Source organism: Coffea arabica, chromosome 2c, assembly GCF_036785885.1.
Source record: "Coffea arabica cultivar ET-39 chromosome 2c, Coffea Arabica ET-39 HiFi, whole genome shotgun sequence".
NCBI classification, from domain to species: Eukaryota; Viridiplantae; Streptophyta; class Magnoliopsida; order Gentianales; family Rubiaceae; genus Coffea; species Coffea arabica.
Genome location: NC_092312.1, coordinates 20134499 through 20200624, shown reverse-complemented (window position 1 = coordinate 20200624; position 66126 = coordinate 20134499). Strand labels below are relative to the sequence as shown.

Sequence of the window (66126 nt, the reverse complement as noted above, 5' to 3'; positions counted from 1 at the left end):
AAAGGGAGAATGAATGACAAATTTTTTTAATCTGAAGTGTTAGGCCAATCTTGATCATTAATCATCTGTAATAATTCTAATTAAGGGTTACCGTTAATCATCTACTAAATCCTTAAAAAAACTTTAAAAAGTCAACTAAAATCCCCTTTTTTTGTGTGAATGAAACGTTTCAAACAGAGCGATTTCTACTTACAATCCATTTCTCATTACTACTTCGCCCAACTTTCTTCCAATCTTCATCCTTAAATGATGGCCAACTTCTTTCGCTTTCTATTAAAAATCAAATATGGATTTTCATTCACAAAAGTAAATTTATGACAAATTTGAACCATTGACTATTGACTGCGGAATGAATATTCATGAGTGATTTGAATATCAAAATTTGACATTTTCTTCTCCTAATGAGATAAATGAAAAAATACAAAATGATACATCAATATTGAATTAAAAATTCCTCTCAATTTTAATTATAACAACAATTATGAGTATCTATAAACCCTCAAGTAGAAACTGTTACACAAATATCTATTATTTTATTTAAATATGTTTATATGTTGGCTAGAAGGAATTCTCAAAAAATTTTCATATGTCCATTTTATTTTCATATGTTTATTTTAGTAGAGCACAACCCTTCTTATGTTGCCCTCCAAAAAAAGCCAGTACAATAAAAGAGAATAATCTTGTGTTACTCCCTCAAAAAAAAGAAGGAATTCTTAGAAAATTTTAGGGTTTGTTTGGATAAAGTATTATCTAAAATATTATTTAAAATAATTACTATAATTTGATGTATATGAAATAAAAGGATGATTGAAAATATAAAAAAAGTGAATTAAAAAAAATATATTTATGATGCAAACAAATCCTTATCCTTATACTATATAAGAACGAGTTTAGAACTAGATTTCAACCGCAGGGGTAATAAGGCTATTTTGGGAATGTGAGAGTGTTTGAAGAGTAATTGGAACATTGAGTACAAGTCATTATAGCTTTAATTTCACTATAATTACTTATATAACCTTTCAGACATTTAAGGTTAGGGGCAGGTTTGGTATGTTACAATGTTTGGTTCCAAGTTGAGTATCAAGTACAACTGAATAAAACTTGTATTTTGATAGAATTACATAAAAGTCCTTTTTAATCATTTATTATACTAACATCCAAGCCTTCCAATTTCTTGAAACCTTTCTTGTTAAGGAATAAATTGGATGTTTACATAATTGGATTTTAATTACAATTAATTAACTTAATTATTATCTGAACAATCATTATCATATTTATGTCCTCATGTTTAGCCGATACCCTTTCTTCTTTTTCAGTTTCACCTCTTTGATTTTATTATGGTTATTAAATATTTGGTGAAATGCATAGATTTTCCTTTAAATTGAGGTGAGTTCTCTGGGTTTGTTTTATTCGATTGTAGTTTTTTTTTTTCCTGATGATTGGTTTATTCAATAACTCCATATAGTTTGCCTTTTAATACTTCTAATTTCAAAAACTGACTAATTGTATTGTTTTTCTTAGTAGATCCTATAGATTCTGTCTCTGGTCAAAGTACAATTTGAGATAATGTCGTTACTTTCTAAAATAATCAGAAAAGCAATTTTATCATCTTCTCCTCCTCAGCCAAGATATTATCTATTTATTTAAGTCAAATAGCCTTATTTCTCATGAACTTTCTCCTATTATTTTTTACTCCAGGGATCTGTTGACTACATTTCAGCAGTTATGGTTCAAGTAGTTATTTTTTCATGTAATATGATTTGGAATTCAGCTTGTGTTTATTTTAATTGGAAATTTTATGATTATAAAATTTATTAATTTAGAATTTTGTACTTCATTGAAACTAAAAAAGAAAAATAATCATGCTACATAGTACTAAGATGTCATTTGCACTCTATTTGCTTTCCATGTTATGATCTCGTTCTTGTATTATACTGTTTATATAGTTTTAAATACAAAAAATTTGTTTTTTTATGCTATGTAAAAGAATTTGTAGTGAAACTTAATGTGTTTAAATGCTTTAGCTACAGCACCATTTTGATTGCATTGTATTAATTTATTTACTCATAATTTTATATTGTACAATGATAAATAATATTTCTTAATTTGATTGAAACAACTATTATCCATAGTTCAAACGAGCCAATTAAGTAGAAATGTTATATTGGATACTTATACAAGTAAACAATGGAAAATATCATTAAGTAGTTTTTACCTATAGTTTGCAATTCAAATTCATATGAGGAATTTCTTCTGATTTTACTTACCATTTTCTACAATTTCAAATTTAGAAAATATTATTTGCATCAATTTTTTATAATCAAGATAGTCTCAATTCAAATCTTTAACAATTATGCAGATTTAAACTTATTTATGAGATTATAAAGAAATGCTCATAGCAAAAAACATGAAATCTGAATAGTTTCTACAAAATTTTGAAAAAGATCACTTAAGTTTCTTATTTATCTATCATTTTTTGGCATTATTATCTTTGTAAGAAACATGTGATTAAGTCGTACTATGCCCACCAAATTATATAAATAGTTAGTAAAAAATAAAATTATTTTATATTAGATTGGACGCAAAGTGATTGATGGATAAACCTGACATGATAATTAAGGTTGAGTTTAAGTCAATAGAGAAATCAGAAGCATTGCTTGAGGGATCTTTCATGAACATATATAGATTCGAGAGATGAAGGGTCCAATTGATACTTTAAAATATTTTATTATCTTGGATAAGTTTTAGAAGAGACCTTTGGATACTTTTCAATTACACTTCAAACATTCTTACATTTTCAAACTACCCTTATTTTTACAGTTGAAATTCAAACATAACCTTTGATCATAATGGATTGTTATATAGTATAACGATACGGATGTCTTATTGCACATTATTTTTATTGACTCACTATGTAATTTATGATTTTTCTATTAAAATCACATGAAAAAATTATCATACTTCAGTTCCTATATTATAAAATATTAAACAATAATCATTAATTGTCTTGAATCACAAGTACCAAATTCTCGCGCGTCGTGCGGGCTGTCTCTCCCTAGTATTATTTAAAAAATTTTCATATTTAAACAAAGCCTTAATATCTCCATTTTTTTTTGAATTGAGTAAGTGGGAGGCCTATCTCTCTTAGGCTTCCTCCCAAACCATCCAGTCCATCTAGCTTGCTTACAGGCGGAATGGATTTCGGAATTGTTTTTACCAGTCATTCATATATAGGTCTATGCATGAATCTCATACCGCAAGCCCAAGCCCAAGTCTAGACCATTGACAACTTTCTCGAAATTTGAAACTCGAAGCAGACTCCCACCCAAACTTACCAACAACAATCAGGCGGGAAGTCAATCGACAACTGACGCTTCACGCAACTGATCTCCGACGATGAGAAACTCCACTCGCCGCCGAGCCGCCGACTCCCTAGCATCCGACCGACGACCTCCGCCACCCACACCCACCAGCGTCGCCCCCACACCCGGTGAACCATGGGCCTTCATTTCCACAGGCCGCGACTCCGACGCCAGCTTCGCCAGCAGCCGCCCTTCTTCCTCTGCTGGCATGAAACCTCGCGCCTCCGCCGCCCCTATCACCAACAAATCCTACCAATCAGCTTCTATTGACTCCATCAACAACTACCTCTCCTCCCACTCCTTCCCCATTTCCCTCAAGCCACCTCTCCCCTCTGCTAAAGACATCACCGAAACCCTAAAATTCCTCCTCTCTCGCATGGGCTTCGCCCCCTCGAAAATCGATGACGACCTCCAAATTGTCTTGAAATCCTTAAATTGCCCTGTCAAACTGAACAAATCTGCCCTACGTGCTCCCGGCACGCCTCACTCTTGGCCTAGTTTACTTGCCGTAATTCACTGGCTTGTTCAGATTAATATACTTGATGATAGTCTAATAAGTGTTCGGTCAAATTTCGAGTCAAATGATATGCTCCGGTATACAACCGACAGTTATTTGTTGTTTATAAAGGGGGACGATGAGGCTGTGGAAGCGTTGGATGATGAATATGTGAAGAAGTTGACCAGTGGGAGGGAGGAAATGGTGGAAGATTTGAAAGGTTTGGAGGAGAATGTGAGTGAATCGGCTAAGAAATTGGAGTCGTTAAAGACGGGGCCTAGTCAGAGGGAGGTCTTGGAGAAAGAGAAGAGCATGTTGGAGGAGGACGTGAAGAAGTTTCATGCCATGATTGAGCATTTGGATCGGCATATGGTCACCGTGGAAAATGTTTTGAAGGAGAAGGAGGATCAATTGAATGCTAAGGTTTTGGAGACCAAGAGGGTTAAAGAGGAAAATGAGGAGTTGAAGAGAAAAATTGAGGAGCAGGGGATTAATGCCTCAGATGCGGAGAGGATGAGGAAAGAGTTGATGGCTGTAGAGAAGGATATCAAAGACGCTGAGATATTGAGGAATGGATGGGAGGAAAAGCGCTGGCGTCTGAATTCCGAAATCGAGCACAAACTCCAGGAGCTTGAGGGGCAGATCATTGAGTGTAATCAAGCTATCCGAAGGTTTTGTCTATTCTCATTCTTATTTTCCTAATGGAAACAGGATTGTATCAATCAATCTTCAGTTTATGTCTGCATGGATGTTGATTTATATATTGCTATTGTCCGGTATTGGTGTCACATGGAAGTCATGAGTTAAGTAATCAATAGAAATGAGACTATGCCCAGCATTTTACTGCAGCAACTTATATGTTTTTGTTATTCTTTGGTGGGGTGTGTATGTGTATGCTTGCTAGGTTAAAGCTTGGAATTGAATGTCAGTATCAGCTGAATGCAGAAGGATCCACAACTGTCAAGTTGTTGGGGTTGGATTACAAGTCAACCCTCAAGCCTGCACTTGCCTCTTTTGAGGAGAGCATAAAGAAAGGCTCCATGGAGAAATTAGAAGAGTTGATAAGCCTTCAGCAACAGTCAGCTGAGGTTGAAGCTAAAATAGAGGCTAAAAGGAATAAAGCTGCAACTTGTCAATCTGAAATAGAAGAGGTAAAGACGAGCAGTTCTGTAGATTGTGTGTTAAGTGAAGTATTACTACTACTCTATTGTCTTATTCTTATAAATCGAAGAGGAAAAATACTTATAATTCACACGTAGGTTGATGATCCTTATTATGCATATTTGTTAAAGCCAAATAAGTAGTGAATCAGAAGGCCAAAAATGGTTTGTAGAAGGAGTTCCAATTATTTCGGAATGTCCCTCGGAGCGTATTGGTTGAGTTATGACCTTTTTGTTGACACGGGGTAATGGATTACTATCACGAGACTTTCTTAGTAGTTTTGGTATAAATCGACAGATTTGGGCAGTAAGCTCAGGTCGCTTTTTATTTCTTTTATCTCATCACTCCTAGTAGTTTAACACCTGCAATATATATTGAAACTGAGAAAAACCTCGGTACAGTTGCCTAGAAGCAAATTTGTAAATGCACAAGCAGGCTAAAAGTCAGTAGGGAAAGGAGTTTTAAGCATTTTCAGAAAGCAGTATGACTTCAGCAGGTGTATTATAGACTTTCTGTGCTGAGAGACGAATTCATTTCTATCACTGTCAAGTGTGTTCCAGGTTTCTACCTTACTCATGGTCAGGAAATTTTTGGATGGTTTCAACATTCATTCATTCATTCTTGTTCTTCTCATCTCTCTCTCTCTCTCTTTTTTCTTTTTCTTTTTTGGATTCTATCAAGAACTGAGCAATTATTCTATGGATTGGTCTCCTATACACTGTCATGCTTAGATGAATGCCACATATGTTGAATTTGAATTTTAAATCTAAATTTCACTTATGTGGCATTCATTTAACCATGTATACATTGTTAGGGTATACAAGATTTACTCTTATTCTATGGTTGCTTGTAGAATAATGATTTTGTGTCTTTCATCTTTCTAAAATTTATCAGGTTGAAGCTCATATAGATAGAATAAGGAAAGAAACACAGGAGTACGCTTCAAGATGTGCATCTGAAGCTTCAAAGATGGTAGAGGAACTTGAAGCAGAAACTCATAACCTGGAAATTGTTGAAAAAGAAGCGACACAGTTTCTCAAGGTATGTATCATCCCTTCACACCTTCAATGGTTAGCTTCAAGTGTACTATTTTTTCAATGACTATTAGAGGTATGTAGGTAATGTGTTGGGCAGACAACACGAGTTCCAATGAGCTTGGTTTCATTCATGATTTGATACTATTTTTTGTTGACTGAGCTTACTTTAGTTTGATGATTTTGATGATATACTACTTATATGGGTTTGTTTGGATGGTGAATTATTTGCTTGCATCATCAACACATTTTCAACCACTCCTTTATCTCACATACATTGCATAAAAAAAGTGCTACAGTATTTTTATCTCACATATCATTCTTCTCTCGTGCGTTTTATCCTTTTAGGCATCTAAGGTGAAGTTGCAGGAAACAACAGTGCAAATTGATGAAGAAGTTCAATTATGTGCTCGGGAACTTTTTTTGTTGATTGATTCTGTTTCAAAATATAAGGAATACATGGCATCAAAAATTGCGGACATGAAAAATGAACTTTTAGAAACTGTAGGTGCCATAGCCGATATGCACAAAGCTTCTTTGTCAGCTAAATTGGCTTGTAAAGATCCAGAAAGGGGTTCATGAATAACATCAATATCTACTGGAAGAGCAAACAATCAGTCCGTTGGCGCAAATAGCCACAAACAGCTTCTTTTTATTCCTCAAGCAAGTATTGAAATAGTAAAGCTAGCCACTGATGTAAATTTGTTAATTGATGATTGTTAAATTATGTGGGACTTTATTATCTGCTCCTGGTGTTTCACAGATGACAACTTTAGAAAGTGTTAGAGCAGATTCTGAATGAACCTTTGTTATTTATTTAGATACTGATGAAGGAAGGACAAAATGATTATGTTGCTGTCGTCTTTCAACCATTCGAGTGAAACTGGCACTTTTTTGTAGGACAAAAAATTGCAAAACAGTTCTTATTTCTATTACGCTTCTTTCACGGGGTAAGTGAGATACATGTGTGCGGATACAAGATTATTTAGGATAATTTTTTTGAAAAAAAAGATACTGCAATATTTTTTTTATGCAATGTATGTAAAATAAAAAAGCGATAAAAAAGTGTTTATGATATAACTAAATAAAATTATGTAAACAATTTGCTATCCAAACAGTTGGGATGCTTTATACACCTCACAGACGTATCTACACGTTTACAAGATGAGAACGCGTACAACACCCAACAACTTGACTACCGCTGTGTATTTACAGTTAGTCCTACAAAGAAAGCCGATGAAGCATCGCGCATGAATCATTGGATCCAAAGAATTCAACTTTGTAACTGTAGCTTTCTCTCGCATACTCTCTGTTTAGGCTTGCAATGACTGACGATTGGACAAAAAAAACCGAATTGCTGGTTCATGGACACCTCTCACATAATGTTCCAAGCATTGCCAGATCTTGTAGCCAGGCACCACGACGGGTGAGAGGACCCTGGCTCACTAACTGTTTTAGCCTGTACAGGGTACAAGATGCATGTCAAGTTGACTACAAAAGACCATTTCATGGAAAAGAATGATGACTAGAAACTCTTGGGTTTTTGGTAAAGCAAAAACTCCACACACGCTTATTCTTGGAAATCAAGGAACAAACTGCCAAATACCACCTTTTAAACACTAAAAGAAAATAAGTTAACCATGATGAGAAGGGTGGTGTGTACATGCAGGAACAGGGAAGCTAAAGAAAAGTTAAATGTATCGCAAAGAATCCCATCTCTTCGAAATAGAGCAGTATTCATCTCCGTCAGAGGATAAGGGAAAAAAGGCATTCAGTTCACATATTCATAGACAAATAGCTTGAAGCATAGCTACCATTTGATGGCTTCAAACTTGTGATTTGATGCAGGCTGGAGGAAAAAACGATGACACTCTTGTTTCAGGAAGAGAGAAAGGGGGGAAAGTTGGATGCTTACCATATTTAAGGGCATCAAAAAAGGTTGAGCTTGGAATATTTGATCTACTTCAAATGGGTGTAATTCATATTTTTGTCTGACAATTTCATTTAATGCACCCAAGTTATTTAATCTCTAAAGTAGCACATTACAATTAGGTATTTCAGCAGGCTGGTAAAGCTACTTCAGCCTCGACAATGAGAAATGATGGAAAAAGAACAAGTCCCCACTTGAGCAGTGACCATATGCATTATTGGTTTGACAATATCAATTTTTAGAGAAGAAAAAAAGTGTTCTTCAAGAAATTACAAGTAAAAAGAAAGGAACTTAGACAACGAAAAAGTTACTTCTCCTGGATCAAGTTCAATGAGATCGGAGGAGTTTGAGGATTTTGTTAACAAATTCTCCACAAGTTTACAGTGACATGTTCAAGCAAGTATCACCCATGTACTAGACATTCAATTGAATCATAAAAAGTGGTGCATCCACAGGCTCTCCTAAGATAGGAAGCTAGACTACTTGATCCTTCATACTTGGTTCACATGAAAATGATTATATGATTCTATATTAGAAGATAACTACCAAATACATCATAGTAGATGAGAATCTTTACCTTGATACCTCAGCAAGTTAAGCTTCCGAAGAGATCATGGCCTTGTTCCAGAATAGTGTGGAGATACAGGGCTTGGGAAAGCTGATGGTAGCTTTCTAACAAATGGATGATTCAAAAGTTGAGCAGCGGTAGGTCGGGCATCAGGATTGACTTGTAAGCATTCCAGGATAAAATCCTGAGCATCTCTTGATAAGGAATTAGGTATGGGAGGAGGTTCACCCCTTCCAATTCTGAACAATGCTTGCATCTGTTTTGAAACAACAAGAATAATGCTGTCAAAAGACAGATAAGACTGAAAGCTTGAGGTCAACACTTTTAATTTGGAGAGGGAATGATATGACAAATTTTATGCATCCTTTGTGCAGTTGAATGAAACTTTATGTTGTTCACATACCATCTCTATCACAGATTTAAAGCACTCAAACATGTCTATACTCCAGTATCAAAGCAAATTAATTTAAACAAAATTTATACTTGATATTTGCAGGAAAATTGAATGAAAAGGTCTCAGAGCTAATTACCCAGAAATCCACCTTTTGAAACTCTAAAAAACAAACTTCATGGTGTAAGCATCAAGCAGTAAAGCATCAGAGAAAAAGCAAATGGCTGCAGAAAACTACGAGCTCAGATACAATACCAAGAACATAAATCCAGCATTTCCAGTGGTTTGTCATCATACTTCAAACTGAAAGAAGGCATCCCTTGGAAAATCTCTTAGTAACAACTTCCAAGCTAAGAGTATTATGCAGAAAGAAGGAAATTCAATTTAGTCTAGTTTGTTACATAAAAAATGCAATTAGTGCTTAGATAATATTCAATTATTAAAACATGTTATAAAATTGACTTGATTGATCTTATTGCACCACTTCTATGCATTTCAACCAAGTTCAAAACCAAATGATCTCACAAACACAGGTGATGCATACTACACATTTTGGCAGTGAATAATAATGATCAACTTCAAAAATTACTCTTGATGGGTCTGTACATTTTGCTGCAAATTGACAAGCATAAGAGCCAGCACAATTCAACCGTTCAACGATCAAAGCAAAGAACAAATATTGCTCATACCCCTTCTAGATGTGAGTAGGGAATTCGACCAGTTAACATCTCTAACACTGTGCACCCAAGGCTCCATATATCAGCAGCAAGTCCATACCCGTGATTTTTTCGATTGACAACCTGATAATAGATATAAAGATTCAGGCTCTTAGAAATGCTTATAGTGCATTTTCTGCACAACAAAATAAATTTAGTCATACAAACATGAATTTGTACCACAATCTGTCTTCATGGAAAGCGATAAAACAATTCCATGTAATAGACTTAAGAAGTGGCTTAAGTTGAGCAGAGCCTTCCATAACAGAAGGTATTGTAGGACATTCCTATGAGTTCATCATTTAACACAAAACTGAATGAACGCAACAACGTTTGCCAAAAAGCTTCAACAATCTGTTGCTGACATATGTCTAGGCAGTGAACAGTCAGACTCAAATCTTAATGGTCTAACATTGTTACACAGTTCCCTAACAAATCCTTCAAGAAATGTGTTTTAAATATCAGCTGAGATGAATAGCATAAACAACTGAATAGAATTTGGAGAAACAGAAGACCGATATGTAAACATCCGAACCGATTCACAATTGCCTTTCATTAGTAATTTCATTGTATCTCTGAATTTCTACCTAATTACCATGTCTGTATTCATCTTATACTGTTTCACAGACTTAAAATGCATCATTATGCTATTGAATATGTTTATGGAGCTATGCAGTAAAATTTTAATGGTCAGTAGAGCTTCAAACTAAAAAAAAAAAATTAACTAAAGATCTTAAGAAATAGTCATTAGAGAACACAGAGAAACCTCTGGAGCCATCCAATATGGAGTCCCCTTGCAAGATTTTATGTCATTCAATTTGGTTGCCTGCAGAGATACACAACATCAAAATTATTGATGCATCCTAAGGTAAATGCTTTTCCTTTCTTTTAATTTTAATTTAAGAAAAAGAAGTGGAATTCAAGCATACCAACCTTTGCCAACCCAAAATCTGCAACTTTCACAGAGCCGCTCACATCAACCAGTATATTGGCACATTTAATATCCCTGAAGACAGGAAAAAAGTAACATTAGACTTACAAATAAAATGATTTAAAGTTATGTTTTGACAATTATGATTTAAAGATCCTCAAGTTGTGCACATAAAACCCACCAAGATCAATCAACTTACTATAATTCTTATACTCTTTTCCTGCTCTTCATCATGTATGAATACTACTCAAAAAGAGTCATTAAAATCCAATGCAAAACTCCAGATTGAGAAAATTGGATGTGAGATTTGATATATTTAACCATCAAAACATGAAATATTCCAGATTTGTAATGTATTTCCAAGAACATCAATAGGTCATATACTTTTCATAGAACAATGTTTCAACTACGGTGTAAGCTTAAAACCAATTATTATTAGTGATGAGTTATGTAGTGATAAGTAACCTTGGCACTGATGGAGATGGAGAGCTACTAACACCATGTGCTGGAAGGTGCTATAGGATTATTTCGTTCAGTTGCAGACTTCAAATTTCAGTTTAACAAATATATACCTTAACACACAACATGAAAGGGTTGATGGTGTCATTGCACATTACTGATTCTATCTCAAGAAGAATACCAAAAAGCAAATTACTATTTAATAACTTCCCCAGTGACTTCAAAATTCTTTTCATTGCTTAGAAATCTGATAACCATTTCAACGTGCCATTCACAAGAGACCCAGGAAAACCTATTTGGTGGTTAATTACAATGTTTCCAAATTTACTGCAGATCAAATGACTGTCATAAAGACAGATAAATAACTATAGTTTTGAGAGACTAAAGCTTCTTCATGCAAAAACAGAGTGACAATTAGTTGAAGTAGTGATCCTAACTCCAGGAGATGTATAACCATAAAATTCAAGGCATGCTACAACAAGAAGATAAGTCTTCAAACTCCAAGAATTGCTTCAGAGTAATTCATCACTTGCTCAGAATTTCGTCATTATTATGTCATATGGTAATAGACTAATAGCAAAATCATATAATATAGCATTATGGCGGCAGTAGTGAATCGAGAACAGTATTTTAAACCTGGAAGTGCAAAATATTGAATCTTTTTTTCTCATTGGCAAGATAATTTGTCAAACTCTATGACAAGTCCTTAAAGAGTATCTGATCATTTGCTTGGAACCTATTCAACAACAAAAGTAACTAAGTATTATCTAATATTGCTTGTATTTATCATACTATCTTCCTTTTATACTTCACACAGCCTCTTGTTTCATTTATGTTCAGACTTCTACAAATAACTGTGGAGTTAAAAAGAAAAAAAGAAGAAGAACCTTTTGTAACTTTAGGACATAATCAACTCAACAACCCATTAAAATTTCTAAGAATAGGTTCTAAATCATGAACAGCATAACGAATAAACAATGGTCCATCTTTTACAAGCAATGCTAAGGTAGTTGACTGCATTATGCACTTCCATTAATAGTAAAATTAAAGGAACATGGAAAGGAAAACCAATTTTTATGACAAAAAAAAAGAATTACATATTCAACAAGAAATAGAAACGAAAATACAGTTATTAAGATAATCAATCTCCTTACCTGTGCACCACATTTCGCTGATGAAGATAATTTAGTCCACTCAAGATCTGCCTTGTGTACGCAGAGACTTGGGAATCGCGTAGATTATATTTTTGGTAGAGACTTAAAAGTGAACCTTTGGTTACAAGCTCCAAGAAGATATATAGTTTACTATCATCCTGGAAATATAAAATTTCTCCTCAGCTAACATCATAAAATAACCAAATACTGCCAAATTAGTATGAGAAAAAGATGTTAATAAAACAGTTACTTATAGACAACAATAATTTTTTTTCAAAAATACTATCTACTTCATGTCTCGTCAAATTATATTAATCTTCTTTGAACTTATTTTAGATCAAAATTCAGGGTTGTATCTAAAATAGAGAGAGGAGGCCATTGCATTAGATATTTGAAAAATTTTCAGAAGTCATACCATGTAAGAAAACGTCAATATATTTTACACAAGTTTGGTCAGACATCCAACAAAAACACTATCTACTTCGTGCCTCTTCAAATTATATTAACCTTCTTTGAACTTATTCATTCAAGGGTTGTACCTAAAATAGAGAGAGGTCATTGCATTATATATTTGAAAAAATATTTTAGAAGTTATACCATGTAAGAAAACGTCAATATATTTTACACAAGTTTGGTCAGACATCTGTAAATATGATGAAACTCAAGAAAGTTCCATGTGTTTTACTTTAATTCCGCTAGTAGAAAAATCTCAAGATTATGCCAGATGCTATATTCTTTTTTTTACGCACCAGATGTTTTACAATTTATTGCCAGAAAAAAAAGTCAGCAAACTTAAAGGGCCTCAATTATAATGTTCAAAACGAACCAAAGCAGTGCAAATGCCAAATCCTTGTTTCTGCATCTAATTACATACAGGTATATCCTTGACAAAAACACCATAAAACTCCAAGTTCCATGAAGAATTGATGATATCAATGTAATCTGAACAAAAGCCATGGTGATTAAATCTGTAAAGCATAGAAAGGTTTGAAACAGATCAATTGATCGCTCCATAATGAACTTAAAAGCTTGAAAGGGAACCAGCCAAAGTAGGATAATATAGTTTTATTTTTTAAGAAACCCTTTATACAAAAATGTCAGATACAAACCAGTGGCCCCCTGAATAACAACCACAAGTAATTATCTGCACGTGCTACATAAAAATCATGTGGCCCAATGAACAAGTGTGACAGGGTCTCATTTCAAAATCTTTCAGTTTTCTATCACCAAATACGTCCAAACACGAGCTACTTCTCAAAAGTTCAAAACTTTTTAATTAAATGAGAACTAACACTGGATTTATAGGGTCTGCCACCATCAACTAAAAAAGAGATTTACAGTATTAATTTACAAGTAAAGTTTAACCCTTTAAATCATGTTCTCACTCAGTAGATTGCAGCTGTGATGGCAACTGCATATCTCATCCATATACAACCTCTGGGATTAAAATGAGTACTCAATTGTAACCATATAGTTACCATTCAAGTGGCATTGCACATCAAACCTGGAAAGTAGTATAGAAGATAATATAACAATCCACTAACATGCTCATAAGTATACCTTCTCAGTGCCAAGATATTGGACTATATTGTCATGCTGGAATTGACTCAAAAGCAAAATCTCCTGAACCAACAAATGGAAAATATAAGCGTTAAAAAAAATCAAGTATTTATACAAGACAGTAAAAGAAAATGTCATCCAATATGAAGCATACAAATCTGACTCACACTAAATAAAAATCTGCCAAAGGATCAGAAAAAAATTACATTAACCTACCTGCTCAAGTTGATAAATACATTGCTTCCCTTGGCTTCCTTGATCAAGTAAAGAAACCTCCTTTACAGCAAAAAATAACCCATCACTGCAAGATGGGGAACATCATAAGAGATGACATAAGAAATAAATTAATCCTTCCTTCGATTCAACAAAAGACAATTTTTTCCCCCTCTAGAAGAGGAATTAAATGGACACTGGTTATTTAAATTAATAAAGGAAACAAAGATAGCAGGTAGAAATGGAAAAGTAGATGACATGCACTCTTTCAGTTAGACAAACAGGGATACCCAGCAATCGTGTTATTTTGGAGAAATTTACACTTAATACACAAAACTGACGAGAAACTGGCAAAATAGATTGCTGAAGGACAAAGGGCCTTAGGCATCTATTTACAAGTTAGGATGGTTAGCGCAAATATAGTCCTACCAATTTTTTTGATCAAAGCCCCAACCAAATGCATTCTGCTTTCTCCCATTTCCAGTTGGAAGTAATTAGAACCAAGATCTCTATCATGATTCCAGCTTCTATCTATATTAAACAAACTATATTCACATTTTTCTTAGCTCGTAAAATCATTTGCGCTGTTAGCTTCACTAACTCATTAAGATGCACAAGATAATCAATATAATAAATAACTCTTACTCCGTGTAGCCTTCATAGACAGTCCCAAAAGATCCACTCCCAAGGATTTCTCCCTTTTGCCAAGAGTTGATGCTGCGCCTATATGTAGCACTTGGTGAAACACAACAGACAGATGCAGCCATCAAATTTAATGAATTATCAACGGTGTCATTTTCATCATTTGACGAATCCGAACAAGATTCTGAAACAATAGCCTGATTGCTCATACTCTCCAACTCTTGAGCATAATTTTGATCCGCTACCCCATTCTCCACCTTACTCTGCTTAGAGCCATTTAAACCCCTATCATCCGGAGGACCAAAAGCCCTGAATAAATCCCATGTTGAACTAGTGTTGTCCACAGTCCTGCTTGAAACAACAGGCGGAGGAGCCAATTTAGGCGGCCTGAGACCTCTAATAACTTCATTGCACAAATTATCATCTCCACAACCATCCGTTCCGGCGACTTTCAAGTAGAGCAATTTACCATCTCCGTAATCATCTTTTTCACTTGTTTTACCAACAATAGCATCAATTTGAGCTAATTCGGCACAGTCGCTGTCGCACTTAAGCTGATCTCTAAGAACGACCGTAGCAGAAAAACTCTCGGCTAACTGATCGTTATCACCGAAATTATCACGGAACCTGGAACTCCTAATTTGGGCCGAAGGAGAAGAAACTTTCCTAGCTTCCCAAGCGGCGACCGGAATCGAGAAATCGTCAGGTCCAGAAAGCCCTAGCGACCGACAAATCAGATCAAACTCGCCTTCAATTCCTTCAATTCTAAAGCTAGTCCGCTCAGACAGCTGGCGCGGGTCCAGATATCGTCCCCGGTGGGTCGATGACTCGTCGAATGAAGACGACGTCGAAGGCGAGTCCGACGCATCATAATCGATGTTCTTGGTCGCGTTTCTCCGATCAAGCTTCCGTATACTTCTCTTCTGCTTCACTGCATAATTCATGCCTCACCTATAAATTCCTCCCTCCAGAAAATCAAGCATAAATAGGAGCAGAGGTTGAAGAGGTAGAGATGATGAAATGGTGACGGCGACGCTGAGGATGAGTGAAAGAAGAAATTCAGAAGAGACGGCGGTGACTCGGAGAACGTCTTATAAAATGGCAGCTAGCAAAGTAAACGGGTTTAATGGGTTTCTTTCCCATTATTTCTGCTGGTGCTGGTGCTGGTGCTTCTGCTGGTACTCCTCTCATAATTAATTTAACACTTTCTTTTTGAATTTGACGAGTATAGTTGATAAAGACGAAAAAAAGTGCAAAAAGGCAAGTGGAGGGAAACAGTAGAAAGTGAATGGGTGGTGCCACGTGGCCAGTTGACGAGAATAAAGGCCAGTTGGGACTGCCCAACGCCAACAGCCAGCGGCCAAGGACAGAATCTGGGCTATGAGCATGCACAAGCGCCTAAGAGGCCCATTTAACTAGTGCTAATTGGGCTTTTGTTTAATGAGACAATCTGGGAACTATCTCCATCCATCCTCCTTGTTAGGTTTACCGGATTTACGACAGCCCATGCGTGCAATTTGAGTCAATAATCCAAAAACAAACTAAAAGGATGATTTTGTTCGAGAACAATACAAAAATTGATAATTCAAAATCATAATCTATAATTAATTAAAAGTCGAAATAGATGGGAAACATATATATATGTATGTATGTATATATATATATATAAAGAAGAGGAGAATGTAGAATTATAATAAATACATAATACATTCATTAGTGGAGCATTGGATACTTATCAAGGGTTTGGGCAATTTTCCAAATTTCATGAAAAAAAAATAGACTAATATAGTTCCTCGCACTTGAGGTGTGATGTTATTCATCATCAAACTCGTCTTCAAACTACCTTGACTTGCATGATATAAAATTATAAATTACCATATGGCTACGTGAATCCACATTATTCATCATTTTTCCTAAACTAGTAAACCTTTTTGACATATTTGCACATATATTATATATATATACACACACACACGCGCGTACATAAATTGTATGCATCTACAATTTATTATCTTTGGTGTTTGTTAGTTTTTTTTTTTTTTTTTTTTTACTTTTTCCCCCATGAATTTTAGGCATCTTCTCTGCAGTTGACTAAACAAACCTACATCCAACATGATAGAATAATTTTTATGTACATCATTTGATTGACGTTTAATTCACTTACCTTCATGCGTAAAAGGACAGCACGAAGTTCCGTGTTACCATAAGACATGATGGTACTTGTATTCTATTTTCCTTTTTCTTAATTTGTGTAGAATAAATTATCAAACCCCAAAAAAAAAAAAAAAAAAAAAAACTCCGACTTAGCTATATTGCTTACCAAGTTGGCCAATGTTGCTTGATTCAATTTGTAAAGAAACAAAAAGTAAATACATAAATGCGGTAGAATTTCTTTGAGTTATATTCAATGCGGGGGGCAAGTGACTAGACTAATGTTTTTCCTCTCACATTTATTTACAGTACGTGCAACTGCTATTGATGAAGTGCTCGATAATTATTTGTAACGCAATCAGAACTATAGAACAGCAACATTTTGAATTGCGAACCCCTGTCCGTACACAACTGATTCCTTACCATTTGAAGAGATCATAAGTGACGTGGAGTAACTGAAACTAAAAGCCACCGGACAATTTCTACTAAATTCTGAACCACTGCCTCTGTCGTGAGGCTTGATAGGGTGGGAGATCCTTTTTTTTTTTTTTTTTTTGTCACAGGGATGTTCGGGTCAATTCTTACAGGGTCCGACTAATTCTCTGCGGTCCGGTCCCGACACCCCAACCGGGCCCGAGCACGTTAAGTGCGCATAATATGATAGAGTGGGAGATCAAGTGTTCAATTTTTACTTTTCACCGATTGTCACAATACGTGACTTTTCTAAAATATTCAGATGAGTGCACAGTGCATCAAACTGATCGGATTTGTGGTTCAGTTTCCATTGATCCCCATAAGTTCAGTAGGATCTTCCTTTTAAAGTAGTAAGATAATATAGACAAGATGATGATGACAAAAAAAAAAAAAAAAAAAAATTCCACTAAAGTCTGAGCAAAGATTTATCCTATTAGTGTTTCTTTTTTTGAACCCATAATTCTAGTTCCACATTTGAGATAAAGAAGTTTTAGATGAGGAGCTGAGTCAGTTGCCAGTTGGTGTCCAATTTGCTTACGGTGCAGACAACCACACTGCTAACACGTTATTAATTTATTATACAAGGACATACTTTTGGGAAATTTCTTTGTTTTTTGGTCAAATACTTTGCTACTTTTTGGAAAGTGTAGATGAGATGAGGTATTCAGTATTCATTCTTGAGATATTTACCATCTGTTAAGGCACATAATAATAATAATTAAATAATAATAATAATAATAATAATGTTCCATGGACGGGTCAATTTATACCGCCAGGGTATTTCTTTTTTTTTTTTTTTGATAATGCCAGGGTATTTCTCTATAACTTAAGCAATAAGTAAAAACTAAAGAATCTAAGGTAGAAGTGCAGAGAAGCATGTAATTGGTGTAGATTATAGGTTGCTCACTAAACTACTCCATAAGCACAAGAAGTGACAAAGGTGCAAAATCATTTGGTTGGACTTGGAGCGTTGTTGAAAGTTTCAAAGCCAACTAAACAAGGAATGACACGATGAGCTGCAAAACCAAACAAATGAGCCGTAGATTAACCATAGGTACCCTTAGCAAGTTAACATCAACAACAAAACTGCTCAAGCAAGCAATTTTAGAACAATAAGTAGAATCAATCTCGAGCGTCCACATTTTCATCCTTAATTAATTTCAATTTGAATCGAATATCATTTTTTTTTTGTACGTGACATATATTTAAGGATGATACGCTGTGAGTATATGCACTACGCTGCGAGTATATACAAGATAAACTCTAATAACTATTCATTTTATTAGATTTAAGACTTCTAAATTTCTAAAATTTAAGTATATTCATCATTGTTTTCGTTTAAACCTTAAACACTAATTTTACACCAAGGAAGTAGAGTAAAAAAAATATATATATATACAAGTTTTGGATTTCGGTTGCATAATTCATGCTAAACTTACAAAAATTCCACCATTCATCGGAAACCATTTGCTTAATTTCTTTTTTCTCAATGACACAAGTGATTTGAATTTTAAATAATTAAATTTAGTACAATTTAAGAGTTCAAAATACTTGTTTCCCCAACTCACCGTACTCAAAAATAGGGATGTCGAATTCCTTAGTTTAAGTTGAAATAAAATACAGGAAACCTTAACTCTTTTTTTTTTTTTTTGGTTGGAATCCAAAAGATAAAAAGTTTCTTCGTATTCACATGATTTATAATATAAAACATCACAGCATTTTACCTGCTCAAAAATATATAAATACATATCAGTCTTCATTGTTTCTCTCTTTCTCTCCTGTGTCACACGAATACACAATACACAGATAAAATCTTTCTTTCGTCTTCCCCAACAACAAAGCCCTCCCAATCCTTCTCCCGGCGTCTCTCTCTCTCTCTCTCTCTCCATTTACCACTACTGCAACTTTCTCTCTCTAAAACTACCAAAAGCCTCCGCCAAATATTGCATAATACTACTATATTCTTCCCTCTTTTGAAAAACAAAGAAGGTGAACACAACTCTTCCTGGGCTTTCTTGTTCTATCCTTCCAGAAACTCCCATAGCCTGAGAACGGCAGAAAACAACAAAGGCGGCGTCTGCCCAGACCCAAAACGGCGCAGTATCGTTCTTTTACCAGACTCTTTCGGGGTATACACATCAGTTTTTTCCTTAATTGTCAACAGCCCGGCTGTTACTTTGTTAACGAATTTAGGCACGATAATCTGAAATTTTCTTATACATTTTTCCTGGTATAACTGGACTGTTATTGTCCTTAGGGTTTTAAAGAGGGGATATTTATTTCTTTTGATCATATTGGTGCCTAGGGTTTGATTATTTTTGCTATTCTCTTCATTGGGTTTTAGTTTCCCCCAAGAAGGAATCGTTATTGTGGTTGTTTTGCATGACGGAAAGGCCCATTACTGTCTTGGTTGTGATTCAGGGTACTTGTTATTTTGTTTTTGGGGAAATATGGCGGCCTTGAGAAGCCCTTGTTGAATATCAAACAGTTGGCCTTGGGCACTGATATAACAGATAGATAAAGGAGTTTTTCTTGTTCTTGGTTTTTGAAACCTAGTCGAGCTATTGTCCACTCGACTGGCTTACACTAAATACATAGGTGGACAGTGCATAGAGGCGGAACCCAGCTATTGTTAATAGAACAGTTCAGATTCTTTTGTTATATTGTAGCCATGGAAGGATTGAGATAAAGATGTTGTGCTGACAATTCTAATAATTTGGTTGTTAAAGATAAGCCATGCGTTTGAGGGGCTTTTGGGGTTAGAATAGGCTGAAATTGGTGTTGCATTTTTTAGAATTTTACAAAGACAGTTAGGATTGTCAGGGGAAATGTGGTCGGACATGCGGAAGCTGTTGGGAATTTAAGAGAAGTTGGTTTTTTTCCTTTTAGTTTCATGAACATGTGCTGTGTCAGCTATGGAAAGAAGTGAACCCTCATTAGTTCCAGAATGGTTGAAAAGCAGCGGAAGTGCAACTGGAAGTGGGGCAACATCCCATCCACTTTCACCATCAGGTAAAGTTTTTGTAAGCTTTTGTTTAGTGATTTGTTGTTCTTAAATATAAGTATTTTATGTAATATGATGTCAATATCTTAGTTTTGTTTGTTATAGATGATCATGCTGTATCAAAACTTGCTAGAAACAAGTCCTCGGTCAATCATAATGATCATGAAATAGGGCGATCATCTGTTTCCGATCGAACTTCCGCATCATATTTTCGCCGGAGTTCCAGTAGTAATGGTTCTGGTCAGATGCAGTCTTACAGTAGTTTTGGGAGGAATCACCGTGGTAGGGATTGGGATAAGGACCTGTATGAGCCTCGTGATAGAGATAACTTAGTTGTTGGAGGCCATAAGCACCGGGATTATTTAGATCCACCCGTCAATAATTTTCCTGGCAATTTTGAGAAGGATGGATTAAGGCGTTCTCAGTCAATGGTTTCTCGGAAGCGCAATGAGATTTGGCCTAAAAGATCAATAGCTGACTCAAATTCTGCCAGTAGAAACAAAAGTACTGATGGAAATAGCCTGCTTGATAAGGGCGATTCAGTTGGCACTGTACACAAAGTTGTATTTGAACGAGATTTTCCTTCCCTTGGATCAGAAGAAAGACAAGCAACTTCTGAGGTAGGAAGAGTCCCTTCTCCAGGATTAAATACTGCCATTCATGGTTTGCCAATTAGTGCCTCAGCTATCATTGCTGGGGATAAATGGACTTCAGCTCTGGCAGAGGTTCCTGCAATTGTTGGAGGTGGCGGTACTGGACTTTCACCTGGGCGACAAGCTTCGCTGCCTAGTTCTCCTGCTTCTTTGCCCTCAAGCACTTCCGCTGGTCTCAATATGGCTGAAACTGTTGCTCAGGGTCCTCGTGTTCAAGCTGCTCCAAAGGTACCTTTGAAGCTTCTTTGTTTCTCAGGCATTCTTCAGATTCTTTGTTGCTTATGCTATTTCTTTCTATAATCCAGATAACTTCCGGAACACAAAGGCTTGAAGAACTGGCTATAAGACAGTCTCGCCAATTGATTCCAATGACTCCATCAATGCCTAAACCGTCGGTAAGAGTTCTTTACTTGACGTTAGAATGCTTGGTTATTTATATTTCTTTCTGATGATTGCATTGCTTTTGTTATATTTTGTTTATCTTCTCTAGCTATTATTTTAATTCATCTCTTAATGTTTTGTCCGATGAGAGGATTCATTTTGAGAATGCCCACATCTCTTGGTCACAGTGATGTTAGAAGGGAAGTGTGTGATAGATTCCATTAGTTGCAAATTAGTAATGAGATGGGAACTAGAAGATTCTGTGGCTGTCAGATTCAGGTTATGCTTTATTTCTTGTTTCACAAGTTCGGCAAATTATATAAAGCCGTCATGCTTGACAGCCTGTATGTTTATAAGTCTGTTCAAGAGTAATTCACATGTACCTGTGTAGTAGCTATAAGGACAGTATAAACTTGGGTACAACTTGGAATATAGAGGTGACAGGGGACTACAGGAAGTTGTAGCTTTATACATTACTCATTTTTTCTCCTTAATTTAAGTAGTTAGCCGTTCTGAACTTTGGTGTGTAGTAAGATATGTTTTACTTTAAGTGGTAGCCTGTGCAATGGATTTTCTCATGACACATTAATTCCAAGTCCATTAATCACTGTTAAGTTTGGTTTTTGGTGAATGGACTTGGAATGAATGTGTCATGAGAAGATCCATTTCCAGTATCAACAGGTGTCTTAAAATAAGGTCGAGTCAGCTGTGGTGAAGTGATTGTTGATTGATATGTTCTATTTCTTTTATCCCAAATTCAGCATTTTATTTTCCTTTTGTACAGAAGCTAGGGGTATTTGTGCTGCATATCTGAGTGCTCATCATGTGGATTGGCAGATTTTATTGTGTGAATGGACTTCATAGAGCTACTTTTTGGTGCAGGCTTTAGAGAAAAATTGAAGAGGCCTAGATTAGAAAGTGAAAACCTATGAAATAATTTAAGCCAAGAGAAAAGTATGATGAGTTTGGCCATAAAAAGTGGCAAAATATCCTAAAGGATTAATTAGACACAAATGACACATAGCTAAATTTTTAAAGTGTGCACGATTTTCACATCTAGGTGTCAACATGGACAAGGTAGGTTTGCTCTATTTGTTGTCATTCGTAGAATCCTTACTTCTACCCATTAGATTTTTTCCTTGACATTTATAGCATAGCATGTGGAGCCACCCATTTTTTGATAGTATCAATGTTTTGATCTTGTACATTAGGAAAAAAAAGTATAATTTTTTTTTAAAATTTTATTCAGTTAATATCATTGTTGTCCTCCAAGGTGATAACATATCTTCAGCACGTTGTTTTTTAACACAGCAGGAAAAGATGCACTAAAGTTCACTAAATGACGATCAAACCCATGGAAATAGAATGAGATGGCTCTTTTTTCTTTTTGTTTCTTGGAATGAGATGGGAACTGTAAGGAAAAAGCAAGGGAAGTGGTTATTCAATTGGTTTTTTGGTTGTTTCATTAAGTCCGTGCCCATTCCCATGTTTGTTTATGGTTTGTGGAGGTGTGGTTGCTAAGGAAATTTTCCATTTCTTTCTTTTCGCTTACCAGTATTGAGTGAGGATGTAAATAATTGGAGCCCAGCTCACCTTTTATTGGCCCACTATGCAGAATATTTGGTGCTTATAATGTTTTGTCCATAGTCCTCCATTTATTAGCTGTAGAACCCGTTCCTAATATGAAATGAAAATGAACTATAAGGAAACATACTCAATGGGAAACTGTCTAATATTATTGTTGTTGTCATTGTCTTTTTTGTTGTTGTTATAATTTTGTTAATGGAAGTTATGATTTGATCTATGTAGATTTTTCACTAAGATGGTATTATAGGAGGATTGCTTTAGGTGGTTTGAATGCTATATTTAGTCCACCTACTACATGCATTTGAGGTCAATGTTTGACACCTTTGTTTCAGATTTTGAATTCTTCTGATAAAGGAAAAGCAAAAGCTGGACAGCCGCAGCATCCAGTTTCATCTCCTCTTCTGAGTCCTTCATTGCGTGGCGGGCCTGTTAAAACAGATGCTTCAAAGACAAGTAATGCTGGAAAGCTTCTTGTTCTCAAGCCTCCAAGAGAGCGGAATGGTGTGTCTACCGCTTCGAAGGATACCTTGAGCCCAACAAGTAGTACCAGGGCAGCAACTTCAGGCATTGCTGTTGCGACATCGGTGACTGGATTGGCTACCTCAAGGGGCCCTGCAATCAATCCTGTTTCCCCTGGTGCTGAGCGCAAGCATGCCCTTCCGATGTTGGAGAAGAAACCGAGTTCTCAAGCTCAGAGTCGAAATGACTTTTTTAATCTTATGAGGAAAAAATCTATGCCGAGCTCTTCTTCTGTTGCAGACGCTGGTTCTGCTGTGTCAGCCTCGACTCTTGATGAGCCTGGTGAACTAGAAGTTATCCCTGCTCCTGTTATTCATGAGGACGAAGATGTGCCATCATTAGACCGCCTGAATGGTTGCCAGCATACTGAGAATGACTTGTTCGGCATCCAGTCAAGATCTCTTCCACTGTTTTCAGAGGAGGAAGAGGCTGCATTTTTACACCAACTTGGTTGGCAGGAAAATGCCGATGAGGATGGTCTTACGGAGGAGGAGATTAATGCTTTCTTTAGGGATTTGAGTAAGGTACGGTATGGTTGTAATGGGTCCAAGAATTAAGTATGCTTTTAGTAGTCAAGAGGAGGTTGTGGATAGGAACTCCTCTTTAACTTGCATTGAACAAGCTAGCTATGTGTGCCCTAGTTTCTTTAATATTAAACTACTATGTAATTTTCTTGGCAGTATATGAATTCAAAGCCGTCCTCAAAAAGTTTACAAGGAGTGCAACCGAAGTTTCCGTTGCTGCTCAGCTCACACGGTGCTATTGGTGCTATTTCTTCTGGATCTGACTCGAAGTTGGAGTCTTGATTTTACTGAACTAGTGCTGGTTTTAATGGAATTAAGTTGGGGAGGCATTTTTAAGGATTTTTGACTTTTTTGTTCTTTTCTAGAGTATTCAGATGGAAAATCGCGAAATTCAGGTAGCTACTGCAAGAAGAATCCATGCATTTTGAGGGAAGTGAATGGTAGGAATAAGAAACAGGTGGTCGGGTTCTGATGATGACTTACTGAAATGCTGCTTTACCTGCTATAAGATCTTAGAAATTTTGTGAGCTAGGACTTGGGATGAGAAATATAGGAATAGGTTACTGTAATGCTGCTGCCGCTGCTGCTGAGCAGCAGCAAAATGTGGGTAGATCAGTTTTGAGTTTTGAGGAAGGGTTAAATCCAAATTGATAAGATATGGTTTGTTTATTGGGGGTTAGAAAGGGGAAAAGAAGAAAGAATAGTTTTTGGGAATCTTCACTTTCTTTTGATCTTATCCGCAACTGTTGATTATATATTATCTAAAGTTAATGCATGGAGAAGGCGAAGCATTAGAAGGGTTCATGTAAGTGCCGTCTCCCTCTCTCGATTTCGTCTGTTTATAAGTCTACAATTAGTTAGTGTTTGATATTTTTGATAAAAGTGCAAGCTTTTCAATGCCATGCCGGGCCGCTGCATAGAGAGGTTAAATGTGGTGTGTAAACATAATGGAGTGGAATGGAAAAAAGAGGAGAATGATGGTAAAAAGCTAGTACTGGCATTTTGCTCTTAATCTTCTGGAAATTTTCAACAGAAAATATGAAACTGGGCTAGCCCAATCTTTTGATCCGTTGCCACAATTACCTTGCGACTCTGGTCACTTGCAGGCCAAGTTGGGTCTATCGTCAGAACACCAAATTCTTCTGTTCAGTTGCTTTATGACGGAGAAAAGACCTTTAATTCCCCGCCAGTTAAAAATACGAATTAAGATCTGGTCCAAAATAATGGCTAGACGTGCCGCGGACTGGGAAGTGTCGGGGTCCCTGAAACCCAACTTATGAAACGAAACTTGGAAGATGGCAGCAAATGGCGACGATCCAAAACGTTTCTTCGTCACTCGAAGGTTTGCATTCATTCCATGTGCAACTGCAAGTGCTCTTTGGATCGAAATTTGATATTGGCAAAAAGCGTAGAGAGGTCTAAGGCAAGACGAACCAGTAGTGTCGGGTCAACTATACTTTCTCTCTTTCTTTATGCAAAATACTACTCTAACATATCTCAGTCCCCAAGAATTGATTGGTCCTTGATTAACTCCCACTTCTTTTTTTTTTTTTTAATTATATAATTAAAAAAAGAAACTGAATACTAGGAGTCTTTCCATATCCCCTTTTTTCTTTTAGCGAACTGCATATGTGCTTTATAATTTTTTCTGAATTTTTTTTACTCTCTGTTTTACTGGAATAACTCGTGATTTTGAGAATTTTAATGTATAAAATAAGGATTTAAAATGGGTATGGAAGAATATTTCTCAAGCAACTTTAATTTGAAATAACAATAAAAAAAGAGTCCATGCATTTTTTTGTTTTTTGTTTTTTACACATATGACTCCAAATAAGAGAAAATACTTTACAACTGTAAGAAATTAAAAAAGGATGATCATATTCGTTGATGTAGCTAGCGTCTGCTCATTCTTGCGGTCGTCATGTTGACAAAACGATGCCGAAAATAAAGGAAGATCAAGTCATCTGGAATCATATTAAGCCGTGTCAGACAAGTTGACTAGAACAGTTTAAAAATGCACATGAATACAAATATGATATTCTGGGTGGTGACGAAAGGGAATGGGTATGAAAGATACCTCCATGATATGAAACTATAGGATTATTAATGTATCATGCTTAGAACAGGCTATGAATCACGCTATTGACTTCACTTGGAGTTTGGATTGCATTTGAAAGACGGATTGACTTCCTTGCCCAAAAATGGTTTCCTTTTTGTCCTTTTTTTTTGTTTCCTAACATGCTTGCTGCCTATGAATATAAATCTAGCTTGTGCCAGAACAATAATAATTGTTTGAAATCTACAAAAAAAAAAAAGCCTTTCTTTACTGTATATAGGACAGGACAGGACAGTATTATTTATCCAATGGGACTTTTATACATACCATGCCAGTACATAGATATCAGCCATTTTTGCCCAACCTGTCATGTTGCCATGTCTTGTGCGGTGGAGGAAGAAAAAGGAGAGGAGCCAGCATGGTGGCTTGACTTCTATCTTCCATATGGTGAAATGGTCAAGCTCAGCTCTCTCATTCGATGTATGAGATGAAACTATTTGATGTTGAAGCGGACATACAGACGCACGACGCCATACAACATTGGTCAATCCCGCACTACAAAAGTCATGAACTTGGCCGTTAGGTACGCCACATTGGGAGAGTCTATGAATTTTCCTTGGAAATATTACAAAGGACAAATCTGTTTAACCCCGTGAAAATAAACAAATCGTTTATCTAAATGAAGGCAGGAAATTGATGGCAACGCAACGTTTTACGGACTATTTATAGTCTTTGAGAAATTAATGATATCCTCTCTTCCAATGGGCTTTTATTCATTTGGTAAAATGTCTTTTCACCAAGCAACTTGACAGGTTTTAGAGTGGACACATCACCTTTTACTGTCCGAGTACTTGACAGGTTAAACAAAGAATCTTTTTGCTTAGAAGACGCTTAAGTATTTAACCAACCAACTACCTTCAGAGAGCAGTTGCATTTAACCAACACCTTTAAAGCCTAAGTATTTAACCAACCTCTTGGATGCAGTCAAGGCATCAAATCCTTTGATTTGCATCTTTTTTGCAGGATAAGTTTCACCAGCCGGTTTGGTTTGGGTGCAGAAACACCGATTTGGTCCGATGACGGTTCAATCTTCTTCGAATTTTTCATTAGTCCATTTGGATCCACGCATCCCCTCCCTCCTAGTATAGAGTAGGAGCAAGTATAATATAGAATTTATCGCATCAACAAAAAAAAAGAAAAAAAGAAAAAAGAGCAAAGCATAAGTATAGTGTCATATGAAAGTTGTTGAATTCAGATTTGGAGTTAATTTCAACCAATACTTGATTGTTTGTAATCATACTTTCTCTTGGATTATCTCCCTCGCTTAGCTGATAATGTAGGTAATTGAGTCGTGGCCAATTTTACACACATACAAGGACATATGATATAGGGCTTTGGGCGTATAAATACAGAACCTACACTCGAGAAAAAACTAACGATTCTTTATCTTATGAAACGTCTTTTCCAGAGAGCTGATTTTCAAAAAACACTACTGCTGTCTTTTGTTAAACATATTAATTTTGGATTTCAATATTATAATCTTATTTGAAAATTAGATTTCTCGACGCACCACACTTTCCTGGAGGGTTCCCGGTACAAAGTGCAATGGGGATCTCCGCCAGTTAATTTATTGCTGGATTTTTTAGGGACTTGCACGGTTCCACTAAGATGGCTCATCATTTTTAATTAAGGCCGGCTAGATCCATAGGTATTTATATGATGAAGTATCTAAAAAGAAGGATCAGACCTTGGTCAAGAAGAAGCTCAAGATCGAGAGTGGAACAACCTCCTTGGTTAAGTAGACAATATGTATATGTGTGCATGCATGAGAGATAGAGAATTGGAATCGATTTACAAACTATGAACTGTTTCCTGGTTTTGTTTCTTTCCAAGTGCTCATTGGACTGTCTTATATATAGCATAGAATAATCAACGTGGGAATTTGCTGCGGCGACGCTTGCTCTTCCTCTAAGTCCACGCTCACACATCTTTTCCTGTGAAAGTCGTCTCTTTCCATCCAACTGCTACTAATTAATCAAGAGAGTGGGATAGACAGATTTCAACGAACTCTTGCTTCTTCTTGAATCTCAGGTTTTTTTTTTCTTCTTCTTCTTCTTTCTGGTGGGGTATTATTTTTTTCTTTTAATCATGTGATGAGCAATAAATATGGTACGTAGATAATCCGATTAGAGGATGATTTGGTGTTATACGTATTTGTGTAAGTGAGCCTTCTCTTTCTCCATTGTCACTTCCTCTTCCTGTTACTAGCAGTAGAACTCTTTCTTGAATTTGGGATTTTTATTGGTCAGATCAGATTCATGCTTCAACAGCCTAGCTAGCTCGTGCTTTTTGAAGTTTAATGGTCAACAGGCATGGAGATTTATCCACCAGATCAACCAGTCCAACTAAAACATGGATACGAATTGCATGAAGACGTGATAGACTTGGGATTTATGCTCAAACCAAACGTGATTGATTAATAATATTAAGCCCATTAAGACTACTTTGATCAACAAGATTAAACAACTCAAGATGATAACAGTTAACTGCATTTGGACTCAAGCCAAATGATAGCAATTAATTAACAACGTACTCAAGATGATGGACTTGGATATATTCACACTCAAACCAAATTCTCATCAAACGTTAGAAGCTTATACTGATCAATCCCAATGTCAGTTTGCAATTTTTAGGTTCCTAAAGGAATAACGCAGTAATTAAGAATTTAATTTAAAAATCTTTATCATATATACTTCGACGTACCAATTGCTTAAGCTCCCATAATAAGCTCCGAGCCGGAAGAAATCAATGCATCTCGATCAGGTTACATGCACAGCCATCTCAGAATAACTGCATAATCTTGTTTAGTTCATGTCTTCTCAACATTGGAGGAGGCAGCTAAGTTAATTAAACAAATGACATCTTATAATTAATCAGAAAGCGTGGAATGGTGTGTGAGGGTATCCCAGTTGACAATTTCATGATCTGATCCCAAGGCCCTTAATTTTTATCCAGCTGTGGGATTTCGTACAGGGCTCGAATTCCCTAATTAAATGGATGAATGACGTCAGAACTTTCCTCCCTGATTTCCCTTTTAGCCTAACAAGATTTGAATCCTTGATCCATCAAATCCTTGATCCATCTGCATTAGAGAAATACCAATATTGAGTATATAAATTATGTGCTGGCGGCAGACTTTGTGTATGTATTGGATTATTTGCAAATTGCTTCAAATCATTACCAAAAGAACAAGGGAAAAAAAAAAATCTTCACTTACACATCCATAAGACTAGATAAAATTTTCCGTGAGAATTGTATCTCTGTTTATTTGTCATATTAGAAAATTGCCAACATAATATTTGTTCCTTGTAGACAGAGGTAAATGTGGTGTGCTGTGTGGACTATTGTTGCCAGAGCAGAAGGGGCAAAGACCGAGTCTAGTGTTTAATTCTTGCACATATTTAATAAATGGTACAACGAGAAAAGTGGAAACTCCATTACAACTATTTCTTTTGCAGTCACGACTAATCAAAGACAATTGATATAAAAAGACGCATCCCTAATTCTAACAAAACATGAAAGTTACAACTTTTTATTTACAATAGATTTATATTATATATATATATATATATAGAGAGAGAGAGAGAGAGAGAGACTACACTATCTTGGTCTATAATTCAACAAATAAAAATAGGGCTGAAAATAAGTTTCAACCAATTCTACAAAGGTATGTTTAGCATTAATTTGAAAATTAAAAGAAATGTTTGAACTTGACTTGTATTTGAAAATTTTTTGAAAAAAACTAATCGAGTTTGGCATTTTATTTACCTAGATGTATATTAATGGAAAACTTGGTTTGGCTTATCAAAGCATCGAGTTCAAACATATACAATCAATTATGATGAATCAGGAATGTGATTAAAATCCATTATGCCTATTCAAGATGCAAGAATATTACTATATGTTTGTTATTTTGAGTTAAAGAAGGAAACTATAGGTATATTTTTATGAAATTTATTTGTCTTATATATTCGTGAACATGTCGAGTTGAATATTGTGAAAATTGTAATTGATTTGTTAATATTTTTGAGTTTGAAATCATGTTTAGGCTTGAATTGATATCTAAACAAACAAACTTCAACGAATTTGGGTCAAATCGATTACCAAACTGCTTATAGGATAAAACCCCATGTAGCAATATGGTAGTAGTTCTTGTTAGGGGCACTTTAGTGATTATACAATCTAGGTAAATATAATGCCGCTTGTATGAGTTATTATTATTCTTGTACTTGCTTATGAAAATATTTATGGTGTGATCAAAGATCCAGTTAAAAAGTCAAAACTAAGATGCGTCCTTGTATGTCTAATTCTAATTATACGTCTTAGAGACGAGGGAATTGACTTCGGTGCCTCAAAAGAAGCACAGAGAAAATTAAAGAAAGACAAATAATTAAAGCAACAAAGAAAGGGATAGGCTAGCTAGCTGCTGCAAGGAAGTTTATACTACTTCTCATTTGTTTTCCATGGGACCAGAAGAAACTGGAATGGAAATTGATCTATCACTCAAATTAGATGCTCAACGTGAAGAGAGAACAACAGAAGATCAGGATGACCGTCATCGCCAAGAAGTAGGAAAATTTCCAGCTGAAGGAAAAAGAGAAACAGAAGTTGAAGAAGAAGCCGTTGATCAAGAAGGTCATACAACTGTGGATAATTCCGTATGTGATGAAACTATGAAGACAGAAGAGGTATATCTCGTGTTCTTTGAAACCCCGACCGCCATCTTTATTTCTGACTTTCATGCATGTGAATTCACTGTAGAACTGCGTGTAAGAGTTCATCTGAATCCCCTTAACCCCACATCCTCAATATAAAAGAAATTAAAGATTATACGTGTATCAGTCTTGATCCAATCCAATAATTAACAATCTGAACTACTATAGATGTTTGAAACTTTGTACCGTTAGATATCGGTATTGCAGCTGGAGATGGACCGCATGAAAGAGGAAAATAAGGCATTGAGAAAGGCAGTCGAGCAAACTATGAAAGATTACTATGATCTACAAATGAAATTTTCTGTTGTCCAACAAAATATTCAAACCAAGGTAACATCCCCAGTGGAGTACTATTTGATTTTAAGCATCTAGATAGCCGAGGGATTTTGTTTTTATTCATTAATTTTGATGGGTTTCCTTTGATTGTTATAGGATCCAAGAACTTTTCTTTCGCTTACGGGTAATAATAACAGCCCCAGTCATGAAGAGCAAAACAAAGGAAGTCCAAGATTTTTAGAAATGAATCATCAAACACCGCCATCTACAGCTCAAGAAGATGATGCGAAACAACGTCATGAATTAGGGCTGTCGTTGACGCTGCAAAGCAGTAGTACAAGCCAAGAGAAAGAAGACGAATACATGGGAAATATTGAGAAAAAGGAAGATACCCCAAAAGCATTAATTACACCAATGCAAAATAAGCTACAAAGGAGCAGCAGTTTAGGAGGAGGAATCTCCAACCACCTTTCTTCCCCTCCCAACAGAAAAGCTAGGGTTTCCGTCAGGGCCAGATGTGAAGCTGCCACAGTAAGTTTTGATAATTATTTAGCAGCACTACGTATGTTGCTTAGATTTTGATCAAATCTTTTCATGACCTCATTGAGTTCAGAAATGGGAAATAATAAATGTTTTCTTTCATTTCATAGATGAACGATGGATGCCAATGGCGAAAATACGGCCAAAAAATTGCGAAAGGAAATCCTTGCCCGCGAGCCTACTATCGTTGCACTGTAGCACCAGGATGCCCAGTAAGAAAACAGGTAAATATGTTTAAAAGAAGTTCATTTTGAATCTTGAATTCTTTTAGTCCTCATGTACAGTACGTGTATTGTGTTTGTTTGTGTGTGTGTGCTGTGTGTTTTTTTTTTTTGGGGCCCTCCCTTTAGGCCTTCTTAATTTGTCATCTACTGTTAGATTTGTTTATTTTATATGAATGCGTGTACGTATAAGTGTAGGTGCAAAGATGCTTGGAGGACATGTCAATCCTGATCACAACCTACGAAGGAACACACAATCATCCATTGCCTGTGGGTGCAACAGCAATGGCATCAACAGCATCAGCAGCAGCATCATTTATGCTATTGGATTCTAGTAACCCTCTTTCATCAGATGGAATAATGTCCAATTTCAACCGATCAGCTCCATTTCCTTACCAGAGTCCTCAGTTCATAAATCCATCTTTATCTTATGCATCAAACCTGATAAACATTCATCCAAACGACCCGTCTAAAGGGATCGTTCTTGATCTCACGCATAATGTTAATGCTGACGCGAGACAATTTCCCATTGCTAGCTCTTCATCACAGCAACCGAGCCATTCTTGGATGCCTAAACCACTACCAGGGAATTATATTGGAAACAATGCTACTAATATTGTCAGTGATCTTTTCCCTCGTCAACTAGTGGAAGGTGGGATTGGACCTAAAGGCGAAGGAAACAAGTTATTGGCTGAAAATGTAAGTGCAATTGCTTCTGATCCTAAGTTTAGGGTTGCTGTCGCGGCTGCAATTTCCTCCCTCATTAATAAGGAAACCCAAACTACTACCACTAGTCATCCTCCTATGGCACCTTCTTTAATTCCCACAAGAGATGGTGAGGGTGGTGGTACCTCATCAAATAGCAAAAATTGGATTCTTGAATCTCTCTCCACAGGTGGTAAGCCCATTCAAAATTCCCCATGAAAATGAGATGCTGATGTTGATTCATTAAAGTTTTGTTCAAACACAGATTGGAGGATCATACTACTACTGTAGTTGTAGAAAATGTAATACTTACGAATTTAAGACTAGTTTTTTTTTTTGGCTTTTCCCCTATTTTGCACTTTAGTGAACTTGTTAAACTCCATCAATCATCGTGAAAGTAAGTTTGTTTTACCTTTTGATTTTTTTTTTCTTTCTCTTTTATCCATTTGTAGCTCTTCTCAATTAGCTTTATTTGCATTCAGAGAGTGATTTACTTCCTTTCTCTTTTGCCGCTGAAATACAGTTAAAAATGTGAACACCTGCAAATAAAGTCGGTATTGCAATTATGCCGCATTCTAATTTGGTTTCCCACGAAAAGGATCATTTTTTGATTAGCTATAATCTTAACCATATCAAGCTAATATCTACGAGGTCCCTTGACAAATATACTTCGTATACCTTATTTTTCTAGTACTGTTATCTTGAGCAAGAACATAACAGGCTGCAATTTGACTAAGTTCATCCATTCAGAAATGTTTGCAAGTGATTAGGTAACTAGACTGCTATATGTTTATGGTCTACTAATTAATCAATGGCTACATTAATTAGGATTACCATCTAGCTCACCACTAACCCTCATCTAATTTGCTTCACTTTCTAGACCATATATGCCTAGTGCATATTGTACATCTTTCTCAATTTCTCACATTGAACCAGCCTTGATTTGCATGATGAAAGAGGCCCAATGCAAATTCGTTAGAACCTTCAACTAATCGTGATCTTGAGGAAGTATTTAAGATGATAATGGAACCTACAAACCAAAAATGGCTGTCTATCTGTATACTAGTAAATCTTTTAGGACACGTACGTCTTAACTTCAAGCACAATTCCCTCTTTCAGGAGCTTTCATGCTCAGGGCACCTAATAATATTGAAATGTGGTGCGATTTCTGTTATTATATATCAATTCAGATTAGGGAGGCAACATTGTGATAATGGGTAAAAAGTGGAGGCTGATGGGTGCAATGAGCTTTTTCAGCTCTCTGAAGAATGGTACACCAGCGATGGACGTGGCCTATCACCTACGAGGGGAAGAAGATTTTCCCGTAAACAGCCGTAATATATAGTTCATTTAGCTGGCTATGGAAGGAACTACATAACCTTAGCAATTTAAAGCCACTAATTAAAAAGGTTGTTCAAGTGGAATTCAGTATTAATTCAGTAATATTCCCATCCTAGCACTGGCTGCTAGAAGAGGATGTACGGATTTAGGGTGTTGAGTTGCCACCCCACAGCAAAGGGGGAAAAGCTAATGAATGAAATAGGTGAACCATTCATTAACTTCTCTGAATTTTCATGTATAGCTAGTTTCTAACTGGGGTATATGGATCCGAGGAGCTCATTTCTTGTCCCATATGTACCTTGAATTTTAGCTTAGAGCACCAGATAGATAAAACGCATTAAAAAGAAAAAAAAAAGGTGAGTCGAATATCAAATTATAGCATCACATGCCTCCTTTAAATGGTTGGTGTATATCTTGTAAATACCATAAGGTTAAACTTATATTTTTGGCGTATCGTATTTGAATAAGAGATTATTTGAAATAACATCGAACCATCTTCTAACTATCTTCTAATTTGTGGATTAAGAGTAGAGGAATCCAAATGAAGAACTTTAGGTCAACTAGTTAAACACAGGAACGGACACTTGAATTGGTGCAAGTATTTGAAGGCAAAACCCTCAAGAGACTCTCTCAGGAGTCAGCACTTAGGACTGACTGAATTATCTTTGATCACACCAGTTATTGAACCCTTCTGGTGTTTGAAAAAAGATGTATAGAACATTCGACGGATTATTTTCTTGGTAGTGCAAGTTTGGTGCAGCACATTCAACGGAGTATTTTCTTTTAGAACTTCCTCTTTTACTATTGCCTATGAAAAAAAGAAAGCTATTGCCTATGAAAATGAGATAATTTTGGGTGTAATATCTCGTACTCAAACTCATACATCTGCTGAATTGCAAATTAGTGAATTAGGCAAGTGAGAGTCTTTTTTTTTTTTTCATTCATTTTTTGAAGTTCCTCGAAAGTGTTGCTTCCATCTTGACTCTACCGCACGTGTCGTGGGCTAAATTCTCGCAGCGAAAGAGCTGCGTTGCCTGCCTTGAAGTACAATTCTCGTCGAGGCAATTCGACTCTCTCTCAAAATTGCATCACTGTGAGTGGGCTCTGAGAGTACAGCCCAATTATCCTTCAGAAAAATCAGCGAGTTAATTTTGCAGAGCGTGGCCCAAGCCCTCGTGACGGATCATTTTTTGAAAAACTGTCAATAGCAAAATCTGCATAAGTGGAAAGAAATTGCATAGGCGGAAATTAGGCATTTTGTCCACTTCACCAAAATTTAGTTGTTTGTGTGGCTAAGATTTCATTTTTAAAAGCTTTAAAAACAGTAGATACCTGACCTAAATTCCATTCAAAAATTAAAATCGACAAAAAACAAAAAAAGTTGATGTACTGGTCCAATCTGCAATAGGTAGTCTCCCGCAACAATACTCAAAGGCCCAACACCGCTAAGCATATATATTGGTCCAGTTAGTAGGGATCGATCTGCTATGGGTCGCATCCATGATTCATCAGCTGAGCAGATCGTTGACGCTGGATTTGCTATAGCAGAGCCCAACAATGTTCTAGCTCACGATCACGGAACCAAGCTAACTTTTGGTTTTTGAGGCATGTGAAAGATAGCATCTAATTTCTGTCTTTGTTTTTTTTTTCCCCCTTTTTTGAGAGAGTCTTTGTATGTTTTGAAGGCCGATTTTTTCTTTCCTCGTGAGATGGTCTACATAGAAAAATATTCCTCCAAAAGTTTCTTAATCAATATTCATATTTGAGGGAGAAAAAAAACTTAGGAATACGTCAAGTTCATATTCCTCCATCCTAAATTTACACCAACCGATGTATTGATTGTTAGTATCATTAGTATTACTGATGATATACCGTTGATATATGAAGCGGAGTCGATATTGAGCTGATTTGATTGGTGACCGCTGAGCTAACTGGATCGAGAAGATGACCAGAGTTGAATCTTTGGAATCACTCCAACGCTCAACTTAAATCTAACCTAATTTAATTACTTTGATGCGTTAAGGGAATAGTAAATGTGTACTAATTTAAGGATTACAAAATATTTATACCGAGATTAATTCTAAATGCGTGTTAAGATGGCGTAAATCAAATTGACTCGTAGGGCCCAGTTCATCGTACATCCATGTTATCTCAAACTCTATACAACGTGGGAAGAATGATACGGGGAATGGAATGTAACGAAAGATTTTGAATTCGAGACCCTTCTTCATTTATATAAGAATAGAAAATTCTATATGAGATATAAATAGAACAGAGACGTATCTAAATTTGTATAACGTGTGAATTTTGGATAGGATTTGAAGGGGTGCGAATTTATAGAGTTAATCTAGTAAAATTATAGATCTCACAATGTAGCGATTTGATTTGACATACTTCGGATAAAAAATAATTAAAAAATATGTTGGGAAACAAAAAAGTAAAAATTTGTGTCCGGAAAACTACAATCCAAATGTGAACTAACCAACTCCCAACAGAGGAGCTGGCTACCACTGTATATGGTGGGGTGGGAGGTCAAGGGTTCAAACCTTGCCTCCCATCAATGTGCCTTAATATGAGGAGTGTTCTAAATTCATGCGGATAAGTGGTGCACTCGTCTGGTCAGATGGTGGTTAAATCCTCCTCAGGTTCCCCCGACTCAATTGGCTCACTCCCTAGCGTCGCTTCCCTTATAAAAAAGTAAATCCCCCCCTCTTATTAGGAGTAAGAGTACGTTAGGTTAAGCTAGATGTGTCGCTAGTGAAAAAAAAAAAAAAACGTGAACTATTTTTTGCTTAATTGAGCGGCCAGCCAGTAGCCTGTAGCCTGTAGCCTAGCATAGCCGGTGAGACGTGAGCGCCGAGGGTTTTGGTGTGGTGCTCCTCCAGGGCCAGGCACAGGCAGGATTCAGTCACAATCTACATATCAATTAAAGCAGTGCCAGGTGAAGTAGCGGAGAGACATAGCTGGGCCTTTTCATTTTCATTTTGATTTTTTTTTTGTTTTTTTTACCATAAAATATACCATGGCTGCTGTGGAGAAGACTGAGGAAGAGCTTCGCAAAGAGATCGAAGAACTCCATCGCCAACAGCGCGAGGTTCATCTTCATCTGCCGCCCAACCTCGTTATCTTTTTCCCACTAATTCCAGCCTTTTTACTTCAAATTTATGTCTTCCTTTTCTCCATTCATATTGCTTGCATGCGGAATTAAACTCAAAACAATTGCTGTAATACGGTTGTTTTATTCATCTTTCTTAGATTACTGAGCGGCTTCGCGATCCAAGGGGTCTCCGCCGCGGTGCTTTATCCGTCTCTGCTCCTCGCAATTTTGCCCCTAACGGCGGCCGCCAGCGTGGCTTTGTTAGACCTGTAAGTCTTGCCTTCACCCCTATGCCCTTGCCTCTACCCCTCAATTGCAGACACATTTTACACCAAAGGTTTCGTTAGTTGTTGGTGTTAATTTTTTATTTAATTGGGTCTTTTAGGCTGATAGGACCGATTCCGAAGACCAACCTCCTCCCAAAAAGCGACTTTCTTCAGCTGTCTTCAAGGTTTTGTCAAAGGAACCCTAACCACCTTTTGTTTTGCTGCCACATTTTATTATTGCATATTGAGATGCCTGAACTTACTGTTTGTTGTCAATGAAGGTTGAGGATGGAGAGATTGTTGAGGATGCTTCCTCTCCGGCTGCTGCGAAAGAAGTGGCAAACAAGCCTGCTGATGTGGAACAAGGTGCTGGGAATTCAGCTCCTACCCTGAGTGAGAGGAAGCCCTCCAATTGGTCTAGGAGGGATGCTAGTTATCAAAAGCCATCTAGAATGGTGAAGTGTCTTAATCCGTTTTCAATGATGCACTGTTTGTTCTCTGAATGTGGAAATTCAAAAGTTTGAGTTGGTCTTGAATCATGTCATTTAGGACTTTGACATTCCTCCAGCTGAGCATGTTCCCAGAGTATTGCCCAAGAATGAGGATCCTAGTTTGGTTAACAGGAACAAGAGGATGCTGAACCAGCTTCGTGGAACCCTGGAGGTATAGCAATTCAGTATATCCTCTTTGTTGCATCGCAGATGTCATTGGTTACTTAACCATTTGAATCCAATTTTGAATGTCTTTGTTGTGTTTAAATGAATTAAAACGAAATGCGAGTGATGCTATTGAAGCGTGCCATAGTTGTTATCAGGTACTTAATCAATTGGATTTGGTTGTCTAGATCTTTCTTCTTTTTAAATGAACTAAAACACATTGCAATTTGCAAGTGATCTTATTTAAGCTTGTTCTATGACGTGTAGGTATTGCAATTTGTTTAATGTGAGAAGCTTGCCTCATGTTGGCTGTTTGAGCCTGTCATGGTTTTCTTCCTTTTTTTTTTTTTTTCACAGAGTGTACATTAGATTACAACTTTTTGCCTTCAGACATGGACAAGGAGGCAAAGTTTATTTTGTCTTAGTAGTACATCGAAACTTAACTGCGAGATGGAAGGGAGATAGGGATAGCCTAATTAGGAGCATGGCTGAGGTGTCAAGATATCAACCATCTAGGATGAAGTGGTGGGCCGCTACTTCTTGGCTGTTATTTCAGCCAATAAATTTATACCCGATCGCTGTGTATTCCTCTCTGCTAAAGCAAGAGGACTTCCCTTTGGTTCATCTCTGGTTGATCATATAATATTTGTGTACCTGATAAATTGATATTTGCTTGAACAATTATGTGGTCACTACACATTGCAGTATTTAGAAAATGGAAAAGTATCAGGTCCTATTCTTTTCCGTAACACATCTGAATAAGGAAGTCAGTAATTTTTTTTTATTTGCTTAAAACACTTCCAGAAGTTCAGAAAGGAAGACATGCAACTTTCTGGATCAGAAGCATACATGCGTAGGTCAGATTCACTCAAAAGGGTGAGTGCTTATTATTTCCTTTATAATATTTGTATCAGTGGTTTTTGTTGCCTTGGAGCTGCTATGCTTTTGTTTGAGTCAAGTATTTAAATAGTAAACAAGTGTTTGGGGATGTATTGTAGGCTGAGCAAAGGGCACGTGAAGAAAGCGAAAGGCTTAGACAACAAGAGCGCGAACAGATTGCGGAAAAGCGGAGGAGAGATTTGGTCTGTTTTTCTTATATCATGTGTTTTTATCGTTCTTTGTGACTCTCTAAAACTGTATTGGATTCCCCCTTTTTTCTCTACCAGACTCTTAGAGCTCGTGTTGCAGCCAAGGCGGAAGAAAAGAAACTGGACCTGCTGTTTCTTCGGTGGTGTGAGCATCACAAAAAACTTGGCAATTTTATAAGGTGTGTAGGATGGAACAGTTATGATCAAGCTTTTGGAGATGAGTCCTTTTTACTTTTAACTTGGTTGTCACCTCTGATCTAATTTTTTATTATGTCGCTTACTGCAGGTTATTTCTAATTTTGGTCCAAAAGTGTCCATATTCACAATTTTATTGACACGAAGATAAGTTTCTTCTCGTGTGGAGAATGTTGAAGCAGTTGATTGATATTTGCTTTCATAATTTGCAGGAATTTGTGTTGATCAAATGTGTTCATTTAACGTGTTTTATGACTCTTTCTTTACTTTTTCTGGGTGTTTCTTTTTTAGGACAAAAGCGGAGCCTTCCATATATTACGCTTTTGCCAAGCCATTGGATGAAGATGTACAGTTGGTTGAGCAGGAGAAAGAACAGGTGCGTTCTGTTTGCAATTCCTGCTTGTAGACTTGGGTATTGTTTGCCTGTGCAAAAGCGACAGAAGAATACAGAAACTAATTAAGCTTATTATCTAGTTTTGACGTGGGATATATGAAGCAATAATTAGCACTAACAGTGGTTAAATTCTGTCGAAGAGTTGTTCATTGCCCTCCAGCACCAGTAGAACTTTATTGCATTTCACCGTTGGTTGTCGGAATTTATGACTTAAAAAGTTCATAATAGAAGTTGGCAGCGATTTTTCAGTATAACTGTGGGGATTGTAGCTAAAAAATTAATTTTGTCCAACATTATTTTTTCTTTTTTGGTATCGGTGTTAACGATTTACTGGTTCTTATTCCCTGGGTATCATCAGATGTTTCAAGAATGGAAAGCTGCAAGGAGAGAGGAGCTGTCTCAATACCAGAAACAGATAGTTGAGCAGTACGTGGCAAATGTTGAGAAGGAGCTGGAGAGGTGGCAAAATGGAAGGAAAGGTAGGAAAGCAAACAATGAAATGGCAAATTTACAGGAGACAATGGACAAGGAACTTGAGACCCACAGGCTTGAGCATGGTCCCAAGACCAGAAAGATTCCTGGTGGAACCAGCAATGAAGAAGAGGAGGATGTGGAAGACATTAATGTTGGGGAGGATGATATGATGGATGATGTTCTGGATGTTGATGAGAACAGCAGGAGAGTTGATGAAATAGCATCAAAAGCAGAAACTGGAGATGGGAGTCCACAACCTGAGAACAAGGACTAGTAATATCTGAAGCCTGTCCTAGTTATTTTGTAGGTTTTGGTCTGTAGTTTCTTGTCATTTGAGTTTTTCTTGTTACTTGGCTTCTATTTTTTTGATAGGTATGTGGTTTTATTTAACTAGATGTCGAGTATTGTGTGTGTTCTTGTTTAACCCTCCAGTTTTGTGGCGTCAAACAATATTCGACTGGGAGAGGTGTGCTAAATTAGTTGTATACATTAATTGGTTTTTAAGCTTTTCCTTCTAAAAAAATAGTTCCTGGGATGGCTAGATACATGAAGTATTAGCGGCCTGACGCAGGATGTTTTGGACATTCCCTGGAGCGTTGGGTCATTGGATGTTTTAATTTCAACGCAATCCTTGCGAGCGTTTACGTGTGGTATTTTGTCATGTTGATGCCACCGGTTCGGTTAGCTGGTGAGTGCGGATGGATGGAACTCTGGGGGGCCGACTTTCGGGTGAGTTTTGGCTAAGCCCTAGAACTTTCTAATGCGATCCGGTAGTTTGTGGTGGTGAATTATTAGGAATAGACAGAAAGTCTGAATATTATAGCAGCTTCGCTGTTAAATTGTGGCGTTGCGTTATTCAATTCGTGTACTGCATTTTTAAGTATACAATATAATATGGTAGCAGATTGTACGAGTGAAATATATATATATATATATATATATCTATAGCACTGCAACTTTAGTTAGTACGGTCTATTATAGAGTCCAAATTGCGATAAATTTAAAGGAGTAGGTTGAACGTTAGTTACCTCCCAAAGAGGGTAAAAAAAGGGTGAGTGTATGCAGTCTATTTGGCCTCTACTCTTCTAATGCACGTCAACTAAATGAAAAACTGAACATGGGAGTCTCATCTACTCATGAGTTTTTTTTTTCGTCTTCCCTTTTCACACTCTTGTTTCTACAATGTGATTTATCAATGATATGATAGTGTCCAAAAACGAACATTTCTGCCCAAGCCGCCCGAGCTGGGAAGCATTCCCACTAATTACTAGAAACAAGCGCTAGAAACGTAACAAGTCGTTCCTAGGAATCATCATATTGTCCCACTGGGAAGAATTCTGGTGCGAGGGTAGTCTGTTCTGTTTTTCATCTCGAGGAAAAAGGTATAATAATATTTGTACTAGTGTGTATTGCTAGTCAACTGCCACTTCACTACTAGGACTAGTACACTCTGCATCAGAAAACGAAAGTGTCTGATTGAGAGTCACTAGACTGATTATTGTTTTGGATAAAAACAGGGAAAAAAAAGGGGAAAGGTTTCGCACAAATTGTCTTGACAAGACACACAGGGCAATAGTCATAAATATAACACTGAGACAGAGCACAAAAACACCACTCCCTCTCCCTCTTAGAGCAGAGAGGATCAACCTTGCCTCCCCGTTAAAAATTGTCACTTAAACGTGTGATTTCTCTTGAATCTACATGATTATTGTTTCTCTATATGCTTTTTTTATACGAGTGTCTCTTTTAAATTTACTTACATGATATCTTTTCTATATGCTTTTCCATACAAGTGTCTCGCTTAAATCTATATGGGTGTTTCTCTTACATTTATATGATTCGATAATGATTCAGTTCACGTTACTTCATCGTAATTTTGTTGTTGGATCACCCTCTTGATATTAAATTAGATAGGTTAGAGCAGGAGTGGATAGTTACAATAAACCAAACAAAAAGAAGCGCAAAGAGTCTCAATCCCATAATAAATAACACTCAACTAATATTATAAGAATATATGGCTTTGAATGAATGGGTTTGCTGGGAGGTTTCGATTCCAGGGGCCACCCACATCATGCGTATAATGTACAAGGACACATGCATACATGCACATAATTGGTGGAGTAATACCAAGTAGCTCACCTTTTTTACATTAGCCAAACACAGCAACCACACCTGCTTTTTTGCTCACTCACATTTTCTTTATTTTTGTTCCCACTTCTTCTTTGAGAGCCTTGAGGAATAAGGAGGAGGAGGGGTTCTTTTCTATCTTTTCCCCTTCCCTGTATATCTCTCTTGGAAAGCAAGCAAAGCAAACATTACAGAGTAAAGCAAAAAAGGAAAGAAAATACAGCGACAACAACAACAACAGAAGAAGAAAGACCGACCGACCCATTCGAGGACGTGAGGTGGGGCTCCCCCCCGCCCCCCTTTCCAGTTTCCACCTCCCGTTAAATACTAAAATGACCTCCAGACCACCCAACGCCACCAACGGCACTCACCACCACTCGCACCCACCACCACCACCACCACAACCTCCCAGCAACACCACCAACGCTACCGCTCTTACTACCCACCAACCCCACCCTCCTCCTGCTCCTCCTCACTCCCATTACTTCCCACCTCACTCTTCTTCCTCCTCCTCCTCCAAGGCCTCCTTCAAAGGCTGCTGCTGCTGCCTCTTCCTCCTCTTCTCCTTGCTCTTCCTCCTCGTCCTCGCCGTCATCCTCGTCGTCGTCCTCGCCATTAAGCCCAAGAAGCCCCAGTTCGACCTCCAATCCGTCGGCGTCCAGTATCTCGGCATCAACTCCAATCCCAATCCCACCCCAACCCCCACCTCCTCCTCCTCTGCCTCTGTCTCCCTAGCCATCAGGATGCTCTTCACCGCCGCTAACGATAATAAGGTCGGGATCAAGTACGGCGACTCCAAATTCACGGTGATGTACCGGGGGATCCCTTTGGGACGGGGCACTGTTCCTGGGTTCTACCAGCCCGCCCATAGCGTCCGCCAAGTTCAGACCACCATTGCGGTGGACCGGGTCAACTTGCTCCAGACCGATGCTGCCGATTTGCTGAGGGACGCCACCGTCAATGATCGGGTTGAGCTGCGGGTGCTGGGGGATGTTGGAGCTAAGATCCGGATTCTTGGCTTTACTTCACCTGGGGTGCAGGTTGGTGGATTAATTTATTAGTACTAATTTCTACTCCCCATTATCACTGCGAACAGTACTCCACTACCAAAATTTACCATCCTACAATTAATTATTGCAATTGTTGTCGCAGCCCATTATCACTCGAAGCCCCCCACAATACACCAAAAAAAAAAAAAGGGCAACCAGTGGTATAGTTGCTTTATGGATTCTTTCTGTTAGACAAATTGCCAAATGCTCTGTCCAAGGACTGAGAATTTTAGTAGTGGCGTGTCCCATTTGTCAACGAACAAACAGTACTACTCACTAGCACAGGAAAACAGAATTATTTATTATCATTTGACAATTACTTATAACGCTATGGTGACGAGGACTGAGGAGTGTGGAGGGCTTACTTTACTATTGGTTTTCTCAGGTCTCTCTGGATTATGGGTTATGGGAAAGGCCTCCGCAGCCGCAGGGGGGACGGGGTTTTGGGGGAGGGGGTGGGTGGGGCGTTGTGGCCAGGGAGGTTGTTGTCGGCGTGGGGATATCTATGTGTTGCTTTTGTCGTTAGCTTGCCTCCGGTGTGAGTGCGTAGAAAATGAAAGTTATTGTGGGGGTGTGGTGTTGCTAAGGTACGCCGGCTGCTGGATTCCCGTTGGCTAAAATACGCGGGAGTTGTTGGCTGAGTATTTGCATTAACGGTAGTATTACCAGGCCTGCTAGTAGGACTAGGATTATTAGGCTGCCCCTGGTATGGCCGTATGGGGCACTGGTCCAGGTAGGGGTGTCAACGGGTGAGGTTTGGGTCCGGATCCGACTCAAATTCGATAAATTTTTTTGAATTTGGGTTGAAAAATAATTTTTTGATACTCAGACTCAGACCGTACTCGTTGCTTTAACCAAAAAATGGATCACATGCTGACATACGGAATATAGGATTACGATCCATATCTTCGAATAATATATTAATAATTATAAAATATAAGTATTTTTAAATATATTTTTTTATTAAATTAACAATTTAGTAATGACTTTATAGATTGATTTGTGGTTAATTTTGGATTAACTATTGCAAATTATTAGTAGTTTAGTTTTATAATTTGATTTATTTAAGTTTGGAGATTGAATTTGTTATTGATTTTGGATTCAATTTTAGAATGTTTACGTTTGAGTCTTCTCTTTTGGGGTAGACTCGGACTTGGTTCTAGGATTAAAGATCCATCGAATATACGAGTCGGGTCCTGATCTAATATATACGAGTCCGGGGACTACTACTAGCAGGAGATTACGGCTGGCTGGATGTCGTCAGCTTCTTTTTTTTTTTTTTTTTAATCACTGCTATGCCATTAAATTAAATTACTATTGGGCCATTGGCATGGATTTACTACCGTCTCTGAGGCATTAGTACCGGTACCCTTCTATTTCTGGGAGGGATGTGCTTCGTTTTTAGAGTGTCAGTAATAATTCTTTCTCTGTTTTCTTCTTGGGCGGAGGGGCAGGGGCTGGGTATGCTAAGCTTTTCTTTTTTGGATTGGTGATTATTATTGGTAAATAAGCTTCCATTTGCCTTGTTTATCAGTTGGACCTTTTGCTTAATTTAATGCTTGTCATTGACTCCTCATCAACATATACTACTTATGATGTAGTATCCATCTCCGGTTGGAATGTTTTTTGTTTCTTTGCTTTGTAGTCTTCTGAGTCTAAGTTTCGTTATTTTTTTTTTTTTTTTTTTTTTTATGCCAGAGGAGTCGAGTTCCGTCAACTTACTTTCAGTAGTTTTAGTAGTACTGCATTCATTTGGATTAACTGTTTTTTGTGGTATTTTTGAAAAATTTTACTGTAGCAGAGTTTTTAGAATATAATTTTAGGATATTTAAGAGTAGAAGAGTTTTTAGAATATAATTTTAGGATATTTTTAAAAATTTTAAAAAAATTTAAACTAATTTTTAGATTATCTATCTTTTAGAGAACTTTTTAAAAATTTATTTTATTTGAAAAATTAGTTTTTGAAAAACACCCAAAAAACAAAACAGGGGATTCAACTGTTTTCTGGATCCGTGGCAACTCTTCACCGCAACAGGCGCGTGCATGCTTTTTTATTTTTATTGTATTCAAAAAAAAAAAAAAAAAGGTGTTGTGGAAACTTTTTGGGCAAATATATATATATATTTTTGAAAATAACTTTTTGGGCAAATATAAAAAATGGGATTCCCACAGAACAGAACATGAATTGATGGTCTGTGCTGATGCGCTAGCTAGCCGGTTGAAAAGACGCTTGGTAGTAGCGTGCACCGCCAAATTTTTGTCCCACGGATGCTTTCCGTTGTTTCACGGAAACAACAAGAAGATAAAAGCAAAAAAAAAATCTTCAAACGTTTGTTTGTTTTCTGCTCTGTAGGTCATGTCATGTGCAAAAGAGACTACTGTTTTGGTTGGTTAATGAATAATACTACTGTATGAATGATATGCAGAGACGAACAATAATAATAATTTGTGTTGTGTTGTGTTGGTCTAATGATGATTGAATTTGAATTGTGGGGGGCAGGTATCGGTTGATTGCGCGATAGTGATCAGCCCCAGGAAGCAGGCACTCACTTACAAGCAGTGCGGATTTGATGGCCTCAGCGTATGACCTGACCTGCTCCTCTTCAAACCTCCACCGGTTCTTTCTTTTTTTTTCTTTCGAGAGTGAGTAAATTAAAGAAGACCGCGGAGTAGGAGGAAGAATACTTTTTATTATTTGCACATGGGACGGACAGAGCCTCGATTTATTTTTGGTTGCAAGAACTTTAGAATACCTGATTAGTTATCACTAATTCTTAATTACTGCTGTTATTAGTGAGGCAAATGTTTATAAAGAAATGTAAGTTATGAGAGCATCATCTTTCCTTTCTTTTCTTTTCAAGATCTGTCCTGGTTTGGTTGTAAAGTTTTTTGTGGATGGAGGAGAATCTTGGGGTTAATTCTTTTCTTTTCAGATGTTCCGTCCGCCCGCCGCTTATGAGTGCAGTAATGATTGAAGATAGAAGAGAATCTTGGGATGATGGTCTTGCCTTCTTGCTTAAGCATTGTTGATTCTTTATTGTGCAATCTCTGGCTTTCTCTCACAGTTCTGTCTTCTTCCCCATTCTCTTCTTCTCTCTCTTTCCATGATCATGAAGCATTTTCTCAGATTAAAAAAATACTAGTATATAACATGGTATTGCTGCAACTACTAAAAAAAAAAACAAAGAAATAGAAAAGCATACATCTTATCTAATCCGACTACCAAACTTTTGCGGCAACTTACAGAAAGAAGCATGCTAAGAACTAAACATTTTACATTAACGTGCTACATACAACATAAAAAAGTCTGTAGGATGATGAACATTTGTGGACCACACACCACTTGATTCATTGTTATCTGTTAATGATGGTGGTGTGTGCGAGTCTTTCAGATGCTGAATGTTTTTGGATCGCAAGATTCATGTCATCTGTTAGTGTGTTTTGCTCATGTGACAGTTTTGTTAATTTTTTTTTTCTCGAAGGGCAAGTGTCAATTCAATTAGTTTCCGAACATATAATAGCCTTTCTTTTACTTCTACAATAATTGACAGAGAGATTAAAACAATTAATATGTTCAGGTAGCATCGAAGGTATTCTTATTGTCCTCGCATAACACGCACCAGAGGTACTTGAACTGTGCAAAGCACAGTTTGGGCCCCCTAGAAATTTAATCGAATGCATAGCATCAAATTATTTTGCCACGTGATGAATGAATAAAAATATATGAGAAAAATTGAGCATCAAAGCAATTAAAATTGACAAATATTTATTTGAACTCTCATTTTTTGTTAATCATACTTCCGCTATTATTTTTATCATATAGCTTTTGTTTATTGTAGGAATACAATTAACAAAATATGGAGAATAAATAAAATTTCTCTCAAAATTTGTTGTAAAGAGAAATCCCATCTATGAATTCAACCTCTTTATTTATTGTGATTTGAATAAAAATTTTTGAACCACTATTATATGATACCCAAAAATGAGAGAAAATTAATACACTATAAGTGCATTGATGTATTAATAGTAGTATAGTTTTAGTTGAAACTAAATCAAAAGCAGTCGTAATACTTTTAGTACTTTAATAATGAGAAAAAGTTTAGGAAACTGCTAAAACATGGCACAATCTTCAAGGTTTGTTTGGATTATGAATTATTAGAGATATTTTTACTGTAGCACTTTTTGTGATGTGATGTATGTGAGATAAAAAGGTAATTGGGAATATAAAAAGGTGTGTTGGAAATTGTAATGATGATGTAAGCAAATATATTTTGGCAAATAAACAGCAATCCAAACAAACCCTAGCTTACTATAAACTTTCATATTTTTCTTTCTTTTCATAGAAGAATCCAGTTTATCTATTTTAATTATGCCTAAAGGTGACAACATTATCCTGCAACTCCAGAATATAAATAGCAAGATTAGATAAAAATATGAATTGCTATGTTTCGTGATCTACATATACAAATTAGAATTGAACTATTTTTTATTGCAAAATCATCTTTCTAATCAAAATTTAATTTTCTAACAAGTTTTTGTCAAGTCACACTCTAGGCCGAAAGCCTCAATTGTGACTTCCACCACCAACTGCAATCCTTGTATACCAACCCAATTGATACTACAACACTTGAGTACTTAAAAAACAAACAAAAATTAACTTTAGTTTAAATATATACAAAATCTTATTGGATCATTCAATTAAATTGAATAGGCCATAAAGTAATTGCAAAAAGAAAGAAATGGAGAAAAACGGAGGTACAAGAATGTATAGTTAGATTTATCTTGTTAGAAATATCATATGATGTATCTTTCTCCTAAAAAAATACACAAAATTATAGTTAATTACAAAATGGAACCAAAAAAACAAAGAAAAGGAAACAAAATGTGAAGTCAGAAATCAAATCATGGGAGGAGAAAATAAAAGAATGAATTTTTGTTCTATTATTCATAGAAAATGATCATTGGTATAAAATGAATTCTAAGATATCTTAATATTTCACCTTTTATCCATGAAGAACTACCAAATAAAAATATCATCCTATAAATTTAACAAACAAATGCTAGTTGGCTATAACATTATGATCAAAAAATAGAGCAAACATGAGAGATTAGAGATGAAGAAAAAAGGAAGAAAAGAAAATGTAAAATGGGATAAAAATAATAAAGAATTCTTTTTGCTAAGTAGCTATCATATTGACAAAAAAAAAATGGCAACAATCTTAGTTAGATTAGTTTTAAAAAATAAAAAAGGTGAGGGATGACAGTAGTTACTGCAAGAAGAAAAAGAAGAGCTGGAGTTGATTTTCTCAAGGAGAAAAAATATTTTAATCCTTTAGCCCAATTGAATCAAAAAAGGGAAGGAAAAATTTAGGTAAAATAATCAAAGGTCCACTTGTCAAAATATATGCAATACATGTGTCAAAAAGATGGTTAGCTACAGTAACTTAAATTTCTTTTTATATACAAGGTAGAAAGATGGTTACCTACAGTAACTTGAATTTTTTTTTATATACAAGGTAGATATAATAGATCTTCTATCTTGACCCATCAAGGTAGAACTTGGGAAATAAAAAATAGCAAAAAGTATCACAACTTTCTCAAAGAAGAGTTATGCCACGTGTTAAAAAATATAAATGTTACAATAAACACCCATGCCTTCTTATTTAATAGGTAAAAAAAAAAAGTAAAAAGAAAAAGGGAAATCTGAAGATAGCTTCTTCAAAGGATGAACGTGCCATGTGTCAAAGTAGAGGGAGCCACTTGGTAGTTATTGGAGCTGCTACAGTAACTTCACATCTTTTTTCTTATATAACTAGCATGGTTCTGGCCGCGCTATGCAGCGGCCTACCCACTGGTATGAACAGCTTAATCCGTAACAATGAGGATAATTTCCTAAAATATCATCATGTATATATAAGCTCAAGAGGTAAATACTATGCAAATCACAATAATACATTACATAAACTCAATCATTCATGTCTTAGTAGAATAGATACTTGGATGCCAGCCACAATTACATATTAGGAGGCTTAAATAAGCTTTATTGCCCAATGAAGTACAGCATTGATGGTTAAACAATTACTAAGTATATTACGATCCTTTACTTTTTAAGTCAAAAGAATAATGGATCATAATATAATTCAAAAGATATTGTCTAAGCAATGGAGGAAAGGCAATGAACAAAAGATTTAACAAAAGTACAGAAATAGGCCATATTAGTCTTCCTTTGCTTTAGCTTTCTTGGTTAGACTGTCTTTGATATTTGCAGGTGGACCATACAGTTTTGCAGGTTCTTTGGCAAACTCTTCAGGAGCCTTTGTTGGATGTTTAGCATGTGTGTCTGCTGGTAAATCTTCTGGAAACTCAAGGCTTCATTTTGCTCCACTGGTTGCAGATGTCTGGCTGTCTTTGTAAGAACTGGCTCCAGCAATTTCTTCAAGTACCAACTTTGTGCTTGGTGTGAACAATTGAAGCTTATTTAAGTCAGCATATTTAAGTTTGTCTTTTTGTTTCTTTCCAACATTCTTAGATCAGGGGAATCATCAAACATTTCATCTATCAATCTAAAACCTGTACTAAATTTTCTTTTTTTTTTTTTCATTTTGAAACACAAAAAATCAAAATCTAATTTTACTATAAACAAAGCAAAATGCTAATCCAAAGGCACACAAAATGACAGAATCAAAGCATCCTAGAATAGGTAAAACTAAGTAATATATATAAAATGACAACCTTAATAAGCCAAAGGACAATGATACTAAATGATGTAATTATTGAATAGATAAGCAGCTAACAGCATCATGCAACATTTGAAATAAAAAACAGAGGGAAAAGTAAACTATCATAGCATAACATCAAACACATCGCATTTCTTAATTAAGAGAAAGCAATAAACAGAGGCAACAACAGTGAAAAAAAAACTTGCAGTTCAAAATAGAAGGTGATAAAATAGAAACATACCTATATTTTCTTTGCTCGCCTGAATGTTGGCAAAAGTCCAGCAGCATTTGAAAATAATATAAAAACAGAGAAAAAAAGTAAACGTAAGCTAATCGAAAAAATAGCATCATAATTATTCTTTTATTTATAATATCAAACACATGGCAGTCTTTAATTAACGGAAGGTAAGAACATGGCAATAAATATAAATAATAAATAAACAGAAGGTAAGAACATTCATCAAACTAAAAAATTGCAACTTAATATGCTGACTGAAAAATTGACAGAAACTAAAATTAGTTGCTCAAACTAAAATTTGCAGCTCAGTCATCAAACTAAAACTAAAAAATTGCAGCTCGAAATAGAACGGAGAAAGAGAATAGGAATTACCTAGATTTTCTTCGCTCGTCTGCTGAATACCGGCAAAACTGGGAAACAGAGGTATATATAGAGTTGGAAATAGTAAGTTCTGAAAGCTATAGCATAGATGATAAGGCGGTAGAACAGCCATCCCTAAAATGAGCTGATTTTGGGGAAAAAGAGATTTGAGTGAGCTGTTTTTTAGGGAAAAAGAAGAATTCACGCGAATGTGGATGATTTTTTGAGAGGTAATCCAAAGGAAGTACAATTAGTTGGTGGAAGTACAATTAGTTGCTCGAGGAATTGACAGAAAATTGAAGATTTTGCAGGCTTCTAGATTTTGGGGGAAAAAATTTTACTGACCTAATTTTTGGGGTAGGACAAAAATTCACGTGCGTGTGGAGGATTTTGTGGGTTGCAATCAAAAGGAAGGACAATTGGTTGTTGAAGGAATTGGTAGAAAACTAAAAATTTTGCAGGTTGATTCGACGGGAAGAAAGCGGCTATTTGAGAGAAAGAAAGAGGCTACTCGGCGGGAAAAAAGGGAAAGGGGAAAAGGGGGAAGGAAATTCTGGTAAATGAAGAAGAAGGAAGCTCGATGACTAATAAGACCATTAAGCTACTGTTGACTAACTTACATCATGAGTCATCAGTCATACTAATCATGCTAACAGGCAGGAACATTACTTCTAACGGGTATGACTGCATTAATTTGTATAATTATATAATTAATAATATAATGTAATTCAAAACAGCCCATGTGATAAAAAAATTCACAAATAGTCTACAATTATTGCATTTGACCAGAAAATTATCAAAGAGATATTTTCAAATATACAAAAATAACACTAAATAGTTAGCAACTATTTAATGAGTTAGTTTTCATAAAAAGATTCAATTGACCTTTCAAACCAATTAAAAACCAATCAAAAGGAACAAATAAAAATAATTATATAATGTAATTCAAAACAACCCATGTGATAAAAAAACCCACAAATAGTCTACAATTATTTGCATTTGACCAGAAAATTATAAAAGAGATATTTTCAATATACAAAAATAACACTAAATAGTTAGCAACTATTTAATGAGCTAGTTTTGATAAAAAGATTTAATTGACCTTTCAAATCAATTAAAAACCAATCAGAAGGAACAAATGAAAATAATTATATAATGTATTATATAATGTAATTCAAAACAACCCATGTGATAAAAAGGTCCACAAATAGTCTACAATTATTTGCATCTGACCAGAAAATTATAAAAGATATATTTTCAAATATACAAAAATAACCCTAAATAGTTAGCAACTATTTAATGAGGTAGTTTTCATAAAAGGATTCAATTGACCTTTCAAACCAATTAAAAACAAAATAAAAGGAACAAATAAAAATAATTAAACCATTGTTACCAATTAGCCCCTAAATAGTAAGGAACTATTAAGACCTTTAATTTCAAGACCAAGGCTCAAATAGGCCATTTCTCACTCTTTAAATTCCAAAAATCAGAAAACAAACTCCTTCCTAACTCCTTCCTCTAACAATATATTGACACTTGGCATTCAAGGGAGAACTTGAGTTGTTCTCTTATCTAGTAGGTAGATATAGATAGATATATGCAGAATTTTTTGAAAATAATAAAATAATATTACTATAACACTTTTTCCTAAAGTGATAAAAAGTTGATTAAAAAATTAACGTGATTATTATGCTCCACTTGGCATTTGCAGGTTTAAATAAAAAAAAGCAGTTCAAATCGTCCGATAATTTCTGATTCCGGCACAAGACAAAGTAATTAATTAATCCTTTAACACTACTGTTTGTTATTCAAGACCCTTTCCTCTAAGGAAAAGGCAAAGAACAACTAACTCGAAGATCTCAGGCTCCAGGAAGAGAGCCACCCAGGTAGACAAACTATTAAATTCTTCTCCATGTACAGCAATATATAACCGTTCGGCAGATTTGATCCTGCATTTTCCCTCTAATCACACGCTTCATATCCAAAAACCAAGTTCTACCACCCAAAGAGGTTCTTCCTAAACATTGCATCGGCCATCATCCACAGAGAGCACAGAAAAAGGACCATGAAATTACAAAATCAACGTGAGCAAAACAGGATTTCAAAGACTAACAACAATCCATAAATACTTCATAAAACAATTCTCGCATCATATCCAAATCAGAAAACAAAACTTTCAGAGCAATTTCCTACATGTCACGCAGACTCTGAACAGAGGGGAATGGAATAATTTTTTAAAACTCAAAGTTGTTCAACTCCGGATATAAAACGTCGTTCATGTTTTCATTTTAGGCAACAGACGATTTATGCCTTCAGCCGACCATAGAACTTCTGCTTCTCCTGTGTGGTCTGGAAGCGACCATGTCCAAACTTAGAAGAGGTGTCAATAAACTTGAGTTTAATCTCTTCAAGAGCAACACGAGATGTCTGGTTCAGCAAGGACTGACGAAGTGTGACAACCCTTTTCTTGGGACCAACACAGCAACCCTTGATCAACAAATAATCATCCTTAACCACACCATAGTGGGGAAATCCACCCATAGGAGTAATATCCTTCTCAGTCCTGAAAAGTGAAATTAATTTCCAGTAAGAACAGAATTAAGAAACTAAAAGTCAATCGTAAAATCAGATAATGTAACTGCAAGAGAATTTTACAATTTTAAGAACAACATCATTTCAATTCCGGTTATGCAAAAGAAGTGTACCACGAGCATGTTATTAATATTAATTTCAATGAATCAAAACGTACAGATACAAATCCCCAAAAAACTAAGAATTACAGACTACTCGCAAAAAAACTTGCTTGGTAAAACAAAATAGATTCGGTTGGTGAAGTGAATATATCGCTTGACATCCACAGAAAACATGCATTGCCATCCACTAGTAAGAAAGCCACAATTATATGTCCAAAACAAAGACAAACTGAGGAGAGCAAAACCAATACTTCTGTACCTGTCAAACTCAGTAACAGCAGTATGTCCTTCTTGGCCAGCCTTTCCAAGCTTGTAAACTTTTTTGTTCATCTCGGTACGGTGGTGGTATCCATTTTGACCAGCTCGAGCAACCGTGAAGGAAACTCTAGCAGGGTGCCAAGCACCAATACAAGCTACCTTACGAAGACCTCTATGGGTCTTGCGAGGAAGGCGGGTGACACCCCAACGGGTTACAACACCTTCATATCCTTTTCCCTTGGTTACACCAATGATGTCAATCATTTCATCTTTCTGGAAAACAGCATCAACTGGGATCTGCTTCTCAAAGAAGCCATAGGCATAATCAACCTTCTGTGCAACAGAGCCACCATTCACCTGAATCTCCATTAGATGGGCCTTCTTTTGTTTCAGCCCTTTCATCTTTCTTATCTGCATGAATGACCATTAGTTACTAAATTAGCATTGGTCATAATTGTAGTCCGTCAAAACTTATCAGTGGTTCTCTTACAAGTACTTTGTTTCTATCATTTGGCATTGAAAATTTTTGGCAGGGAGAAGGAAGAAACTGAACTGATCAAAGAAATCAAACAATGAAAAGACAAAGACCATTAACTGAACGAAAGAGAATAAGTTACCATAGTTTGTAATAATCAGTACCTGAGTATGAGTCAAAACACGAATAACAGATGCATATTTCTTCAATTTCTCCAGCTGAGCTTGAATATCCTTTTTCCCTTCCTCAGTCTCATACTTTTTCGAGCACTTGGTGAAGGCCTTCTTCTTGGACTTGCACCAATTCTTATAAAACCTCCTCTTGACCTCCTCGCTAAGATGCTGAGCCCAAACTGTGTTAAGGCAGCGGAGACCACGGGGTGTCTTGACATACCCAACAACTCCAACCACCACCATTGGAGGAGTTTCAATAACGGTAACAGCCTCACACGTCTCCTTCTTGTGCAGCTCTACAGTCCCAATCACAAGATAGAATTCAGAAATTGATCAAAAGAAATTTAATAAAACAAGAATATGGAATAATTAAAATAGGGTATGTCACACTGATAATGACAATGCCTATTCTACAATGCAATTCCTCTAGAAGAAAAAAACCGCATGAAAAACCCAGAAAGCTGTTTGAATTACAAAATTAAAGGTTTCCTCCATGGTTCCCCTTTTTCTTCATCCAACATTACAAGAAGAAACAACTATTACCAGATAATCAAGTTCAATGAATATACATTGTACTTGTCAAAGACAAAGACAATCAAACCACATGATGTCCATTATACCAGCTCACTTGCTTTTGGTCATGACAACCAACACATATCTCAAAAATTAGAGGTCGTAAGGAACAGGTAAGACAGCCATCGAACAGATTAAATAGATTAGTTATTGGTGATAAGCAAAAACAAAATGCAACCAATTTGTCAGAAACAGACCAACAACACCAATATGCCAGTACGATGCCAAGTATAACAGTTGCTACTTCTTAGCAAGCAGAAATACTTTTCAATAAGTTGAGAGAAAAGACAGGCTACAAATCAAATTCACCAAATTTATTAAAAAAAAACAGAGCAATGAGTCAGAAGAGGACTTTACTGGATCCAGGTTTCTCGACTTCTCTGACAATGTGAGTCATCCCAGCCTTGTAGCCCAGGAAGGCAGTTAACTTGCAGGGCTTGCTTGGGTCATCCTTTGGGAATGCCTTCGCTGCATTTATTAATCACAGAAAGAAAAATAATCAAAACAAAAAATAACAGATTGGGAAGGCCACGGAACATTGTTGCAGTTGAACGAAGTTAGCCACTTTTAATACGTAAAAAGTTAATAGTTCAACACATACCAGTTCCGAATTTTTTAAACAAAAAAATATATATAGGAATGAGCTTCAAATTCAATACAAAAGAAAAAAAAAAGAATGAGTTCTGAAATGGCAATGCAACTAAGATGGTAAAATTGAGCTATACCCTTTCCCCTGTGACGAGCAGCTCTCTTCCTGGGGAGGAAGCCGAGGGAACCATGGCGGGGATGCTCAAACTTCCTATGCGACATCTTTCTTCTCCTCCTCCTCCTGCTGAACACAATTTTGGGAATACCAATCAAAGCTCAGATTTTACAAAATAAAGACAAAAGAATAAATGCAGCCCCAATAACATCTGGAACCTCAAATTCCAATCAAAAGAGAAGCACCAAACTTTTCAGAGCAAATGACAAGGCTTTTAAGCTTTCCTTGGGGGATAAACTGATTAAAAAGGGTGGACGGAGAAGTAGCTAATAACGCATACGTTAAGATTCTTATGAATTAGTTATTGCTGAGAAAACAGAAAATGACGAGCGAGGCGTGGAAGATGGAAAACCTGGGGAAACGGCGCTGTTGTGCTGAAGCAAGCTGAGAGAGGCGACCACTCAAGAAAACCCTACTTAAAAACTCTCTGCATTTTTATAGGTACCAGAGGTTTATTAATAATCAACCTTGGAGAAATGGATCGCAGGGGCTAATGGGCTGGGTCGTGAGCCTATTGGCCTTTCAAACGTGAACTGCGGCCCATCCCAGCTTGATAATCTGCACTTCCATAATACTACTAATCTTTCTAAAGTTTAAAAAACAAAAACAAAAAGATTTATTTCATGATTAAAATTTTTAGAATATGACTCTCTTTTTTTTTTTTTTTCAATATTCGATTTTCCAACCCAAACTATTGGAACTTTGAATAGGATTGCCAAACTCCATAGGTATAATTTGCCATCATTTATTATCCTATTCTCACTCTTGCGTGATGGAATACTACAAATCAAAACGAATATCATTAGATAATAATTTGGTTCATTTTGCAGTCCTACCATTTATCCACCCATGGCTGAAAACGAAGGCCCAAATCAAACGGCCCAAATCTGACCAGTTCTGACCAGTTCCGAGTTCCGACTCAGTGATTCACACTCGATAGGAGCCATTAAAGCTCGAGTCCAGCCTGCTTTTTTGTGTTCAGCAGAAGCAGAAGCCATGGATTTCTCGTCTCTCACAGACGCTTTATCGTCCCAAAATTATGCCAAGATCCCTGATATTTGCGAGACTCTCATGCTTCAGGTCAGCTCCTCTTTCTTTTCCATTTTTCTTCTTTAACCAAATTCGTGATTCTTTTCTTTGGGGGTTGGGGTTGTGGTTGGGGTTGGGTTTGGGGCGGGGTGGGGAGGGAGGGAGGGGGATATTACTGATATATAGTATTCAGTTCTATTCTAAAACCCTAAATCTTTGCCGTATAGGTTGCTGCTCAGGGCATTGCGTTCCAAGATGATTGGCCGTACGCGATTCATCTTCTAGGGCACATTTATGTCAATGACATGTAAACTTTTTCCACTCAACTTCCTTCCTTTTTTTTTTCTTTTCATTGTGTAGTTTAATTGGGGAGACGTAATTTAGATTTTATTTGTCCTTTTGGTATTGGGTTTGTGGGCAGTAATAGTGCACGATTCCTGTGGAAAACTATTCCGGTTGCAATAAAGGAGAGCCGACCGGAGGTGGCAGCAGCTTGGAAAATCGGCCAGAATCTCTGGACGAGGGACTATGCGGGTGTTCACGATGCTATTCACGAGTTTAATTGGAGTCCTGAGGCTCATTGTATTGTCGCCGCCTTCTCAGGCAAGTTTGTCTGTGATCCAACTGCATTTTTTGTGCTTGTTTGGACTCTGGTATTGAGGCTTGGGTAAATACTAGTATACGTCTAGAATTCAGTAGCAAATTTGTGGTGCAGTAGTTACATTTTTTTTTTTTTTTTTTTTTTACTTTTTGTTGAGTCTGAGGAAATTGATATTGCATTTGTGTTTAGCTAGAACAAAAATTTTGATTAAATTGGAGTGGATATGGACGATTGGATGCCAACTCAAAGCTGAATTCAGTTGGCTGGAATACCCACCAACAGTTTGACCAACAGAGTCATCTAGTGATTTAGACCTATCTTAAATTTTTTGAGACTTAAAACCAAGCTGGCTTCACTCTTTTCTTTTCAATGGGAATGGGGAGTGGAAGTTTGTTAGCTTAGAACTTCAGAATTTAAAAAGGCGCATCTGAAAATTATTTGTTCCTAGAAGGAGTTGAAAGTTATCTTTTGCCAGTTATGAGTGTCATAAAAAGGTATGCTTTCCTGTTTGGGTGACTCTTCTTGATGACAGATTCAAATGTAGTCCTAAGTCCTTTAGCATATTGTTACTTTTTTTCGGGTTCTTGGCATGTCCCCAAAAAGTTACTTTTGTCTTTTGGCATTTGATGCCTTGGAGACCAGCGAGCGTATATCTTACCCTTTTTTTTGCTTTTATGTTTTTAATTCCTTCATCCTCTTTTGAGTCTATATTGGTGTGCATGCATGTTGTCTTTGTGGTGTGAATTAGGAAGACACATAATATGGGTTGATAGGATGTAGGAGAACATTCAGAATACAGGATTTGGTCATAATATTTATGGTGACCACAAAAAGGAGGCACTACAGCAAAAACAGTAACTGTGATTTTGCTACCAAAAATAACAGTGATATACTTATTTATATACTCTAGCCTTCCCTTTTGTTTCGATATACGCTTGCATGAAAGATTAAAAAAATTTAGTTCTGTTTGTTGAGTATAATTTATTGTGCTTCTAACAAGTGTCTCTGTTTTTACCTTTAACTTGTGCATTACGCAGAACTTTACACTAAAAGAATGTTTGACCTCCTGGTTTCTGCATATTCAACGATAAGCATACAAGATGCAGCGCTTTTCCTAGGAATGAACGAGGATGATGCTACAAACTGTAAGCTTCTTGCTTTTGTGTTTGGTTTATTGTAACGTTTATTGCTTTTGATACATTTGGAATGCACCATACGGATTTGTGGAGTATACAAACTCCATTACTTTGTAAGGCATTGTATACCGTGTTGAGATGATTGGGCTGTATAGTAGGTGCTTTTAGAGATAGTGAGTCCGTCTTTGCTGTTATGAGCAACTATGTCAGAAAGTGCTTTATAATCAGGATGTGGATATCTGCCTGGAAGCTGTGGAGTTGTTTGATCAAACAGCAGTGTCTATAGTGGCTAATCTGCTGAACTCTTTTCTAGGCTAAGGTGGATTTTTGATGGAATATGGTTTCTTAGATCATAGGGATTATGGAGAAATTGAAAGCCTTTTAGTTTGTCCTGGTGTACATGGAAAGTTTCTGTTTTACTTTGATTAATATGCTGATTGCATTTTACCTCGTACTGGCAGTCTGGCACATGACTTTCGGAGGAACCTGGTGAATATCTGATTTGTAGATTTTGGGGATGTTACAACTTGATTTTGACAGACAATATGCTTGTTTTTGCATTACAATTGATAAAATTTTGCATCCTCAAATAACTTAAGATTTGCTGATCAGAAGTCATATAAAAGATCGCTGACGCCAAGTGTTTTCATGTTACACTTTCTGCAAATTGGTGTTTACCTGCCTTGGTTCGATCATTCACTGTTTGCAATTATAACTAAGTCGTTGTGAGCCAGTGGGTAGAGGAGCATGCAGACATTCTTTGGTGAGAGATTGATCAAAATTATGTTCTGATGATGCGTTGTGTAGATGTGCTCCAACACGGTTGGATTGTTGATGCCAATTCTCGGATGCTGACTGTAAAGAGGCAGGCAGTTGCAGCAGAGCAGAAACTAGATCCCAGTAAATTGCAGCGCTTGACAGAATATGTCTTCCACCTTGAACACTGATTTCAACAACCGTCTAGAATCTGTCAGAGCACATCCTCCCGGTAGTTATCTCATTCCAATTGAGTTTACTGGAAGGTGTTTGGTGAAGAATGACAAGTCCTTGGTTTTTGTTTTGCCAAAACATAAAGGGTGTTACTAATATCTTGTTATTTTAGCTCGGATGGTGTTGTTGAAGTCGATCTTGGGTTTTCTTGTGGATAGTGGTAAAGACCACTAAAGGGTGGGCCATAATTTTTGGGGGTGTTATCTTATATTTTTCTCAGCTACCTGTGTCTTATCGTTGATTTTAGTAGATCTCTACCCTCTGCAGATGGAGCTTTTGAAATGACCAGTTTGATCTTCATGTGCCAGAACGATGAATCCTTGAAATATTTGGTGGCCTGGTATAGAATATCAACCAAAAAAAAAAAAAAAAGCACATTTTCATGATGGTGATGAAAGAGAAAGAACGACCAGGCAACTAGTACGTGATACATGTTTGGAAACGACGGAACTCTTAATTTGAAGCTTTTTGTTTGTGGCCTCGCGGGCACTTTCTTGTTTGGGGCGGGCCATAGGCACAATTTAGGATTAGTTGGTTATTATTCAGAAAATTGTTAGTTTAAGCAATCAATTCATTTTCTTGAATTCATTAAAAGCCGCGTCCTTTGATATTTTTATTTTATTTTATTTTATTGGTATGGTTGCGGTCATATTTTCTCTCTATTCTCTAGGAAAGTGCTTAAAAGAGATCAGGTGATTTTAAAGAAGATTCAAGTCCATGCCAGGTAATTGAGATGAATTCATGCATCTTATCTGATCAAGGAAACCATCAAGGAAGTGTTTGGAACGAAAGCAACCAGTCATGGGGAAGTAGATAATTTATTTATTTTGTTGCGAGAGAATAATAAGGAATTTACAGAAACATTTTTAATTTTTTTTGAAGTCAATAGTTGTGAGCTATGCAATGAGCAAGAAATTGTATACTCCAATATTTCGTAGTGTCAGTTGTTGACCAAAATCAAATAGACTACGTGCGATTAGAATTAGATAGATGAATGTTGACCAAAATGAGAGCTTCTCCATTATGCCTTAACCTGACCAACATTAGAGCTACCAGAAGGAGTCTTCTCGTACCAACCCAACAGTAATGCTAGCCCATGGTAGCTTATTTGACAATGAATTGACCCTTTACCGTCCAATGTTTACCTCAAAAAAACAAAAGAAAAGTGTCGATCAAACATCTTTCATTCATTCAGTATACATATATATAAAAACATGAACATGAAGATAATAACTTCCTTCCAATCTCTACTAATGACATGATACACCCAACAGTGTCAGTAGTGTGTGCCAACAAGAAGAAAAGCTCGCTCGTCATTTTTAAGGGTTCCAGGGCGGCATAAGCCACAAAAAATCTGAAGATGAAAAGTTGCATTATCGAGAAGAACTGAAGCCCAGAAGAGCTAATAAGTCATGTCATGCTCCTATGGACGAGGTTGATTGTAAAAGAAAAGAAAACGGGGAGATAATAAAAAGAACTGGCTAGCTAGAACTAGGAGACGACGAGATGAAAATTGGATTAGTTAGTTCGTTTTCAACACACTAGCTAGTACTCACTTGGGAACTCGGAAGGAAGGCGAGTGATCTCTACTCTATGATGGCACTCTGAAAAGAATCAGAAATTCAAAATCATTTGAAAGTTTGAATACAGAACCGCGATGGCCTGCATGGACTGGGGCCGACTGGACTTGAACATGGAACATTGATGTGTATGGGACTCTCTCAAGATCATAAAATGCCTAAAACAACGTCGTAATTTGTAATTCTTCAAACTCAGACGACGGACAAATGCATATCCTTTCAAGAATCTAATCCGGATAAGCAGACAACAATAATGAGATATTGGTCATTATTCCTTGATATCAAAGTAACTATTCCTTCCAACTTCATTCAAGCAAATTCTAGAATCGCCCGGAAAAATCTCCATTCCACTATTCCCAAAATCCCAATACAATGATCTACTAATTTATCCACAGACAACATGGGCATCCATGAAGAAAACCATTAGAGTTAAAGCGGAATTAGTACGTGAAAAACTAGACTAAATCACAAACTTTCGGCACCTCAATTGTCAACCAAACAAAAACAAACTAGTAAAAGAAAAAGGGGCGCGGGGCACACGCCATTAGATTTCTGCTAATTTAGATTGCGGCTCTAAATCCTGCCTGATATATACATATCAAAACATGGAACTGCAAATAACCTTACATACTGCTATTAAGGGTCCAAATTTACATAGGAAATTGCTATCGGGGGTCGGTCTTCACATTTTCCTAGCCTTTTTACCTGGTTTCTTGATCAAAGGCCTGGTGTTCATGTAAAGATCATGAATGGATCGAAACTTCCTTTGCCTTGGCGGACAAGCTTCATCATCCAAGTTGTCATCGATAATCCTAGAGTTAATTTTCATGGCAGAAGATATTTCATCGGCTGTGCTGCCCGTTGTATTCCCAACGCTTTCTTCTTCCTCTTTGTCAAAGGCGCCCCCACCATTGCCAAACTTGCTATCCGTAGAATCGCCGCTGAGCTGAATCAACTGCAGAGCCGCGTCGACTTCCGGTTCCGTCAGCCTCGGACCCGTCTGGGCTCGTCGGGTTTTTATTTGGGATGCTGATTTTGTCATGGAAATTCCAAGGGAAGGAAAATATGAAGGGAGATGGAGAAAAAAAAATATGGGTGGGGACTCGGGAACTTGGAAGGGGGAGGAGGATGTGTGTGGGGTACCGGGTGCTGCTTAAATAGGAGGTTTCTGTGACTGAGGGGACACGAAATTTTTGTTCCTCGACCTCGAATCCCTTTTATAATTAGGATTTTGACATGTTTCACTCCATTTGAGTGAATAAATAAATGAAGTAATACATGGAAGGAAAATATCTCTTCTTCCAGAAGTTTTTATTGTCACTTTACTTTACAGTGTATAAACTATAAATAACTTGCAAAAAAAATAAGTAAATTATTGCATTACAAAGACATTTTCTAGTTACTCTTTTAATTATTATTTTACATACATTGTATTGCATCATAAAAAGTGTTCGAATATTTGTCAATAATCTTTTCCAAACAACCTTCAATCCTAGCGAAGCATATTTGAAGGCTAATCTACCTCGAAGTTTATCGTAATATCACCTAACATCCATAAAGTTTTAAAATCTCACGTACCTCCTCTTAAATGATAATTAATTTGTCTAATATTGTCACCCCTTATATGTAAAGGTAACATTAAAAAAATGCATTGGACCGGAGGAGAGAGATTATATTATCCTGCCACTTTTACCCTTGTACAATTTGATTTATGGATTTTGAACTATGAAAAAAAAAACAAATAACGTGGAATATTAAACTTAGAATATGAGAAAGTTTAAGTGGAATAAGAATAAACTTAATCACTTCGTAACTAGATAATACTACTGTGTACACAATCATTTAATGATTATAATTACTCATTTATTTGCGTAATTAATGTACGTGTGACGGACTGTTTAATGTATCATCAGTCTCAACTATTGAAGGTCTCGCAAAAGCATATATAGTTCACCATCTACCTCGATGATCGTTTCTGGCTCTCTTCTTTATATAGTTTATACATGATGCTCCGAATCAAGAACTGGACAGGATATTGTTTTCATTTTAGAGCATCTGGTCGAGGAAAAAGGTCGACGTCTGTGTCTGTGTAATATAATTTGGAAAGGGATTAGCACAATGGCGCATCATGGCTGTGCTCCTCCTTAATACTTGAGAAGAATAGCAAAGTCGGTGCAGATTTTTCGGTCACTCTCTCTCTTAGGGTCTTTCTTTTTTTTTTTTCGGTTGTAAGACTATCATTTAATTAGAATGCATCCATCATTATCCAAGTAAAGATTATGGCTTTGGTGGCAACATTTTTAATAGTGGCATGTTGATTAGTTTGAACTTGTTCTCTTGATAAGATGATTATTAATTAATTATGTGGGACAGTTTGTCGAATATGTTGGAAACGAATTTCTAAAGTAGTCTAAGCCGTTTGTAAATCTTGTTTGACAACAAATGTACAAATTAAGTAACTTTTGATCGATGCAGATGTGTGTTTGGATGGCTCAAATTTGGTACGTGTCTGGACAGTTCAAATTTGCCAAATAACACCCGACTTGCACCATAAACATATTTCTAAATTCATCTTTTTATCTGACATACGTCAAATCATAAAAAATATTACAGTAATTATTTCAAATAATACTGCCGTATCCAAACACAAGCGAAACACAGTACTACTAATATCAAGATACGAATGATCCTTAAAGCTGGGCTTTGTTTGGATTGTGATTTATTTGTCAAAATATATTTGCTTGTATCAAGATACGAATCGATCTTGAAGTGTGACCCTTAAAGCTGGAAATCCATCCCGTTATCTTTCAGTTTAACCGTCTGTCGGTGCCTGCCTTCCATTCATTCTTCGTCTTCCAAACCACACTCCTATACTCCTCCACTCCAGTACTAAGCAATGTAATATTACTAAATACTAATCCAAATACTCTTCTTCTTCTGTAGCTTCGATTAATTGCCTGCTACTACCGGAACCGGAATCACAATGATGAGAGCGCCATTACTGGATTTCTCTTCTCCTTCGACCACTACCACTATTCGTTCTTCTCCGATAGGAACGCGGGACTCCACTACTTTGTAGTTCTATTGGTGAGAGATCATCAGATCCTTTTTCTTTTCTACCTCTCTCTCTCTCACCCTCTCTAATCTCTCCAACTTTTATTTTACATACATCACATCACAAAAAGTGCTACAGTAATTATCTTAAATAAATCATCCTAATAAACTCCTATCCAAACAAACTCGAATCATCTAGGGTCTGTTTGGTTGGAAGTAAAATGTTTTCCTTGGGAAAATATTTTCCGTGGAAGTAATTTTCCATGAAAATCATTTCCCTTTCATCATTTTCAGGTGTTTGGTTAGCTTATTGAAAATATTTTCTTACTTCATTTTTCTGGTGTTTGTTTAACTTTTGAAATATTTTCACTTTTATCTCTATCTTTACTTTCTACACATTATAACTACATACTTCTTCCCATGCAAAATAAGAAAATTTATCGCATTGTTTAACTTAAAAAAATCTTGGAGAAATGTATATATGAATAACAAATATCTTCTTAAGCAATAAACAAATTGCTGGTCATTTAGTGTCAAATATCAATCACATGCAATGCTTATTGTGACATATATCTTGCACTCTCACTGCTGAAAGTTTTTCTAGAAAAGAATGTCCTTATTATACATAATTAATTACTAGCATAGGATGAGCAGGATGAGGTTTTTTTTTTATTTTGAATATACTAGGGGGTGGGTTGGGTTGGGTGGTACGGGGGAGGGAATGTAAGGAAGAGATCTTGGGTTCGAGTCTTCCTGTTTACACTAAAAAAAAAAAAAGAACATACTACAAGATGATTTCAGTAAGTTTGGAACATATTACAGGCAAGATGTATGCATTTCGGAAAACAACTTCAGTAAGTTTGGAAGGGAAGTTGTTTTCCATAAGATGAGTGAAAATATTTTATATCGGAAAATGTTTTCAGTAATTTTTGTGCAACCAAACACGGAAAATTAGGAAAATATTTTCACCCGAAACAAACGGACCCCTAGTGCATTCCGGTTTCCATAGTACAGTCCAAATTTATATTCTGGAGTTTACATCTTATCCAACCTTTCCTTCACCTAGCAAGCCTATATATATACATATATACCGGCCCTCGCGCACACACGTATGCATAATAACAGAAGGGAAGCAAAGTAAAATTCTTGGAAGAGCCCTTACAGTACATGTAGGGGTTAAAACTGGGTTGAGGGCTTGAAGTTGAAGGCTTGGTTATTCGTTAAACGTCCTTGTCGAGAATTGGCTACTTCTTGTCATGGAGTTGCTGGTCCTAAATTTTTGATGGGTTTTTCTTTGTTTTATTAGGCAATCAATGTCGTCGTCGTCAAATGGAATTACATCGAGATAGTATATGTTTTACAGGGATGGCCGATGACACCTTTCCATTTTTTCAAAGGAATCAAAGCCGTCGATGATGCCTATATGCCTAATTATGATGCTATTGACCATGCATCGTGTTGTCGTCTCAGAACAAATGTGGGATTGAAGCTCTATAAAGTCGCATAATTATTTCTTGTGGAATTGAAAGGTACATTCAACAACGACTTTGAAGCTAGCCACTTTGCTCCTGTTTCCCAGGTGTCATTAGCTTCCATGCAACAGTACAACCGTCATGCATATCAAAATTACTGCCCAGTGAATATACAGGTTTGCCGGCTCTGAGGGGTTGGGATTTGGGTAGTTAAGTCCTGGGAACAATTCAAGAGTTGCCGCTTTTGGGTTGATTTTTGGGATTAGATTTAATTAGTCAAATTTCGTTTCTCGAAAGAAGAATATACAGGTTTGCCTAAACTTCTACTCCCTCTCTTTTTTTATATTTATAACTGACGTTTAAGGTTTTGCACGCCAATTAAGAAAAGTTTTTCATTGTTTAAATCTATACACTACTTTCCTTTTGTACCCTCATTAATTGTCCAATTCACTCATATTTTCTCTCACTAGAGTATTAAATGGTGCTGTTTTACTAGGCCAAAAGCAAAGAGAGAAGTAATAATTACTAGGAGTAGTAATTAAGAGCCCTATATTGGTAAAGAGAGATAAAAGGGTAAAATTGCGAAAAAATAATTAATGGTGCATGGGAATAATACAACGATAGATAAAAGTACTTAAGAGCAAATTTCTTAAACGTCAGTTATAAAAAAAGGGATGGAGTATTATATTGTTGGGTTTAGTGTCGAATTCAAAGCCGGTTGAATTACTATTTTATGAAGTTTTTGTAGAAAGATGTATAGTAATGATGTAATCTACGTGAGGTTAAAAAGTGACTGCATTTTAGACTTGTCGCATTAGCATTTAATTAACCACCATTTTTGG

The 66126-nt window shown here is 36.5% G+C and overlaps 8 protein-coding genes and 1 long non-coding RNA gene across 19 annotated transcripts; 6 read left to right on the top strand and 3 right to left on the bottom strand.

Annotated features, from left to right (window-relative positions):
* Positions 1-3146: 3146 nt before the first annotated feature.
* LOC113726717 (kinetochore protein NDC80 homolog) lies at positions 3147-6909 on the top strand. Its single transcript, XM_027250582.2, has 4 exons — positions 3147-4529; positions 4763-5009; positions 5914-6060; positions 6402-6909. The coding sequence occupies exons 1-4, from the start codon at positions 3397-3399 to the stop codon at positions 6633-6635; spliced, it is 1761 nt and encodes a 586-aa protein (XP_027106383.1). The 5' UTR covers positions 3147-3396; the 3' UTR covers positions 6636-6909.
* Positions 6910-7095: 186 nt separating this feature from the next.
* Positions 7096-15843, bottom strand: LOC113726716 (mitogen-activated protein kinase kinase kinase 1-like). Of its 3 annotated transcripts, none has more exons than XM_027250580.2 (9): positions 14621-15841; positions 13979-14063; positions 13763-13825; positions 12203-12360; positions 10592-10664; positions 10425-10484; positions 9632-9742; positions 8561-8807; positions 7096-7512 (listed from the first exon to the last, which is right to left on the bottom strand). In XM_027250580.2, exons 1-8 carry the CDS (start codon positions 15559-15561, stop codon positions 8595-8597), a joined length of 1704 nt encoding a protein of 567 aa, XP_027106381.1. In that variant the 5' UTR covers positions 15562-15841; the 3' UTR covers positions 7096-7512; positions 8561-8594. The 3 variants fall into 3 exon arrangements, 1 of the variants encoding a protein (XP_027106381.1); XR_011839177.1 differs by lacking the exon at positions 7096-7512 and adding an exon at positions 9198-9292 and having other exon boundaries at positions 8747-8807; positions 14621-15843; XR_011839178.1 differs by lacking the exon at positions 7096-7512 and having other exon boundaries at positions 8747-8807; positions 9549-9742; positions 14621-15843.
* Positions 15844-19000: 3157 nt separating this feature from the next.
* Positions 19001-24719, top strand: LOC113726715 (uncharacterized). Its single transcript, XM_027250579.2, has 5 exons — positions 19001-20254; positions 20352-21127; positions 21205-21294; positions 23200-23910; positions 24067-24719. Exons 1-5 carry the CDS (start codon positions 20158-20160, stop codon positions 24190-24192), a joined length of 1800 nt encoding a protein of 599 aa, XP_027106380.2. The 5' UTR covers positions 19001-20157; the 3' UTR covers positions 24193-24719.
* A 5650-nt stretch (positions 24720-30369) lies between these two features.
* Positions 30370-32911, top strand: LOC113724039 (probable WRKY transcription factor 9). Of its 2 annotated transcripts, none has more exons than XM_027246989.2 (5): positions 30370-30714; positions 30934-31071; positions 31174-31548; positions 31668-31781; positions 31977-32911. In XM_027246989.2, exons 1-5 carry the CDS (start codon positions 30490-30492, stop codon positions 32700-32702), a joined length of 1578 nt encoding a protein of 525 aa, XP_027102790.1. In that variant the 5' UTR covers positions 30370-30489; the 3' UTR covers positions 32703-32911. The 2 variants fall into 2 exon arrangements, with proteins under 2 accessions (XP_027102790.1, XP_071931184.1); XM_072075083.1 differs by having other exon boundaries at positions 30581-30714; positions 30910-31071.
* A 3740-nt stretch (positions 32912-36651) lies between these two features.
* LOC113726714 (uncharacterized) lies at positions 36652-40498 on the top strand. The gene is made up of 10 exons (XM_027250578.2): positions 36652-36918; positions 37080-37190; positions 37307-37372; positions 37469-37642; positions 37737-37850; positions 38648-38719; positions 38842-38925; positions 39010-39110; positions 39418-39502; positions 39879-40498. The coding sequence occupies exons 1-10, from the start codon at positions 36847-36849 to the stop codon at positions 40266-40268; spliced, it is 1269 nt and encodes a 422-aa protein (XP_027106379.1). The 5' UTR covers positions 36652-36846; the 3' UTR covers positions 40269-40498.
* A 1474-nt stretch (positions 40499-41972) lies between these two features.
* LOC113726713 (uncharacterized) lies at positions 41973-46169 on the top strand. 3 transcript variants are annotated; one of them, XR_011839176.1, is made up of 3 exons: positions 41973-43161; positions 43556-43757; positions 45671-46169. XR_011839176.1 is itself a non-coding variant. In XM_072075081.1 (2 exons), exons 1-2 carry the CDS (start codon positions 42454-42456, stop codon positions 43694-43696), a joined length of 849 nt encoding a protein of 282 aa, XP_071931182.1. In that variant the 5' UTR covers positions 41973-42453; the 3' UTR covers positions 43697-46169. The 3 variants fall into 3 exon arrangements, 2 of the variants coding, with proteins under 2 accessions (XP_071931182.1, XP_027106378.1); XM_072075081.1 differs by having other exon boundaries at positions 43556-46169; XM_027250577.2 differs by lacking the exon at positions 43556-43757 and having other exon boundaries at positions 41979-43161.
* Positions 46170-49183: 3014 nt separating this feature from the next.
* Positions 49184-51150, bottom strand: LOC113722639 (uncharacterized). The gene is made up of 2 exons (XR_003456775.2): positions 50500-51150; positions 49184-50149 (listed from the first exon to the last, which is right to left on the bottom strand). It is a non-coding gene; the product is annotated as an uncharacterized lncRNA (long non-coding RNA).
* A 1436-nt stretch (positions 51151-52586) lies between these two features.
* LOC113726712 (large ribosomal subunit protein uL3-like) lies at positions 52587-55896 on the bottom strand. Of its 2 annotated transcripts, none has more exons than XM_027250576.2 (6): positions 55775-55896; positions 55385-55488; positions 55017-55127; positions 54078-54382; positions 53440-53849; positions 52587-53050 (listed from the first exon to the last, which is right to left on the bottom strand). In XM_027250576.2, the coding sequence occupies exons 2-6, from the start codon at positions 55467-55469 to the stop codon at positions 52792-52794; spliced, it is 1170 nt and encodes a 389-aa protein (XP_027106377.1). In that variant the 5' UTR covers positions 55470-55488; positions 55775-55896; the 3' UTR covers positions 52587-52791. The 2 variants fall into 2 exon arrangements, with proteins under 2 accessions (XP_027106377.1, XP_027106376.1); XM_027250575.2 differs by having other exon boundaries at positions 55385-55491; positions 55775-55854.
* A 372-nt stretch (positions 55897-56268) lies between these two features.
* LOC113726711 (COP9 signalosome complex subunit 8-like) lies at positions 56269-59772 on the top strand. 5 transcript variants are annotated; one of them, XM_027250572.2, is made up of 6 exons: positions 56269-56502; positions 56679-56758; positions 56873-57054; positions 58090-58197; positions 58996-59176; positions 59446-59772. In XM_027250572.2, exons 1-5 carry the CDS (start codon positions 56419-56421, stop codon positions 59133-59135), a joined length of 594 nt encoding a protein of 197 aa, XP_027106373.1. In that variant the 5' UTR covers positions 56269-56418; the 3' UTR covers positions 59136-59176; positions 59446-59772. The 5 variants fall into 5 exon arrangements, with proteins under 5 accessions (XP_027106373.1, XP_027106375.2, XP_071931181.1 ...); XM_027250573.2 differs by having other exon boundaries at positions 56297-56502; positions 59487-59772; XM_027250574.2 differs by lacking the exon at positions 58996-59176 and having other exon boundaries at positions 56279-56502.
* The last annotated feature ends 6354 nt before the right edge of the window (positions 59773-66126 follow it).

What these genes read in the sequence shown, in the direction of transcription:
- LOC113726717 (XM_027250582.2), top strand. Translation starts at nt 3,397, where the DNA reads ATGAGAAACTCCACTCGCCGCCGAGCCGCCGACTCCCTAGCATCCGAC. An exon ending in GTCAATCTGAAATAGAAGAG is followed by an intron (nt 5,010 to 5,913) that starts GTAAAGACGAGC and finishes AAAATTTATCAG; the next exon opens with GTTGAAGCTCATATAGATAG. An exon ending in AAGCGACACAGTTTCTCAAG is followed by an intron (nt 6,061 to 6,401) that starts GTATGTATCATC and finishes TTATCCTTTTAG; the next exon opens with GCATCTAAGGTGAAGTTGCA.
- LOC113726716 (XM_027250580.2), bottom strand. Translation starts at nt 15,561, where the DNA reads ATGAATTATGCAGTGAAGCAGAAGAGAAGTATACGGAAGCTTGATCGG. An exon ending in GTCTATGAAGGCTACACGGA is followed by an intron (nt 14,064 to 14,620) that starts GTAAGAGTTATT and finishes CCCATCTTGCAG; the next exon opens with TGATGGGTTATTTTTTGCTG. An exon ending in CAGCGAAATGTGGTGCACAG is followed by an intron (nt 10,665 to 12,202) that starts GTAAGGAGATTG and finishes TCCTGTCTTCAG; the next exon opens with GGATATTAAATGTGCCAATA.
- LOC113726715 (XM_027250579.2), top strand. Translation starts at nt 20,158, where the DNA reads ATGGAAAGAAGTGAACCCTCATTAGTTCCAGAATGGTTGAAAAGCAGC. An exon ending in CCATCCACTTTCACCATCAG is followed by an intron (nt 20,255 to 20,351) that starts GTAAAGTTTTTG and finishes TGTTTGTTATAG; the next exon opens with ATGATCATGCTGTATCAAAA. An exon ending in CATCAATGCCTAAACCGTCG is followed by an intron (nt 21,295 to 23,199) that starts GTAAGAGTTCTT and finishes CCTTTGTTTCAG; the next exon opens with ATTTTGAATTCTTCTGATAA.
- LOC113724039 (XM_027246989.2), top strand. Translation starts at nt 30,490, where the DNA reads ATGGGACCAGAAGAAACTGGAATGGAAATTGATCTATCACTCAAATTA. An exon ending in AACAAAATATTCAAACCAAG is followed by an intron (nt 31,072 to 31,173) that starts GTAACATCCCCA and finishes TGATTGTTATAG; the next exon opens with GATCCAAGAACTTTTCTTTC. An exon ending in GATGCCCAGTAAGAAAACAG is followed by an intron (nt 31,782 to 31,976) that starts GTAAATATGTTT and finishes GTATAAGTGTAG; the next exon opens with GTGCAAAGATGCTTGGAGGA.
- LOC113726714 (XM_027250578.2), top strand. Translation starts at nt 36,847, where the DNA reads ATGGCTGCTGTGGAGAAGACTGAGGAAGAGCTTCGCAAAGAGATCGAA. An exon ending in AGCGTGGCTTTGTTAGACCT is followed by an intron (nt 37,191 to 37,306) that starts GTAAGTCTTGCC and finishes TGGGTCTTTTAG; the next exon opens with GCTGATAGGACCGATTCCGA. An exon ending in GGTCAGATTCACTCAAAAGG is followed by an intron (nt 38,720 to 38,841) that starts GTGAGTGCTTAT and finishes GATGTATTGTAG; the next exon opens with GCTGAGCAAAGGGCACGTGA.
- LOC113726713 (XM_072075081.1), top strand. Translation starts at nt 42,454, where the DNA reads ATGACCTCCAGACCACCCAACGCCACCAACGGCACTCACCACCACTCG. An exon ending in TTACTTCACCTGGGGTGCAG is followed by an intron (nt 43,162 to 43,555) that starts GTTGGTGGATTA and finishes TGGTTTTCTCAG; the next exon opens with GTCTCTCTGGATTATGGGTT.
- LOC113726712 (XM_027250576.2), bottom strand. Translation starts at nt 55,469, where the DNA reads ATGTCGCATAGGAAGTTTGAGCATCCCCGCCATGGTTCCCTCGGCTTC. An exon ending in AGTCGAGAAACCTGGATCCA is followed by an intron (nt 54,383 to 55,016) that starts GTAAAGTCCTCT and finishes TTGGGACTGTAG; the next exon opens with AGCTGCACAAGAAGGAGACG. An exon ending in GCTGTTACTGAGTTTGACAG is followed by an intron (nt 53,051 to 53,439) that starts GTACAGAAGTAT and finishes TTCACTTTTCAG; the next exon opens with GACTGAGAAGGATATTACTC.
- LOC113726711 (XM_027250572.2), top strand. Translation starts at nt 56,419, where the DNA reads ATGGATTTCTCGTCTCTCACAGACGCTTTATCGTCCCAAAATTATGCC. An exon ending in GCGAGACTCTCATGCTTCAG is followed by an intron (nt 56,503 to 56,678) that starts GTCAGCTCCTCT and finishes TTTGCCGTATAG; the next exon opens with GTTGCTGCTCAGGGCATTGC. An exon ending in CGAGGATGATGCTACAAACT is followed by an intron (nt 58,198 to 58,995) that starts GTAAGCTTCTTG and finishes TGCGTTGTGTAG; the next exon opens with ATGTGCTCCAACACGGTTGG.